This window comes from Aquarana catesbeiana, linkage group LG05, assembly GCF_042186555.1.
Source record: "Aquarana catesbeiana isolate 2022-GZ linkage group LG05, ASM4218655v1, whole genome shotgun sequence".
NCBI classification, from domain to species: Eukaryota; Metazoa; Chordata; class Amphibia; order Anura; family Ranidae; genus Aquarana; species Aquarana catesbeiana.
In genome coordinates, this window is record NC_133328.1 from 464,787,357 (window position 1) to 464,859,445 (window position 72,089).

The 72,089-nt window shown below is 41.6% G+C and overlaps 1 long non-coding RNA gene across 1 annotated transcript; it reads left to right on the top strand.

Moving 5' to 3' along the window:
- The first annotated feature begins 35,895 nt into the window (after positions 1 to 35,895).
- Positions 35,896 to 50,684, top strand: LOC141145927 (uncharacterized). The gene is made up of 3 exons (XR_012244704.1): positions 35,896 to 36,526; positions 38,499 to 38,659; positions 50,575 to 50,684. It is a non-coding gene; the product is annotated as an uncharacterized lncRNA (long non-coding RNA).
- Positions 50,685 to 72,089: the final 21,405 nt, after the last annotated feature.

The following is a 72,089-nucleotide window of genomic DNA, read 5'->3' on the forward strand; positions in this document are numbered from 1 at the left end:
TCCTCCTCACTGACTGTGGTTGACAGCAGCGGGAGCCAATGTCTCTGGGCCAATGAGAAGGCTGGTGAATAGCACTAGATCGAGATTGGGCTCAGGTAAGTATTTGGGTGGGGGGTAGCTTACTGAAGGTTTTTTTTACCTTTACGCATAGAATGCATAAAGATAAAAAAAACCTTCCACCGTTAGAACCACTTTAACTAATATGGAGTTTACTGTTTTAAATTAAAAAAAAATATTATGTGCCAGTGTGAAAGTTCTTGCATAATAAATTCCCATTTAAGTAAATATGGGAACAATTTAGCCTAGGGTTACAGCTGTAGATTTGTTTTAACTTTGAGAGTGTAATTCAAAAACTAACAAAGATTATTTTGTTCCTTTTCAGTGGGAATGCAGAGAATGTGTACAGCAATTTCCTTAATGAAGACTGTTATGAAGAGTTTAAGTTGCTGTGAAAAGCAGCATATTTTGTTCATTTCCATTCGGTAACTTGAACAATTTGTCCTGCTGAAATCAGGGGGAGATTGAAGTACTACATAATTTCAGTTGGCCTACAATAAATGTGAAGTTTGTAAAGCTAAGATTTAAAATGTTTGAGTATCATTTAAGGTCTTTGCAATTGTACTAATACTCGTAACTGATAAAGAAATGTTTTGTCCAAATGAAAAAGCACATCATACTCAGGCTTTTTGTATCTTTCCTTAGTTTATGATGGAAAAAATATATAAAGCAGTGAATGGGCGCCCTGTGAGATGAGTGAACAATCATGATATAAGCTGCCCCTTTAAAAGTAAACGAATCACCAAATGCTGCAAAAAAATATTAAAGGATGAGGTGTTAGTAATGTCCAGTGAATCAAATTATTACAAATACAAAATAAATAGCAAGCTAAAAGTCCATAATGATGAATCCCAACAGTCCCAACCGGGACTGCAACATTGCAGCGGACAGATTAGACACTTTTGACACTTTTTTGGGACTACTGCCATTTATACAGCGATTAGAGGTAAAATTAGCCACTGATTACTGTATAAATGTCATTGGCAGGGAAGGGGGTTAACACTAGGGGGCGATCAAGGGGTTAAATGTGTGTCCAATGGAGTGTTTCTAACTGTGGGGGGATGGGACTGCCTGGGGGAGGTGACCGAGCGTTGTTTATACTTAGTATGAACAACAGATGTTTACATTGACAGACCTCCGTTCTGTCTCTGTGTGGAGCAATCGCGGGTGCCTGGTGGTCATCGCGACCACCTGGCATGCGCATCGGCTCCGCTGTAACGCCGCGGGCACGCGTGCACCCCCTAGTGGTCTTAAAGTGGCAACGTACAGCTGCAACGGCTCGCCCAGGGGAGCCAACCTGCCACAGTATAACTGCGGAAGCTTGTCCAGAACTGGTTAGGTACAGAAAAGAACTGTTGATCTGCCAGAAATTAACTTAAACTCCTGCCAAGTTGTCTTCTGCTAAATTACTCAAACCCTTCCACATATCCTCATCACTATAACAGAAAAACTATTTTTTCTACAGTCCAAGATGAGAACTACAAAAGCTTTTTAGACTCTTTGAGATAACACAGGAAGTGTGCACAGGACAGAGGTCATCTTAGAATTTCTGACATGATCAGAAGGTATTTGCACTCTTCTAAAAGATATAACAAAACTGTTTCAATGTACAGTATATTCAACAGACCAAAAGGTAGCAAATAAAAGGAGTTAATTTTTAGGGTTTACACATACTTAAAGTTTTTGTTAACCCCCCCCCCCCCCAAGAAAAAATACAGATCCCGGTCCCTTAAAACAGATTGCATGGCACAAGCATTGTGCTGTTTAATCTGCCCCCCTCTAAACTGTAAAGAAAACCTCCCTGAATCTGCCACTTCCTGTATGCCCACTCTGCTAACAAAAATCAGGGCTGCTCAGCCCTGACCACTGTTGTCAGAGTGCGTCCCTGCATCATACGCTGCTGTCCCCTCTGCTCTCCTCTCTCCACCTCACCCCCTCCTTCCTGCCTGTTATCTCCCTGTGTCTATCTCCGCCCTGACACCCCCCCCTCCCGCCGCTAGTCTTAAAAAAAGAATGTAAAATTGTCACTGCCGACCCCTCTATTAGAGGCTGGCATACCACACGATGTAAGTAGTTTTAAAAAACGAGCATTCTAAATACTGGATTTGAACTGTTTTCAGGCAGGTCACGGCCCCTTTACAGCTATGAGACAGAGCATCTGCAGAGGAGACGAGAGGCCATGTTCTCTCCCCTGCTGACGTCAGAGGGAGATCAAGACTCCTCCTGCAGAAGACATCCATCGGAGCTGTAAAGCAGCTGCAAGTCATGTGGCCTGAAGACAGGCCAAATTCGGTATTTAGAATGCTCGTTTTTTAAAACTACTTACATTGTGTGCTGTACCACCCTTTAATAGAGGGGTTGGCATAGTCTTATATAAATCAGTTAACAAACCCTTTTTAATGGGAGTCTTTAAAAATGAGTTTGTGGTTTAACACTGAAAACAAAGCAATACATTTTCAAATCAGTTCTTGAGCAAATGTCATAAACCAAGTAAGAATATCAAGTGTCCCCTGTCATTGATTGGATAACATGGAGCAAGAAAGTTCATGGTATAGCTTGAGGTTATATAATGTAAAGCATGATGTACAGAGTATGGCTTTGTGATGCTCCCCAACATTGGTTGCAATGTGACAAAAGTTATCTTACATTGGCTCTTGATTACGGAATTCTACACCCAAAGGTGGATAAAAATGCCCACCCCCCAAAAAAAACATTCCTACAAAAGGGAATTCTACTACTGTTACCGATGCTAGTAATTTGCCTAATTTCAGCAACAACCATAAAGCTTCCACACATAAACAGAACACTACCTGCAACAACATAAACCATACTCATAGGAACATACCTACCCATCATAACCTAGACGCTACATCCCCTCCACCCATCCCCTACCTCTTCACTCATCCTCCACCCCAGGGAAACGAGACAATTCCCCTACAGCTGGCAACATAAACCCATGTCAGATACACCACTACCTGCGGTTTCTTTTTTAGTGACCAGCCAAAAGAAAACACGCCGAAGGTAAACCTAAACCCAAGCCCATACACCAGAAAACCCTGCTTATGGTGAAGATCTTCAATTTATCTTCACACACACTCACCCCGCAGGAAACCACCCTACTCACACGAGGACTCACATTTGCACCTACCATACAACCTAATGCTTTCCAGTTATTCAAAGACCTTAACAAATGTATCCACAATTTAACCATAAAATGATTCTATAACATTGAAACTGACAAAAATGGACCCACAACTCCTAATATTGATGCTACCAACTCCTCTACAGCCAACAGTCACATCCTAGATGAAAAAAAGCTCTAGAAATACTAGAACTATACCAGGAAGGAACTGGACCCCTCCTTAACCCGAAAGACCTAGAATTGGATGCACTCCCATACACTCAACATCTTATTAGCTCTCCTGCAGTATAAAACACTATCCTCCACCCCTCGTCCAATTTCTATCCCACACAGTTCAAAGGGCCATGCCTGGAAACTTTCTACTGCATGGTCTCTTCAGAGTTACTACTTACATGCCAGAAAGAACACAACCCTCACAAAAATTATAACTTCACATACTCAGAAAGATCAGTCCTGAGCTCATTAAAAACAAATGAGAAAATCATCATAAAACCAGCAGATAAGGGCAGTAGCATTGTACTATTCTGTAAGAGGGGGAAGACTACATCAAAGAGGCCATTAGATTACTTGGTGACTCACAAACTTATGTCAAATTGCATAGTGATCCCTCAACTAGCTTCACTAATGAAGCTACATGTTTGGTGAACCAAGCACTTAAAGACAATGTCATCACCAAACATGAAGCATCCTTCTTATTCAAAAAATACCACCATATACCATACTTTTACCATCTACCCAAAGTACACAAATGCACTACCCATCCCCCAGGGAGGCCCATAGTGGCCTCGATGAACAGCATCACAAGCATTTTTTCCCAATATGTAGATCACTTCCTGCAACCCTTTGTTTCCAACTTACAATCCCACATCAAGGATGGAATACATCTACTTGAACTACTAGACCCATACCAATGGGAGCCAAACTATACCTGGCTCTTTAGATGTCCAATCCCTACATACATCCATTCCCCACAATGTCGGCATGCAGGCCCTACAAAACTTCCTGATTGAGAATTCATCCGTCCACCCCAACCAAGTAAAATTCATGCTTGATGCCACATTCTTTTGTCTGACGCATAACTACTTTCTATTTAAAAATGACTATTACCTCCAAACCCACGGCACCGCTACGGGGACAAATTTTGCGTCCTCTTATGCCAACTTGACCATGGGCCTTTGGGAGGCACAACATATATGGGCCAATAACCCTTTCATGTCCAAGATCATCTTTTATGGTTGCTACATCGATAACATCATTATCATCTGGGATGGAGACACTAATCACATTGAACAATTTGTCTCTCACTGCAATAACAACAACATGGGCTTATCTTTCAGCTCCGTACATGCAGCACACACTTAGCATTTCTAGACCTTGACTTATATCATGAAAATGGCCATATTCATGCTAAAACCTACTACAAACCAACCACTGGAAACTCCTTCCTACACTACAATAGCTGTCATCACCCTCGCTGGCTAAACAATATCCCCAAGTCTCAATTCTGCCACCTCAGACATAACTGCACCAAGCAGGCAGACAATCAGACACAAAGCATAACCCTCAAACAAAAATGTATTGAAAAAGGCTATCCACCACTACTCATTGAACAAGCATACACCACATGTGTCAATCCAGACACCCACACCCACAAAACCACTTCATCAAATGTTCACCACCCAATTTCACAACAAGCAAAAAATCATGGAACATATAGTTCACAAACATTGGCCCATACTACTGCAGGACCCTCATCTAAAAGACAGCATACCTATCAAACCTAAATTTTCATACAGAAAAGCACCCAATATTAAAGGAAAAATTGCCCTAGCAAACTCAAAACCAACACATCACCATCGCTCCAATTCTTCTCCATGATCGGGATGTATCAATGCCGCAAACCCCTCTGCCTCACATGCAGCTTTGTACAACACAGACAAAAAACATTCACAATAAAGGGAAAACATAAAATCCAAGAATTTTATACATGCTCCACAGACCACATAGTCTGTCTGTCCTGTCCCTGCGGCCTCCACTATGTAGATAGAACCATACGCCCCCTACGCCAGCGTTTTGGAGAGCATCGCCAGTTTATTGAAGCTGGTAAAGACCATTACCGCGTCCCACATCACTTTACAGAACACCATCCCAAATCCACCCAAGGCCTAAAAATGTGGATCATCAAATCCAAACCAGCCAGTTTCCCCGCAGCAGAAAGATTCCAACGTCTTTGCCAAAGGGAAACTTATTGGATATGTGCCCTAGACCTACTTTCGCCTGGAGGCGTCAACACCATACTATAAACATCACTACCTCAGACCACCTACCAACCACAACATAAGCCACTATGACATGCTACAGTACTCATTTCCCTATGTACCTTTTAATTATTCCAGATACGTCATTCTAGAACCACCTATCTAATTAAAAATTGTCCCATCAAAAGCGTCATATAAATGATTATTCACTACTACTTATCTATCATGCTGCACCCTGTATTTCTGCTACATATCCCATAATAATCACAAAATAGTCATCTGCTACCATCCACCGGTCCCGTATGTTTGATCATGACACCTGACACACCCTATACATCTCTTTACAAATTTATTATATTATGCTATAATTTGTCATCTGTCCCATCCATCGGTCACCAGTACTGTATCACCACTTGTATATTCGCTATATCCCACCATTAATCCAGTTTTCCCATCAATTATGCCTTTTTTCCATTTCTATAATATCGGTAATATTGAACATATCTGCATGGGTGTTGCTACTCTGGCTGTTCTCACGGCGCGTCTGCAACAACACACACACTTAGTCCCATTCCTTAATCCATTACCCAGCCCATACTCCTCCCCTTACTCGTCCCCCACACTCCTCATAAGCCCATCTGAGGAATATGGGTGTAGGTTTGACGAAGGAGCTCACATCCTCCGAAATGCGTTACCGCCCACCACATCTCACTGACACCATCGGCCTTGTGCAGTCCAGTGTGGAACCTGGAACACAGGCCGTCTCACTGCCTCCTCCCGCACGCATGGAAGTAATCTGACAGCTGCTGGACAGAGTTACTTGGCTCTCTATTCGCTTTTAACTATCTACGATCCTGTAAGTGCTTTTAACCCATTGTGCACTTGATTAAATCTTTCAACCACCTCCGGACCGCCACACGCCGATATACATCCTTAGTTTCAAGAGGAATATCGTTGTTATGGCAGCAGCTAGGTGTCAGCTTCTTTGGCCGGTGGTCCGCTTTCCGATAAGAGTGGTCTCTGCAGTGGATTTGCAGCGAGATCACTTTTATCTGCAGCGGGAGAGGGGCCCCCCACTGCACTCTAGTGCCCTCTGCCGCTTACCAAAGCCGCCGGCAGCGGCGGAGGCAATCGGACCTTCACCCTTGCTGGGCATGGAGACGAGTGAGGGGAAGATGGCCCCCACCCATCTCCATAACATTGCAGGGCAGAAGTGACATCAAAACGTCTTTTTTTTTTTATTGCATTTTAGTGTAAATATGAGATCTGAGGTCTTTTTGACCCCAGATCTCATATTTAAGAGGTCCTGTCATGCTTTTTTTCTATTACAAGGGATGTTTACATTCCTTGTAATAGGAATAAAAGTGACATTTAAAAAAAAAAAAAAAAGACAGTTTAAAAATAAAAAATAAAAGGTAAAATAAATAAGAAAAAAAAATGTTTTAAACGCACCCCGTCCTGCCGAGCCTGTGTGCAGAAGCGAACGCATATGTGAGTAGCGCCCGCATATGAAAACGGTGTTCAAACCACACATGTGAGGTGTGGCCACGATCGGTAGCACAGACCTCCTCTGTCACTTAGAACATGCAACATGCAGGGTAAAAGTTTGTCGCCATTCCATGAGTGGGCCCAATTTTGAAACGTGACATGTTGGGTATCAATTTACTCAGCGTAACATTATCTTTCACAATATAAAAAAATTGGGCTAACTTTACTGTTGTCTTATTTTTTCATTCAAAAAAGTGTATTTTTTCCAAAAAAAAGTGCGCTTGTAAGACTGCTGCGCAAATACGGTGTGGCAGAAAGTATTGCAATGACCGCCATTTTATTCTATAGGGTGCTATAAAAAAATGTATAATGTTTGGGGGTTCAAAGTCATTTTCTAGCAAAAAAAACTGCTTTTAACTTGTAAACAACACATCTCAAAAAGAGGCCCGGTCCTTAAGTGGTTAATATTGCACTTAGAGGCGCCTTTCTTTCTTTTATATGTCTCCAGAGTTGCTTCTCCTCACCTAAAGTGCTGCCTGACGTGCCATCCAACCATCACCTCCACTGACAAGCCATCCACCGCCACCAGAGCGCCCTTTCCTCCTTTTCTGTTTGTATCAGCAGGGAGTGTCGATAGCTTAAAAAAAACTATTAAATGGGCACCTTACGTAACATACTGGGAAATGGGATTTATTATTGACATACACTCACACACACACACCACGGGTTGAACAAAATAGTCTGGTGTCTTTATTCAACCTTACCAACTATGTAACTATCCTATGAAAACACAGAAAGTGAAAATGAGGACAGGGCAAACTCTTCCTGGCATTTAGGTTTATATAACCATGGGTTGGCTATGGCTAAATAAAGATTAATCTTTTTACAATTTTTTGAGTGCAGCAAACATTTAAGTATTACATAATAATATGTAGAGATGGAGTTTTTCACAGGTTTATATCCATCTTTTGCCTCTATGAGAGGGTAAAGTGGACCCTCTGTGTCCCTGAAGACAGACAGCAAGCAGAACCAGGCATTGTGCAAAGCGTGAAGTAAAATCAGAGTTAGGCATTCTAAAGATAAAGGTCAGAGATTGGAAAGCATGATCCAAAAACAGACAGAACATAAGAGCACGCAGAAGGTAAAAAAATTACCTTTTTTACCTTTTTGGATACGGCCAGCAAATTTGAGTCTATCTGGGAACCCTGGGCTAATCATGTGGGATCCCCACAGACCACTAATTCACTACCAGCTTAATTTATCCTATGCTGTCGGTTCGCTGCTCCTTTCTTTCTCTTCCCCTATCTCTTCTTTTCTCCAGCTTCTCTCCCCTCCTTTTCTCCCTTCCCCTCCCACTCTACCCCCCTATGTCACAAAAGTTTATAGAAGAAAACGACAGGTTGCCTTATATTAATTCTTTATTTATTACGAGTTTATTACTGGTAACATGAACCATGGCTATAGTCTCGCCCTCCTAGGTAATATTTGGCAGAGGTCAGGAGCTGGAGACTCCTAATCCGGTATAGTTAGTTCCCATTTGGGGTGCCAGAAGGCGGGGGATCCTTCACCCGACTGGGAATTTTCCTCTTTCCTGAATCACACCATGGTCTTCTTATCTCAGGAGATCTAGTATGGACCTTGTTTATATGTACCAGTTGTTATTCATTCTGTACAGTTACAGTGATCTTCTAAATCTGCTTTATTCATGATGTCGTTTTCAAATGTATTTCTCTTGTATCCCAACATAAAAATTTTTTTAGTTAAAAAAAGCTGAATTCAGCTTACTGTCATGCTTTAGGCAAACAGCAAAACCCATAGGAGGTGATGCTCTATAGAAAAATCGATGCATGTACCTGCTAGACTTCATCCTCAATATAGGAAACTGAGATGGAAGTTTGTAGGTCATAAGGCTAAGCAAATAAATTGCTAAACTGGTTTTCAATAAGACCATTATGCTATTAAGATGTCGGCTTATGGCAGCTTTTGTTAATATCCTTACAAGCTTCCTAAAGAAGGACTCCTGCCAATCCATTTAGAACATACATATCTGTAATCCATAAAAATATCACATCATTTGGGTAGCACATGGCGCATATAATGAGAACATATAATTATGACTTAGTAGTTACCTAGTTGTTTTTATTATTCTAAAATTGTGTATAAATGATATTAAGGTGGAGTCATGTTGACGTAGTGTTCATGTTATTTCCTTTGTTTGGGTAATGTTGAAATATGCATTTATAGCTCTGAAAAAGTTATAGTCACTTTATATGCAGCCTGGTTATGTAACTTGTGTGGTGTTCATTAAAACTTAAACTGAACCTGACCAATTTTTTAACAAATTGATTCATGTGCCCCTGTGTTGTGCCCTATCTCTTAGGTTCAGACTTTACACGGGATGTTGACTACTGCTCAAATCAAGGTTAAGACGCATCACCTGCTGTAGATCTGTCAAAGCTTGTACAGCCCATTGAAGATTTGGCAGTTGACTGTTGAATGTAAACATCAGGATTCTTTTTTTTTAACTGGGCAAAAGGTAAAAACCTTCAAATAGATTTTTGTACACAAACACATGTACAATCAGGCATTACAAAGCTTATGCACCTCATGGGAAACTATACTGATTTTGGATCAATTTTATTTTACATTTTTAAAAACTTTTAAACTGGTGTTATATTATAATTGATTCATTTTACAAATAAAACATTAAAACCCAATCAAATTGTTTGAATTGGCCAAATACATTACATATGCTTTAAAACAAGAGTTTTTCAATGTCCTTCAGCTTGTTTCCTTTCTAAAACTCTGTGTGGAAGCAATGGTGCTCTCTTTGTGGAAGGAATGGTTTGGCACACCCGTTACTGAGTTAGACATATACTGTAGCTCTGCAATCAGGAAATCTTATGCTTCCAGAAGGAATTTGACTGAGGGGATATCGGACCTATGCAAAGAGATTGCTACTTACCCAAGAATCTTCCTCATCCTGACAGGGCACAGTCTTTTCTACACAGGCTATGGCTACTTCAAAAACAAGATGAACCATAGGATATTGAAAACCTATTGTTTTTTTTAGGCTAGGCTGATTTAAGGTTGGGGCTGAGGTTTCAGCTGGGATTTTATACATGACAAAGATTCCCATGGCACTGTAGGTAGTCTAAAGAGTAACACAGCAGAAGTAGCTTAAAAATGCTGTCTCTCTTAAAAAAAAAGCTTTTCGATAAGGGATGAGCGACTGTTTGTAAATTCAAGTTAGGGCTCTTGAGCTCTGTTATCAGTTTTTATTTTTTACAACAGATGGTCCACCTGCCGGTGCTTCATATGAAACATTTCATATTTAGCCTTCGAGCACTGTTAGTATTTTGAAAGAATTTAGGACAGTTCCGGTCTTTAAAACACTTCCTGTAGCTATTGACCACAGTCTCATTTCTTTGTACAACAATGCTTCAGCTCTGTCATATAAACTTATTTTCTGTTTCTAGGCTGTTAGACCTGAGGTGAATTTGAAGTTTTCACTGTTCAGCGTGAAATATGGACCTCAGTCACCTTATTTAATTTTTTTAATTCTATTTTTATTTTTTTTTTAAACTGACAGTTTTATTATTTTTCGACAATAAAAACAAAAAGATACAGCACAATATGCATAACAGAAACCTTTAGGTGCCCACTGATATTGCAATCACTCAAAAAATTGAAATAAGACACGTAGATCCTGTAGATAAAGGTAACATGCAAAGATATCAGGTCTAATGTTCACAACCAAAGCATCAGTAATACTACAACATCACAACTGCCTATTGGCGTGCAGCCAAGTAGCAAAAGACACAAAAATGGACAAATAGTAAAAAGCATGAAGGTATAATGGAACGAGAAAAAGAAAGAGAAGAGAGAAGATAGTGAAGAATAACCACCTATATCAGGACCCCTCTGAAGTCCGAAGTCACCGTCTGCACAGGCCATCTCCAGTTTAGGGAGAATTCAGGTTAAAGGGGCTTCTAACAGATCCCACAATTCCCAGATCCGGTTATGAGTGTCGAGAGAATCATTCAATGAAGCGGTCAGGTTTTCCATTTGTTTCACATCCTGGATCCTGGAGTGCATGTCAAATAGACAGGGAGGTTCTCGTTTCTTGCAACTAAGGGCAACCAAGCATTGTGCAGAAGTTAACACGTGTGCATGGAGTTTTCTAGCCAGTTTAGAGAAGAGGGGGTGAAAGGCCCAAAAGGAAGGTTTTAGGATTGAAAGGCACCCAGGAGCCAAAGATGGAGTAGGGAGTGAACCATCCACCAGTAGGGGATGATTAGAGGACATGTCCAGAAAATATGGTATAACGTACCTATGTCTTTATTACAACGCCTGCACCAGTGATCGGCAGAGGAATATATGTCATGAAGCAGGTCCGGGGTTTGGTACCAATGATAGAGTATCTTGTATTGATTCTCTTTGAATAAGGTACAGATAGAGCTCTTGGAGACCTGTGACCAAATGAGTTGCCACGTTTTCAAGGGTAACTCCTCTCCCAAGGCCTGCTCCCATTTACGCGTATAGGCATGCCGAGGGCTGAAAGTGGATAGGTCTATATATTGGAGTTGGTAAGTACGTGAGCTCATACCCTTAGGGGATGGACCCTCCAAGCAAATTTTCTCGAACTCCGTCAGGGGGGAGAACTGGAGTCTTGTTACTAAGGACTGCGCAAAATGTTGTATTTGTAAGTAACTATAAAAGAACTGTCAGGCAGGTTATAAGCTTCCTGCAGATCTTAAAAGGTCTGCAATGTTTTGGTTCTAAAATCCACCACTTGACCAGAGTGAAATAGGGTCTTTTCCAACCAAAAATGAAACATGTGTGAGGTCAAACTGTCTGGGACATTAGGCATGAACAAAATGAGGTTGCCAATGAGGCGGGAGAGGTAAGGGGGTACACTGATTTGGCACAATGCCAGAGAGTTGCAAAAGCAACATAGGTCCCAACAGTCGTAAAGTATTAAGCGGGACATCAGTGCGCCATAGCATTGCATTCGGATGGACAGAGGCTAACCAGAGCTTCTTAATTTGTGTCCAACGATTGTATGCATGAAGGGTATACCAGGAAACGAGAGGGCATGGTTGGGTCACTAAATAATATTTAGCTATGTTCAGGAATGCAAGACCGCCTTGGCCATTGGGAGGCATAGATGGTAGACCTAGCAATACGGTGTATCCTTGAAGAGACTTAAAGTGTGAGGATGGGATAGGGATAGGCAGCGTTTCAAAAAGATAGAGGAGTTTGGGTAAAATCGTCATCATTATGGTTGCCATGTGACTAAAAAGAAGCAACTTTTGGGACCTCCACTTGGCAAAGGAAGCTTTAATAGAAGTGTATAATGGGGGGGAGTTAGATTTATTAAAAAATTCATAAGTGGATGGAAGCCATCGATCAAAATCAAATTCCAAAATTTGAAAAACTTTGGCATCCTTGGATAAAACAACAGTTCCTGTCAAACTTCAATGACTCTGTCCTGTTGCCATGGTAACAGATTAAATGACTTACAGAGACACCCATTCTAAGGCTTCAAAGAGAACTAAAAAGAATAATAAACTGACGAGCGGGACAACCTTGTGGACCATACCTCTACCTTTCAACCCTTTTTCTTCTTTCTCTTTCCTTTTCTCCACCTTACGATTAAAGCTCATTATCAGAATTTATTTGACCTATATACACTCTACTTGTAAACAATATGTATAGTAGGTATAAATCATTTAAATACCTACAAAAGTAACTAAGGAAATGATATATATCTTTAATTTAGGTTTACGTGAACCCAATGTTTAATATTTGAAAATTCATGATATTTACCTATATAAACCCTACTGTAAAACAATGAGCTTACTTTATAGATCCTTGTAAACTTACTTTATGTATCTTTATAACATTGTATACTCAATAAACTTCTTTTGACAAGGAAAAAATTCATAAGTGGGTGTAAGATTGACACCCTAATATTTTAAAGTGGAGTTCCTCCATGAATAAACGATTGGGAAAGATTGGATAGTGTCTGGTGGGGAATGTTGAGGGGAAGGGCTTCTGTCTTCGAGGTATTGATTTTGTAACCCGAAAGAGAACTATAACGATCTATTCCATATGAAGATTTGGAAGGGAAACGGGTAGTTGCGTGAGTGTGAGCAAGACATCGTCTGCAAAAAGGGAAATCTTGAAGTCTCTAGTATGGACTGGGATACAGTCGATATTTGGATTTTGTCTTTTATTCTATTTTAATTAAGTTGAAAAGAAAAACAGCAACAATCCAGATCAGCTGTGCAATTTTGTGAAGACCTTGTTTTTTTGCCAACATGTTGACAATACCCTACTTTAATTATAACATAAGGCATCCAGCTTTATTATGCATCTGCACTTTAGCTCAGGAACTTGCTCAGTGTGTTGCGGGGTCACCCTGTGGGTTGGGGGTAGAGAGACTTGGAGTTCTGCGTGGTTCTGGAAAGATTCTGACAGAGACCCAACCAGGACTCTACATCTACCTTTTCCTTTCCTTGCTCTCCTTCTTTCCCCTTTGCTTTTTAAGCTGGGTATACACTAGTAGAATGTAGTTTCAGATTTTTTTGTTGTAATAATGTTGTAAAAACATTTGTTAATTTTTCAAATCATTAGTGGGAATAAATTGACATTCATTTTCGACCACAGTGATCAGAAAATTTAACCACTTCAATACCAGGCACTTGGACACCTTCCCGCCCAGGCCAATTTTCAGCTTTCAGCACTGTTGCAATTTGAATGACAATTGCGCGGTCGAACAACACTGTACCCAAACAAATTTTTTATCATTTTGTTCCCACAAATAAAGCTTTATTTTGGTGGTATTTGATCACCTCTGCGATTTTTATTAAAATAAATATTTTAATTTAAAAAAATGAAAATTTTGAACAAAAACAAGTTTTTCTTTGTTTCTGTTAAAATTTTTTGTAAATAAGTACGTTTTCTTCTTCAATGATGGGCACTAATATGGCCGCATTGATGGGCACTGATATGGCGGCACTGATGGGCACAGATGAGGTGGCACCAATGAGGTGGCACTGACGGGCACTGATGATGGGCACTGATAGGCGGCACTGATGGGCACTGATAGGTGGCACTGATGGGCACTGATAGGTGGCACTGGTATGTGGCACTGATGGGCACTCATAGGTGGCACTGATGGGCACTCATAGGCGGCACTGATGGGCACTAGTAGGTGGCATTGATTGGTACTTATGGGTGGCACTGATAGGTGGCACTGATGGGCACTGATAGGTGGGCACTGATGGGCACAGATGGGCACTGACAGGTGGCACTGATGACACTGATTGGTGGCACTGATAAAACTGATTGGTGGCATTGCTGGGCAGAACTGAAACACAATGGTGCCAATCAGAGCCCATTTGTGGGCACTGATTGGCACAGATTGGGCACATTGGGCACATGTGGATGGCCATGGGGTACATACCTGGCCATCCACATGTTGCCCCTTCCCTGGTGGTCCTAGTGGCGATCCCTGGTGGTCCAGTGTGGTGATCTGAGGGGGGCTGCACTGATAAACAATCAGCGCAGACCCCCCCCCCGTCAGGAGAGCCGCTGATCTATCAGACACGAGTGAGGAAAAGCCGATCAACGGCTCTTCTTTTGACATCGTGATCAGCCGTGATTGGATTATCCGAAGCTGAACGTTTCTCTAAGTTGTGCGAACGCGAAACGTTCTGGATATACACTCTAGACACTTTGACACCTAATGTATTAAATGAAGAGTTAGAGGTGAATACAATTATATAGTATCTGGGAACCAATTACTGCCCTGTATGTTATTCTTATATTTTTATGGCTCTTCCTTTCTACTATCCTGGTCTTCCTTCTATACTATCCTGGTCTTCCTTCTTTACTTCTTTATTCTCTTTTTCCTTTCCCCTTTTTCCCTTCCTTCCCTCCCCTCCTTTTCTCCTTCCCCCCCCCCCTCTTTTTTCCTCCTCTTCTCCTTAACCCCCCTACCCCTCTCTCCCCTTTTTCTATGTGTTTGTTTTTTCCCGTTTTTTTCTCCCGTTTTTTTCTCCAGTCTTTTCTCCCTTTCTTTATTTTCTTATTCTGAACACTAGACAAATACTTTGACCCCTCGCATGTCATAATTTTTTGCACCATCAATAAACCCCTCTTTTAGCACATGATATCCAGTGTGCCACTGAGCATATACACGGTAGCTGCTGACACATTGGATGCTTTTTAAAAAATACTTTTTAAAAAATACATTTTTACATATTTATTTTTAGATTCTTATATTCTATTTTAGCGAGACATAATAACAAATTAATGTGGAGCACATATTCGTGCCATTTTAATCCTTTTACTATTATATCTTATTTTAAACTCTCAACCATCTGAGGACTTAATTTATTTATCGTCACACATATTATATCTAGTTCATGTTTTTGTGGGATACATAATTAGCTTGTCGATTGTTTTTAGATTTTTTAAATATTCCTAATATGTTTCATATGTTTGTGTCAGTATATTTGTTTTCTGTTATATACACCCACGTTCCAGTCTTATCCAGCTGGATTGCTTTTGGTCATCAACGTAGAGCTATTAAAGCCTTGATCTTTCCCGTCCTTCTCACACTTGAAAAAGGAGCGCGCATGCCCATTGTGAGCTTTGCGCATGCTCTGAAACGCGTCGTGTGTCCCCGTCCACTACAGTCTTCCTGGTGACGTCACATGCCCATAGCGTCTTGCCTGAACACGGAAGCCTTCATTCAGCTCGGCTGCCCAGCTGTCTGTCTCTCCGAGTGGAGGTCCGCGGCTATCCCTCTGGAGTTTCATTGCAGATTTTCGGCTTATGGACGCATGATCGATCTAGGATGACCTTATCGTTTGGAACTCAACTTCATTTACTTTACTGTAAGTGTGTATATGTGCTTATTATTATACATTAAATGCTTGCACTCAGAGGCGCTTTCTCCTTCTCTTGTTTCATATGATCACGTGGTAAAGAGTCTCCGCCGGAGGCTCTTTACCAAGATCGGTGGAGCGGTGTGTCAGGCTGACACACCGCTCCTATAACAATAAATAAATATAGAGGCTTGTCTTAAGACATGTATATAATACCGTGACCTAAACCTTGTGGTTGCCTACCAACCCCTATAGTCAGCAAACCAAAGAATATGTCCCAGACAGATGGGGACCAAAAGAACAGCGGGGCTTATTGGAAAGGCAATGAAAAGGATGTATATATCAAAAGAAATAATTTATTGTGGGTACACAGTAGAAAAACATGTAGAAATATACAGTAGCTTCACCATAAAGTGACCTTGCCCTAGTAAAATATGACCAAAGCCTAGATTGATCAAAAAACGAAAGACACACAGACATGGGGAACAAGTAACAAGACATACAAAAAAAACACACCGCTCCACCAATCGCCGTGGGCGCGCGGCGGCATGTTATCCTGCTGGAAGTCATATGACGCTCAGTCAGGATAACGGAACCACCGCCCGGCCGTCATCTGCTATGGGCCGGGCGGGAAGTGGTTAAAGAAGCAGGATGGAATTTTTTTCTCAAGTGTATGAATTTTCAACAGTGTATGTGGTTTTTGTTTGGTAAACTCCATTAACTCCAAAATTAAATGTTAAAAGCAAATAAAATGTTGAGCTGATTTTGAACATCATTCAGATGTTCTGAGAATTTTTGTACAAATTTGCCTAAGAAATTTCATTTGAAATTCTACTGGTATACAGTGCCTTGAAAAAGTATTCATACCACTGGAAATTTCCCACAATTTGTCAGTAACAACCAAAAACATAAATGTATTTTATTGGAAATTTATGTGATAAAAACACAAAGTGGCACATAATTGTGAAATGGAAGGGAAATGATGAATGTTTTTCAAAGTTTTTTACAAATAAATATGTGAAAAGTGTGGCGTGCATACAATTGTATTCAGCCCCCCTGTGTCAATACTTTGTAGAACCACCTTTCGCTAAAATTACAGCTGCAAGTATTTTTGGAGATGTCTCTACCAGGTTTGCACATCTAGAGAGTGACATTTTTGCCCATTCTTTGCAAAATAGCTCAAGCTCTGCCAGATTGGATGGAGAGCGTCTGTGAACAGCAATTTTCAAATCTTGCCACAGATTCTCAATTGGATTTAGGTCTGGACTTTGACTGGGCCTTTCTAACACATGAATATGCTTTAATCAAAATCGTTTCATTGTAGCTCTGGCTGTATGTTTAGGGTCGTTGTCCTGCTGTAAGGTGAACCTCCACTCCAGTCTCAAGCCTTTTGCAGACTCTAACAGGTTTTCTTCTAAGATTGTTCTGTATTAGGTTCCATCCATCTTGCCATCAACTCTGACCAGCTTCCCTGTCCTTGTTAAAGAAGAGAATCCCCACAACATGATTCTGCCACCACTATGTTTCACAGTGGGGATGGTGTGTTCAGGGTTATGTGCAGTGTTCGTTTTCTGCCACACATAGCGTTTTGCTTTTAAGCCAAAAAAGTTCAATTTTGGTTTCAACTGACCAGAGCCCCTCTCTTCCACATGTTTGCTGTGTCCCCCACATGGCTTATCGCAAACTGCAAACAGGGTTTCTTATGGTTTTCTTTCAACAATGGCTTTCTTCTTGCCAATCTTCTATAAAGGTCAGATTTGTGGAGTGCACGACTAATAGTTGTCCTGTGGACAGATTCTCCCACCTGAGCTGTGGATCTCTGCAGCTCCTCCAGAGTTACCATGGGCCTCTTAGCTGCTTCTCTGATTAATGCTCTCCTTGCCGGCCTGTCAGTTTAGGTGTACGGCCATGTCTTGGTAGGTTTGCAGTTGTGCCATACTCTTTCCATTTTCGGATGATGGATTGAACAGTGCTCTGTAAAATATTCAAAACCTGGGATATTTTTTTATAACCTAACCCTGCTTTAACTGTCTCCACAACTTTATCTCTGACCTGTCTGGTGTGTTTCTTTGCCTTCGTGATGCTGTTTGTTCACTAAGGTTCTCTAACAAACCTCTGGGGGCTTCACAGAACAGCTGTATTTATACTGAGAATAAGTTACACACAGGTGGACTCTATTTACTAATTAAGTGACATCTGAAGGCAATTGGTTCCACTAGATTTTAGTTAGGGGTATCAAAGTAAAGGGGGTTAACATACATTTGTAAAAAAATTTGAAAACCGTTCATCATTTATCCTTTCACTTCACAATTATGTGCCACTTTGTGTTGGTCTATCACATAAAATCCCAATAAAATAAATTTACGTTTTTGGTTGTAACATGACAAATTTTCAAAGGGTATAAATATTTTTTCAAGGCACTGTATACCTAGCCTTTTCTGCTTAAGAATTTTTGTTTGAAATTTTGAAATTTTTTCTTACCTAGCTCCTCATGCTGCTTTCACCTACTCTGAGCATATCCCCTAGATTTTCCCCCCACCCTTACCCTACTGTCAGAATACTCCAATTAAAACAATGCCTATTAATAATACTTGTATACTGACTGCTCAATCTCATGCACCACCTATTTTCATATCCCACAGGTGGCATATTCCGTATCCCATATCCTCCGAGGTGACCACTTCACCACATCCAGCCCTGGCTAACACTACAATCCTGAGGGTTGCTTCTCAAGCATTGAATGCTCTTTATTCTACCAATGTATGTTACACAATTAGTTGTGCAAGCAGCAACAAGTATTTACTATATTCCAACTGCTTGATATCCCTGTATATGTAAATTGAAAATGATTGTGTACCATGTATTTCATTTTTTTCAATAAAAATATTTCTTGGAAATAAATAATAATCATTTTCACTGGATGGATGCTAGAGAAGTTTTTTTCTCACAGTGGCATATGCCGCTTTCACCTTTTTATAACTGTGTATTTTTTTGCCAATCTGTCCATCTTTTACCATTTTCTACTTTATTTTGACAGCATGACGCTTAAATCAAAGTTTTTGTTTTTTTTTAAACTGAAGAGAAGATTAGCATTAGCATCTATTTTTCTGATCTTGAAATGTAAACCCCTTTATAGTGGTATATTATTACTTATATGTTTGCAAAATCTCAGTAGTAAGCATACATTCAGTAGGCGGCAGCATTAAAGTGATTGTAAAGCTTTAATTTTTTTTTTACATTACAATAGTTAACATGTCATACTTACCTGAGCTGTGCAATGGTTTTGCACAGAGCAGCCCAGGTCCTCCTCTTCTGCCATCCCCCACTGGTGATTTTGGCTCCTACCCCCCGCCAAGTGCCCACCATAGAAAGACACTTCCTGTGATGGCACTCGTGCATGCTCGATCCTGAGTCGGGGTATTTGTGTCTATTCACACACAGTCCAGGTGGGCCCCGCCATCCACTCTCTGCTCACACGTTTTGACTGACAGAATCAGGAGCCAATGGCTCACACTGCGTTCAGCCAAACCTGTGAGACAGGAGAGGGGAGAAGAGCTGCTGCAGATGTGCACAGCACTGGTTCGAGATCAGACTCAGGTGAGTATTTAGGAGGGGCAGGGGGAGCTACTATTAAAAGGTTTTTTACCTTAATGCAGAGCATGCATTGCGGTAAAAAAAAGTTTAACTTTACAACCACTTTAATACAATATACTCTACTGTATTAGGCAAGCTACCAACTTCTTGATTTTATCATTAAAGGATAATTTGGTTTTCACTAAAAAAGGGTTTTGTTTTAATTTTTTTTTAGAGATTCATGGAAGTGTAAGGCAAAGTAAAGTAAATTGTACTGATAAAAAACCTTGCCAGGTTGTTAATGCATTCAACATTGAATGCAGTGCAGGCTAGAAAGTATCTTGTAAATTTACTATTGCCCTAATAATATTTTTAGAGCCATGTGTAAGTAATACAAATCATTAAACAAAGTGAAAGATTATTTCAGAGATTCATCATAGTTTATGTTTTCATTCTAGTCTTTCTTAAGAAATGTGGATGGGCTTCTGAAATAAATTTCCATCTTGTTCTGTAAAATGCTGTATGCATTTCTGCATTTCACAGTTGAACTACTCATCTTTGGTTACAGGTAATATTCTAGTTCATTTACAAATACATTTGATAAAAGTAACCATTTTGCTACAAGGAAAATTCATTTTCTAAATGTTGTCCTATATAATCTCGGTTAAAATCTACCTTTTAATATTTAGCAGTTTGGCCATTTATTTTTATCTATTCAGTCATGAGCCTTGCCCTTGAAAAACTTGGTATGTTGTCAAAAAAAGATGCACATACACTCTTATCTTTTAATTACACATGCCATGTTAACAGTTCATGCATTTTTTGGTTACAGGGAAATGTGCACAAGATATTTCTGCATTAACTATATAAGTTGATCTTACTTGTGATACTTGGTTGATGTATGCTTAGCAATCTGCAGTTCAAAAATCTTCAAAACAATCCCCGAAAGCAGCCGTAGCTCTCAGCTGGAATGCTAATCAGAGTTAAAATACTAGCCATAAATACCAGGCATATAGCCTGCAGTTCTGTTGTGTGATATACAGTATCACCTGCAACCCTCTAGGTATTCTTGTTCCTTGCTTATCCCTGTGAAAGATTGGGGCTATAAACATGGGCATCTCGAAAGAGCCCAGGATGTGTTTGCACTAACTCCATATGCAGAGGCGTGTGTTTAAAGCTGAACTGTCAAGAAAGAAATATAGGGTTCATAATTGCTTGACCTTTTTCTGAAAAAAATAAAATTTCTGACAGTTATACTTTTTTAACAGGTAATCTGCCAGTTATACTTATCTTCTGGCTTCAGTAATTTGAGTTGCTGACCTGGAACAAGTATATAAATCAGGAAAGTCAGAAAAAAAAGTTAGATTTTTTTTTTTTTTTTTATGTGTTTGTTTGTTCTGGATCAGTTACATATGACGCTGAAACAAAATAGGTAGCACTAATGCCAATCAAATAATATTTTAAGTAAGAGAGAATTGTCAAACTTCATAATTTTGTCACAAAAGTTTAATTCAAAGCCAATGCAAATATATTTAAGTGACCCTGTCAGATAAACCAAACAATTAAGAAGAAAGGTCCTTAACGTAAAAGAGCTCTTATATTTACTGTGGTTCCAGCCACTGAATCCTATGTCAATGCTTGGCAGGGATATATGGATCATAGAATAGAACCACAGTGATTGAGAGGTAATTATAAAAGCTCTCTTATTACAAGGACCTTTTATCTGATTTTCTTACCCTGCTGGGGGCTCTTTAAAGCATGTATTACATGGGTTTGGGTTTGTATAAAGCACATTTTTTTAAACTAATGTATGACTATTATTATATTCTATGCATTTACATACTGTACTGAAGATGCACAAATGACTGCTGGCAATTGGACTTTAAATGAACAATAGAAAAATATAATTTTGTATTATTTACCTAAGCCCGACCTTGATCCAGTGATGTGCAGGAGAGCCGGGGCTCTCCTAGGTCTCTCCCTACTCATTGGTTAAGATGCAGCAGCGGGAAGAGATGGTTCCTGCTGCTGTCGATCACAACCAGTGAGGCAGGGGCGGGGCTGAGCTGCACTCTCTGTGTCTTATTGTCTCAGAGAGTCGGCTTGGGAGTGAGCACACACAACTGAAGGGGGAGGGGCCCAGAGTGCCGACGGGAGACCCGTGAAGAGAAGGATCGGGGCTGCTCTGTGCAAAGCCTTTGCACAGAGCAGGTAAGTATGACATGTTTGTTAATTTATTTATTTATTATTTAACTTTTTTGCTTAACAAATGCTTCAAATTACAGTGAATGCAATTTAGGCACTACATTTCCTAACCATTCAAAGTAAATGATTAAAATAAAGGCAAATGTAATGTTTTCTATATCTTTTAAGTACACCTGTGCCCAGACGATGGACATTCAATTATTTACATACTCTTAACACTCAGTAATAGAGCATTTAAGGGCTCATTCACACTGTGTGCAATGACTGGTGTTTTTCCACACTGAATAAATGCCAGTGACTAAAAAGACAAATAGAAAATTATTTTCTATGTGCCCCGTTCACAACACAGCTTTGGTGTCATATGTGGTGCAGTGCAGTGTGGAGAAATACAACTATGCTGTATTTTTCTGCTGTGCAGTCATATGTTGTGCCATCCAGCATGATTGAATTTCTCCACACCAGGGCTGTGGTATGAACAGGCAACAAAGAAAACAATTTTCCATTTGTGCGGAGACCTAAATGTGTCATTAAGATACACAGAGCGTAGCTGTTTGGCTGCCAAATTGAATGTGGAGATCTGTTGATTACACTTTGCCCTGTACACACAATAGGATTTTCTAATGGAAAATGTGTGATAGGACCTTGTTGTCAGAAATTCCAACCGTGTGTAGGCTCCATCACACATTTTCCATAGGAATTTCCAACACACAAAGTTTGAGAGCAGGCTATAAAATTTTCAGACAACAAAATCCAATCGGTTAAATTTCGATCGTGTGTACACAAATCCGGCACACAAAGTGCCACGCATGCTCAGAATAAATTGAGAGACGAAAGCTATTGGCTACTGCCCCGTTTATAGTCCTGACGTACGTGTTTTACGTCACCGCGTTCAGAACGACCGGATTTTCCGACAACTTTGTGTGACCGTGTGTATGCAAGACAAGTTTGAGCCAACATCCATCGGAAAAAATCCTTTTTGTTGTCGGAATGTCCGATCAATATCCGACCTTGTGTACAGGGCATTACAGTCTCTCAGTCCTGCTCTTTGTTCATTTATGATTTGAGACAGCTGTTATAGTCTACATTCATAAACTACTGTTGTGAGTAAACTGTAAAATGTATCAATCCTAACTTAACCCTAATTAATAGCGCAATCATCCCCTCTATTGCATAGCTATTTATTTGGACTGTTTTTCTTTACTGTTCTCATGTAATCTTTAAAATTGGAATTTGTTATTTTTTTTTGGAGCACCTCATTTAAAAATGCTTTGTACCAGAAACATACTTCTAGTGCCTTTAAAGAAAACAAACACATTGCAGAACACATGACAGGGACAAAAGGGGTGAATTGCACAATAAATTTAGCCCTTTTAATGATTTATAAACTAGTTCCCAGAGGGAGATCAGATTTTGGTTACCATAATGTTAATGGGAAAACTGTGTTTCACTTTAAAGTGGAACTAAAGTCTCAAATACATAAGCTATGAGCAGGCAGGCTCTTTTCTACAGAAGAGCCATGCAATGTCTCTTCTGCAATAAAATAAACCTACCTGTTTGTTCACAGTTTTCTGTAGAATGTACACTGAGCTGCACATGTGCAGTTCAGTTGACATTCTGACACACGTGCCAGGATGAGTGAACTACTGCACATGCATGGGAGTGACGTCAACCTATGCTGACCAATCAAGATGGCCAGAGACTGGCAACTGGAAGAAGCTGAGGAAAAGATGCCAGAGTTTGGAAAAGATCTTGTAAATATTGCTGACATTAGTTCCGCTTTAAATAAATGTCACTAGTTTAATTACGGTATGTCACAGCTCCCCTCCCCCATGCCATTCCATTTTTCAGGGACCAAAAACTGGTAAACCTAGGGGCTGGTGTATAGAGACTGCAAATACTGTATGACATTTTTGTCAAAGTTTTTTTTTTCAAATCTGGTCCTGGACTGCATCTTTAAAAAAGTATGCCTTCAGTTTTACATTAGATGGTAAATTACCTATGCCTATATTTTTTAATATTTTGCTTTTCTAGACTAGATCCCTTTTTAAAGCAGATCTTTAGTAAAAGTAAACATTCTCCTTTACAGTGGGGCTGCACATGCATTGCAAGGCTTAATTGCTCTTTTATGTCCAGGGGGACTGAGTAAAAGAATATTACTTACCACCATGCTTGACTGTAGGCAAGACACACTTGTCTTTGTACTCCTCATCTGGTTGCTGCCACACTCGCTTGACACAAACTGAACCAAATAAGTTTATCTTGGTCTCTTCAGACCACAGGACATGGTTCCAGTAATCCATGTCCTTAGTCTGCTTGTCTTCAGCTGTTTGCGGGCTTTTTTGTGCATAATCTTTAGAAGAGGCTTCCTTCTGGGACGACAGCCATGCAGACCAATTTGATGCATTATGGTCAGATCACTGACAGGCTAAGAGAAAGGAGGGTGGGACTTTAAATGAATAGCGTGAATGCTCAAAAACAAAAATCGATGAACAACTGGGAAAATTTTATTCAATTCATAAAAATAACATGCACAAAATAAATATATCAATCATAAATGGAAAGAAATATTGGCAATAATAGCAACAATTGTACATGATTATATGAATACAAAAATTCTCCATGGTACACCAATTAGATATTGTTATACAACCATATATTAAAGAGTAAAACTTCCAAAGCCTTCAAAGGTTCCAAATAAAAATGAAAAATACATGACGCTGGTAAAAAACGCGACAATGGTAGCTCTACGCGTTTCGTGGCTGTTGTGCCACTCGTCAGGAGCAAGCGCGTATCTTATCTAGGATAGAAAATATAAAAAATTGGTCTGATAAGTATATACATGAAACAAAGGTGGGGTGATAAAAAGCCCCACACAAAGTACATGCTTACGCATTCTGGTTTGTAGGGTGGTGGCAAGGAGCCGTATACCGCCCGACCATCGGAGACGCCGCCCCCCGGGAGCTGAGGTGGATGGATCGACGGGGGCAGCCCACAGGGCGCCATCCAGGGCAGGCATGGTCCCCCGAGGCAAAACCTGAAGTGAAAGGTGAAGATTAGAAGAGAAACTGCAAACTGCCAAGAAATAAAGAGCGGTGGGAAAGTAAGAATGCCGGGGTGATACAGCCCCAAAAGAAGAAAGTTGAGCCCGTGAGGGGGTTGAAGGAATCTAGATTGAAACACCTGGGAAGTGCTAAGGGTGGAAGAGGGAAAAAAGACCAAGTAACCAGAGGTGGAGATGTGGAGAAAAAAGATGGACAAAGCATAGGAAAACATGATAGAAATACCTGGTGTGCAGAGTGAAACAGTGTGAGGGGAAGAAGGCAGTGACCCCCAAACGAACGTGACATCCAGTGAAGTGAAAGCCTCGAGAGCCAGCACCGCCGAGGCTACGCCCATATAGGCGCTACCACGGGGACCGCCCACCAACGTCACACCGCAAAACCGAAAGAGAGGCGGGCGGCAACGTGGATCGGTACTGAACGCCCGACCCGCCGACGTCACCGCCACATCTCCGTGATGTGCGGGATGAACACCATCCAATCACACGTGTGAGCGTTCTTGAGGACGCGCACGTCCGATGGGGAGTGCGTGACGCTGACGTGCAGTGGCGGCAGATCCACCCCCCCAGAAGGGGGAGGGGGGAGGAGCCGACAGGCACGTCACAGCTCCCGGAAGGGGGAAATCCAAAACAGCCGGCGGTGCATTGGGCCAAAGGAGCCACCACCAACCAAACAAACCATAGACATAACAAGTGTCTTAATTAAATTGCAAATAAATGAAATCCAAAATAAAGATATCTAATCAAATAATAAGGTAGAGCAATTAACTGAGAAGATGCTTAAATGGAAAAATATGTATGTACAACATCACAAATTTGCAAAACAAATGTGATGAGGTTAATATCAGAGCATTGGTTTCACGCATATTCCATCCCTATACATTAATATTAGAAAGTAGTTGGGACTATATATCCCGTGGGACTTTAAATGAAACCATGACCTGATGTGGTCATGCGTTTCCATCCCTGTACTAGTCTAAGAGAAAGGAGGGTGGGACTTTAAATGAATAGCGTGAATGCTCAAAAACAAAAATCGATGAACAACTGGGAAAATTTTATTCAATTCATAAAAATAACATGCACAAAATAAATATATCAATCATAAATGGAAAGAAATATTGGCAATAATAGCAACAATTGTACATGATTATATGAATACAAAAATTCTCCATGGTACACCAATTAGATATTGTTATACAACCATATATTAAAGAGTAAAACTTCCAAAGCCTTCAAAGGTTCCAAATAAAAATGAAAAATACATGACGCTGGTAAAAAACGCGACAATGGTAGCTCTACGCGTTTCGTGGCTGTTGTGCCACTCGTCAGGAGCAAGCGCGTATCTTATCTAGGATAGAAAATATAAAAAATTGGTCTGATAAGTATATACATGAAACAAAGGTGGGGTGATAAAAAGCCCCACACAAAGTACATGCTTACGCATTCTGGTTTGTAGGGTGGTGGCAAGGAGCCGTATACCGCCCGACCATCGGAGACGCCGCCCCCCGGGAGCTGAGGTGGATGGATCGACGGGGGCAGCCCACAGGGCGCCATCCAGGGCAGGCATGGTCCCCCGAGGCAAAACCTGAAGTGAAAGGTGAAGATTAGAAGAGAAACTGCAAACTGCCAAGAAATAAAGAGCGGTGGGAAAGTAAGAATGGATATATAGTCCCAACTACTTTCTAAGATCACTGACAGGCTGACCCCCCACCCCTTCAACGTCTTCAGCAATGCTGGCAGCACTCATACATTCCCCAAAGACAACCTCTGGATATGACGCTGAGCATGTGCACTCAAACCTCTTTGGTCGACCATGGCGAGGTCTGTTCTGAGTGGAACCTGTGTCCTGTTAAACCACTGTATGGTCTTGACCACCGTGCTGCAGCTCAGTTTCAGGGTCTTGGCAATCTTCTTATAGCCTAGGCCATCTTTATGTAGAGCAACAATTCTTTTTTCAGATCCTTAGAGAGTTCTTTGCCATGAGGTGCCATGATGAACTTCCAGTGACCAGTATGAGAGAGTGAGAGCGATAACGCCCAATTTAACACACCTGCTCCCCATTCACACCCGAGACCTTGTAACACTAACGAGTCACATGACATGGGAGGGATAACGGCTAATTGGGCCCAATTTGGACATTTTCACTTAGGAGTGTACTCACTTTGTTGCCAGCGGTTTAGACATTAATGGCTGCGTGTTGAGTTATTTTGAGGGGACAACAAATTTATGCTGTTATACAAGCTATACACTCACTACTTTACATTGTAGCAAAGTGTAATTTCTTCAATGTTGCCACATGAAAAGATATAATAAAATATTTACAAAAATGTGAGGGGTGTACTCACTTTTCTCACTTTTTATCTAATGTAATTGCTAATACCTGTAAAGTAAAAAAAAGAGCGTTGGATGCGGATACTGTCAGAAGAAAATGAAAGCTAGTGTCAATTATGTTTGACCCTGCCTAAGCCATATTAATGCACAAAAAATACACACCTAATGTTAAATAAAGATTTATTACATGCTGTAAAACAGTTTTTTGATCCTTATAATTTGAATTGCTTTTGTGAAACTGTTTTTTTAAGTCATGTGACTGGCACAGCACCAATCAGGGCTGGCCAGACACAGACTCACACTGTAGAGAGCATACATCAGCAGAGTAATAGAAGCCCCTCCCAAAGATCTTTCCCTGCAGATGCCAAAAAACAGGGAAAGATCATGTGACCACACAGCAGCGCTGCAGGAATAAGGCACTTGGAGTATTTAAAAACAAAATACAGGGGCATGATATGTATGATTTATGTTAAATAATTATGGCAATTGACACTTCTCGGTTTAGTATCACTTTAAATGAATGAACACCATCCTCCTATAGGTCTTCCCTGGAATCATGTTGTGATGGATGGAGAAAGAAGAAGGTCTGGTCATGAGGGACTTGGAAGTCAGTGTACTTCTGAACAATAGATTTGACTGAGCACCAAAAGGGTTGAAAATTTAAAACTTTTACTTTTCCTGGAGTTAGGCTTTAGGTTTACCATGCATGGAAAGGTCAGACGTTTTGATCTAAATCAGACTTGGCAAAAGCGTCAGACCAATCCTGGCATCTCTAATCAACAAAAACATTAATAAATCTGTATATCAGTAGGCATGTAAATGTATACTGTATTGACATAGTATCATTTATTTACATCAAGATTTAATAACATATTACAATTTTTCTGTATGTTTTACAGTACTGTAATTTTTAGAAGAGATTGTGATATTTATTTCTGATGTGATAGTAAATTATAAAGAAAGAAAAAAAAGTCACATATCTTCAAAGGACATCAATGATCCCAGCATACACCTAAATTGTATTACATCAGCATTGTAATAGCAATACAAACAATAGCTTTTTTTTCAATAAATTCAATAAAAGCTTACTTGAAAATTCTCCTTTTATGCTGTGAGTTCTGTCTGTCTGCTGGTCATCTCTTTCCACAACGAGGATTCCCTGCATGATTTGCAGCTTCTCCTCTGCTGTTTACTTCAGATTTCCAAGGACTACATAGCCCATAGAACCATTGGCGTGCACAGGGGGTGTGCCAGGTGTGCTGGCTGCTGTGAGGGATGTTTAAAGGAGAAGTATAGCCAAAGCACGTTTGGCTGTACTTCTCCTATCGATCACAGGAGTGTAATTTGTTTTTTACTCCTGTGATCCATTTTCAGCAGAGAGCGGACTGAAATCCGCTCTCTGCTGACATCACGGATATCAGTCCAGACACCGCATCATCCCGACCACGGAGTCTGGATCTGCCGAGTGCCTGGACTGACACCCGGCTCAGCCTCTCAGCGAGCCGTTGAGAGCCCGAGACAACCCGCTTCGCCCCCTCCACAGCTCAGTGACTGTGGAGGGGCTGGACAGTCGCTGTCTACAGCTCTCTGCTCACAGAGCTCTGAAAATTGAGTGATTGGCGATGCTCGGTTCTCAGAGCAGAGGTGCCAGGGAACAGATGCAGCATCAAACCCATGCTGCATCCACCTAGGTAAGTATAAATCTGCAAAAAAAAATCCTTTACTTCTCTTTTAAGGATGGAGAGTGGGGGAAGGGGCTAGAAAAATATGTCATTTATAGGCCTCTTCCTTTTCTAAATTAATGCAGTGAACACACTTGCTCACTGTGTTTGTTCATAACCGAAACATACAAACTGAAGCATAGTTAATACAGTTTACTATCTGAACAGGAAGCCAATCAGCACAGAGTACTTTCCATTCATTCACTGCCCTGTGCAGCTGAGGCTGCAGAGAAAGGCATGTGTGTTTTGAGCTTTGGGGTGCACACCCTAATGCAATAGGCTGCACACACCTATACATGGTACCTTTTCAAAGGAAATAGTAAATAACTGTAACAAAATTCAAGGCAGTAAATGTGTGGGAAGCTTCACAAAGTAAGTTTACAAACTTCAAGATTGTTCAGATTAATCGGTGTAGGCAAGAAATAACTAAAAAAGTGATTCTTAAAGCAGAAGGTTTTTTATCTTGATGCATTTTGTGTATTAAGATAAAAAAAAACTTTAGTGTGCAGCAGCTTCCCTCAGCCCCCCCCCCCCAACACTTACCTGATCCCCATCTCAATCCATGAGTGCCTCTGCCATCCGGGACTCTCTCTCGTGTTTGGCTTAGACACAGCAGGGGCACCATTGGCTCCCGCTGCTGTCAATGAAAGTCAGTTAGCAATCAGGAGAGAGAGGAGACGCGGTTGAACCATGTCTGAATGGAAACACAGAGCTGCATCTCGGCTCCATTGCCCCCATAGCAAGCTGCTTGCGGTGGGGGCACTCGGCAGGAAGGAGGAACCAAGAGAGCCAGTGAGGGACTGGAGAAGAGGAGGATCTGGGCTGCTCTGCGCAAAACCACTGCACAGAGCAGGTAAGTATAAAATGTTTGTTATTTTTAAAGAAAAAAAAAAAAGAGACTTTTGTATCAATTTAAATACAATGTGGAAAAAAAATATATGATTTGATATAATTTAAATAATCTCAACTTTAAAAGAGACGTATGGAATCACAAAAAACAAACATACATACACACCTATATGGCTGTAGCATTGATTTGATGCTGCAGCTTTCCCCTGCCAGCACTACACCGAGAACTGAGCGAGCAAAGACCACTGGTCACTCATTTCTTGGTCTTTAGTGGGCGGAGAGCACGTAGTTGTCAGTCACGGCTTTGCCCCTCCAGAACTTGCTGGAGAGCTGGGCTGCGCAGGGGGTGGGAGTGTACTAAGTGTGCAGAGAGGCTGAGTCATCTACCAGTCAGGCATCTGGATGGATCCCTGCAGAGCCTGGATCGGCACTGTGACCGGCTATAACCTGCTGTTGTCTGAATATATATATATATTAACCACTTCAGCCCCGGAAGGTTTTACCCCCTTCCTGACCAGAGCACTTTTTACAATTCGGCACTGCGTCGCTTTAACTGCTAATTGCGCGGTCATGCAATGCTGTACCCAAACAAAATTTGCGTCCTTTTCTTCCCACAAATAGAGCTTTCTTTTGATAGTATTTGATCACCTCTGCCATTTTTATTTTTTGCGCTATACACGGAAAAAGACCGAAAATTTTGAAAAAAAATGATATTTTCTACTTTTTGTTCTAAAAAAAATCCAATAAACTCAATTTTAGTCATACATTTAAGCCAAAATGTATTCGGCCACATGTCTTTGGTAAAAAAAATGTCAATAAGTGTATATTTATTGGTTTGCGCAAAAGTTATAGCGTCTACAAACTAGGGTACATTTTCTGGAATTTACACAGCCTTTAATTTATGACTGCCTATGTCGTTTCTTGAGGTGCTAAAATGGCAGGGCAGTACAAAACCCCCACAAATGACCCCATTTTGGGAAGTAGACACCCCAAGGAATTTGCTGAGAGGCATGTTGAGCCCATTGAATATTCATTTTTTTTGTCCCAAGTGATTGAACAATGACAAAAAAAAAAAAAAAAAATTACAAAAAGTTGTCACTAAATGATATATTGCTCACACAGGCCATGGGCATATGTGGAATTGCACCCCAAAATACATTTAGCTGCTTCTCCTGAGTATGGGGATACCACATGTGTGGGACTTTTTGGGAGCCTAGCCGCGTACGGGGCCCCGAAAACCAAGCACTGCCTTCAGGATTTCTAAGGGGGTACATTTTTGATTTTACTCCTCACTGCCTATCACAGTTTCGGAGGCCATGGAATGCCCAGGTGGCACAAACCCCCCCCAAATGACCCCATTTTGGAAAGTAGACACCCCAAGCTATTTGCTGAGAGGCATGGTGAGTATTTTGCAGCTCTCATTTGTTTTTGAAAATAAAGAAAGACGAGAAAAAAATTTTTTTTTTTTTCTTTTTTCAATTTTCAAAACTTTGTGACAAAAAGTGAGGTCTGCAAAATACTCACTATACCTCTCATCAAATAGCTTGGGGTGTCTACTTTCCAAAATGGGGTCATTTGGGGGGTTTTTTTGCCACCTGGGCATTCCATGGCCTCCGAAACTGTGATAGGCAGTGAAGAGTGAAATCAAAAATTTACGGCCTTAGAAAGCCTGAAGGCGGTGCTTGGTTTTCGGGGTCCCGTACGCGGCTAGGCTCCCAAAAAGTCTCACACATGTGGTATCCCCATACTCAGGAGAAGCAGCAGAATGTATTTTGGGGTGTAATTTCACATATTCCCATGGCATGTTTGAGCAATATATCATTTAGTGACAACTTTGCGCAAAAAAAATAAAAAAAATAAAAAATTGTCTCTTTCCCGCAACTTGTGTCACAATATAAATTATTCCATGGACTCAACATGACTCTCAGCAAATAGCTTGGGGTGTCTACTTTCCAAAATGGGGTCATTTGGGGGGGTTTTGAACTGTCCTGGCATTTTATGCACAACATCTAGAAGCTTATGTCACACATCACCCACACTTCTAACCACTTGAAGACAAAGCCCTTTCTGACACTTATTGTTTACATAAAAAAATAATTTTTTTTTGCAAGAAAATTACTTTGAACCCCCAAACATTATATATTTTTTTTAAAGCAAATGCCCTACAGATTAAAATGGTGGGTGTTTCATTTTTTTTTTCACACAGTATTTGCGCAGCGATTTTTCAAACGCATTTTTTGGGGAAAAAACACACTTTTTTACATTTTAATGCACTAAAACACACTATATTGCCCAAATGTTTGATGAAATAAAAAAGATGATCTTAGGCCGAGTACATGGATACCAAACATGACATGCTTTAAAATTGCGCACAAACGTGCAGTGGCGACAAACTAAATACATTTTTAAAAGCCTTTAAAAGCCTTTACAGGTTACCACTTTAGATTTACAGAGGAGGTCTACTGCTAAACTTACTGCCCTCGATCTGACCTTCGCGGCGATACCTCACATGCATGGTGCAATTGCTGTTTACATTTGACGCCAGACCGACGCTTGCGTTCGCCTTAGCGCGAGAGCAGGGGGGACAGGGGTGCTTTTTTTTTTTTTTTTTTTTTTTTTTTTCTTTATTATTATTATTTTTTTATCTTATTTTTAAACTGTTCCTTTCATTTTTTTTTTTTTAATCATTTTTATTGTTATCTCAGGGAATGTAAATATCCCCTATCATAGCAATAGGTAGTGACAGGTACTCTTTTTTGCAAAAATTGGGGTCTATTAGACCCTAGATTTCTCCTCTGCCCTCAAAGCATCTGACCACACCAAGATCGGTGTGATAAAATGCTTTCCCAATTTCCCAATGGCGCTGTTTACATCCGGCGAAATCTAAGTCATAAAATGCTCGTAGCTTCCGGTTTCTTAGGCCATAGAGATGTTTGGAGCCACTCTGGTCTCTGATCAGCTCTATGGTCAGCTGGCTGAATCACCGGCTGCATTTTCAGGTTCCCTGTTGAGACAGGAGAGCCAGAGAAAAACACGGAAGACGTTGGGGGGGAGGGGCATTCCCTCCCACTGCTTGTAAAAGCAGTCTAGAGGCTAATTAGCCGCTAGGATTGCTTTTACATGAAAGCCGACCGCTGGCTGAAAAGAATGATACCAAGATGATACCTAAACCTGCAGGCATCATTCTGGTATAACCACTCAAAGTCGTGAATGGCGTACCTGAAGACAAAAAAATGGTTAACAATAAAGCACAGTAAACGGTAAGGTATAAAAAATTGCATACCTGAAAAGCAAACATGATAAAACATAACAACAATAAAACATTGCAGAATAGAATACAGTAAAAAAGAGCAGAACAATAGAGAGAGAATAGAGAGAGAGAGAACAATAAAACGACAACTATTTTTTTTTATTTTATATTTTTGTATGTGTTTTTTTTTTTTTTTTTTTTTTACACTTTTTTTTGTAACTAACTTTTATAACTGTAACCGGTTCCAGGTTCGGGTCTCTCAAAATGCGATGGCATCTTGGGAGACCCTGTGAAAGTGTGCCTAGTCTGTGCAATGCTGTACCCTACGCTAATACTCAACTAGTGAATGGTAGCGTTCAAAACATTCACCAATGCAAAGACCAGGATTGTCAGGACAGGAGGGACAATAACAGAGGGTGTCACGCCTATATCCGCGCTTGCTGCAGACACGACATCTTTTTTGGGGGTTCGTTGGGTAGGGGTACTCTGGAGGACATAAAGAAAATGCCTCTCATGCAGCCGACTGCATTTGGTTGGGGATGTGAATGGGGGAAGTACGGGCGCTGCAGAAGTGGTGGGTTCCCAATTAGGATTGGCGAATGCAGCAGGAAGGGCACTATGGGCACGACGGGCCTGTGTTTGTCTTCTTGGTGGCAGCGGGACACTACTTGTGCTTGCCACCTCACCAGCTTGAACTGCACTTATGGGACTCGCCACGTCACCAAGTGTTACTGCAGTGCTGGTTTGACTACGAACGGGGTGTACTAGGCCGCTGGTGCTTGCCAGTTCACCAAAACGCTACCAAAAAAACTGTTAGCGATCGCAAGGATCAGGCCTGACTCTGCGAACGCTGCAGTTATGCGTTTAGTAGTTTGTAAGTGTCAGTGATCGATCGATACTGCACTTGGGTGGGCTGGGCCGGGCGGAGGGGCAAAACGCAGGTGCTAGCAGGTATCTGGGCTGATCCCGCTAACACTGCGTTTGTGGGAACCCTAAACTGCTGGGGACGCTAGTATAGATCTGATCGGATCAGATATTGATCCGATCAGATACTATACCACTAAGGGAGGCGTATGCTGCGTGCGTGGGTGTTAGCGGTACTGGCGCTAACCTGACACTGCTTGGGGCTGGTGCTTGCCAGTTCACCAAAACGCTACCAAAAAAACTGTTAGCGATCGCAGGGATCAGGCCTGACTCTGCGAACGCTGCAGTTATGCATTTAGTGTTTTGTAAGTGACAGTGATCGATCGATACTGCACTTGGGTGGGCCGGGCAGAGGGGCAAAACGCAGGTGCTAGCGGGTATCTGGGCTGATCCCGCTAACACTGCGTTTTTGGGAACCCTAAACTGCTGGGGACGCTAGTATAGATCTGATCGGATCAGATATTGATCCGTACAGATACTATACCACTAAGGGAGGCGTATGCTGCGTGCGTGGGTGTTAGCGGTACTGGCGCTAATCTGACGCTGCCTGGGGCGACGCATATCACCGCCGGGCGATCAGGGGGCTAAACTTTTATTCGGTAATAAACGGCGGGTGCCCTGACACTATAAAAAATAAACGAACTAACCAGCGTCACCCGTAACAGTTATACGGTGATCAGTGGTGAAAGGGTTAACTAGGGGGCAATCAAGGGGTTAAAACATTTATTAGGTAGTATATGGGGGTCCCTGTCGCTATAAAACGCTGACGGCAAACCTAAATATTTACCTCACTAACTAGCGTCACCAGCGACACTAATACAGCGATCAGAAAAATGATCGCTTAGTGACACTGGTGACAGGGGGTGATCAAGGGGTTAAAACTTTATTAGGGGGGGTTAGGGGGGTATCCTAGACCTAAAGGGGGCCTAACACTCACTGCCCTAACACTGTAACTGTCACAAACTGACACTATGCAGTAATCAGAAAAAAAAAAAATACTGCTAATGTCAGTTTGTGACAGGGGGGGGGTGATTGGGGGGGGATCGGGGGGCGATCGGGGGGGGATCGGGGGTGTAAGGTATGCCTGGCATGTTCTACTGTGTGTGTTTGTGTTGTGTGCACTTACATGTCTTCTCTCCTCGGCGCTGGACGGAAACTGCCAGACCGAGGAGAGATGACATCACATCCTCTGCCTGTGTGAAACTACACACAGGCAGAGGAGGATTCCCATTGGCTGGGAGCGATCGCGAGGGGGGGGCCACGATCGGATGGTCTCCCCCTCGCCTCCCGACGCTCCCAGTCAGATGCCGACCGCCGCTGGCACTGGGGGGGGGTCCGATCGGACCCCCCGCCCGCGGGAGGCAGATCACGTATATATACGTGATTCTGCCTGCCCGTGCCACTCTGCCGACGTATATCTACGTTAGGCGGTCGGCAAGTGGTTAATACACCGCCTGAAGTGTATTAGAAATAGTACACCATGGAATGCACTGTAGATATAGGTTACACTGGATGCAGAGTATATATATATTATATTGGTATATATAGTATATATTGGCCTTTGGCCAATTATGGCTCTCTTAGCAGAGGGTGCTGTGATTGGCCAAAGCATGCAGGTCAGGTGCATGCTTTGGCCAATCATTATACAGCAATGCACTGCGATCTTGCAGTGCATTATGGGGCGTCCCACGGCGCTCGAATTGGTCGCGAACGCCCCATAATGTTCGCTCTTTGGCGAACACCCGATGTTCGAGTTAAATTTATGTTTGACCCGAACATCAAGCTCATCCCTAATTCCAGTGCGGCACACCACCAGACCCCTTATGGACACTACACAGAGTTCAGTGTCCAGAGACTGTTTTTTAAAATGTTGAAGTGGGGGATGGGGGGAGCAACTAGCTGGTTTTACCTAGGGTGCACAATAGCCTAGCACTGGCCTTGCCTGTGATCCCCAGGAGAAGTAGGACCAGAAGAGCTTTGACCATACTTCTCCTTTAACAGAAATCCATATGTGCACATTAATTATACAATTATGCTATACAACAGTGAGGCTAAAGGTTAGTGCGCCCCAGATTGTAATTACAAAGCACTACTAAACAAATCCTACATTCATTTAAAAACAAATGTTTAGTCAACCTTGGACGTTAGACACTTAAATGTCACGCATTGCTCATGCAGCGCTACTGCTGGGGGATAATTAGAAACAATTAGCCGGCCTTCCTACGGTGGTATCTCAGCAATCAGCATAAGCTCGTTTTTCACATTAATCCTTCTCATCACCTTGTGTCATTCAGAGAGCTGAGCACAGAAGATCTGAACAGAGGAGACCTGAGATCCTGGGATGGGATGGTGCTGATGATTGCTCCCTCCGCTAAGCGATCCGCAGAATACAGAGATCAGTGTAGCCGGACGGAGAACTGACAGAGGCGGCGCTGGACGGGAACTGTCCGAGGTGCTGAAAGTCACATCGCGGGATCAGCGATTATCATCCATTCCTTTCCGTCCCTTCCACGGACACTCCACACAATGCTCTATTCTCCAGGTAACCTCTGCTTCCTGCATTCCGCCCTTTCTATACATTGCTCCGGTCCTGTAATGCCCCGGTAGAGATAGGAGAAGAGGAAGATCAAAGAAGGGGGAGTTCACCTTTGCTAGACTTAAAGGCTATCTGCATGTGATCAGCAAAAACACATCAGAGACCTTCCATTATCAAGAGGGGAAGACTGAGGGTGCCGCTTGTCTGCTGCCTGCTCAACAATGTACACGAGTAAGTATACAATATACAGGAGTAAGTATACAGCAATATACAGGAGTAAGTATACAGCAATGTACAGGAGTAAGCCTACTACAATGTACAGGAGTAAGCCTACTACAATGTACAGGAGTAAGTCTACAGCAATGTACAGGAGTAAGCCTACTACAATGTACAGGAGTAAGTCTACAACAATGTACAGCAGTTAGTCAACAACAATGTACAGGAGTAAGTATACAGCAATGTACATGAGTAAGTATACAGCAATATACAGGAGTAAGTATACAGCAATGTACAGGAGTAAGTCTACAGCACTGTACAGGAGTAAGTCTACAACAATGTACAGGAGTAAGTCTACAACAATGTACAGGAGTAAGTCTACTACAATGTACAGGAGTAAGTATACAACAATGTACAGGAGTAAGTCTACAACAATGTACAGGAGTAAGTCTACAACAATATACAGGAGTAAGTCTACTACAATGTACAGGAGTAAGTCTACAACAATGTACAGGAGTAAGTCCACTACAATGTACAGGAGTAAGTATACAACAATATACAGGAGTAAGTCTACAACAATGTACAGGAGTAAGTATACAACAATATACAGGAGTAAGTCTACTACAATGTACAAGAGTTAGTCTACAACAATGTACAGGAGTTAGTCTACTACAATGTACAGGAATAAGTCTTCAATAATGTACAGGAGTTAGTCTACTACAATGTACAGGAATAAGTCTTCAATAATGTACAGGAGTTAGTCTACAACAATGTACAAGAGTTAGTCTACAACAATGTACAGGAGTAAGTCTACAACAATGTACAGGAGTTAGTCTATCTTTGGCTGCAGGGACAGTGCTGATAAAAAGTTTGAATGCAATGTAGTTCTAGAATGCTTAGTGACAGGGTTCTTAACTGGCATGAAATGTGTTGCTGATTCCTTGAAGTTATTCAACTGAAAAACAAACATTTATCAGATTGCAGCTCACAAATTCTTAAGCATTGTCTTTCTTTTTTTTCTTTTTTTGTTTTCTTTTCACCTGGTGATTCAGACCGAGTAGTAGTTAGAGGGGTGAGGAAAAACATTTACCACTGACAGGGGTGCAATGGTCAGCTTTTATTCATTTATGTAAAACCCTTATCACAAAATCAAAAAACGGTTTCTGTAACTGCTTATAAATTATTGATAATTGCGAGAGTTCAACCTCAATTTGTTAAAGCGGCGCGCCACCCAAAAGGGGAAGTTCCACTATAAGGACTCGTTCCCCGCTCCTCTTGCACAATTGGCACTTTTGAGGAGCGGGGGGGGGGGGGAGCAGGTACCCAATTTTGACAGTTGCCTGCTTTCCACTTCTGTTCCGAGCACCATGGAACGGAAGTGGAAAGTTTTTGTAGCTGCTGACTTTTTGCAAAGGTGGCTGGAACCTGGAACTCCTCTTTAAATACAGCTAACTCTGCTAACAATGCCCTCCCCTAGTCCAGCCTTTCTCAATCTTTTTAGCATGAGGGAACCCTTGAAATAACTTTTTGTCTTCAGGGAACCCCTGCTATTAATTATTATATTTATAGAGCATAGTATATTTTTGTGATGGTCAGTAGAAAGAATGCTCCTTACATTTGTGGTCATTGGGAAGAACCCCCCTTAAAGACTGCTAAAAACATCATTGTTGTTATTGGTTACTCATCTGAGAGGCAGAAATCTCTTATTGCTCAAGGAACCCATAGCAAACTCTGGAGGAACCCTAGTTGAGAAACCCTACCCTAGACAGGGAATTCTGCTCTCAAAGGTGTCTGCTTTACTACCTCATCCAGAATGCAGACACCCTAAGGCAGGAGGTGTGTTACTGGCAGGATCACCAGGTGAAACACAGACGAAAAATAGACATACAAAAAACAAATGCAGCCACCACATCTAATAGTGAAGCTTCAATATATTACATTTTTCTTCTGGGGTTTAATATCACTTTAATACTGCATCTCCCTCCAGACTGACAATGCTGCTCGTAAAGGTATCTGCTTTAATACTTTATCCTGAAGGCGGACAACCTAAGACAGGAGGTGTGTAAATGGCAGGATCACCAGGTGATAAAAAGGAAAAAAAAAGGCATAAAAAAGGAAAATTAATGCAGCCACCACATCTAAGGATTGGTAAGCTGCAATATATTACATTTTTGTTTTGGGGTTTAATTCTGCTTTAATACTGTACATCTCCCCCCAGACTGACAATGCTGCCCACACAGGTGCCTGATTTACTACTTCATTCAGAATGCAGACACCCTAAAACAGGAGGTGGTTTGCTGGCAGGATTGCCAGGTGATATAAAGGGGAAAAAAAGGCATAAAAAATAATAATGCAGCCACCACATCTAATGATGAAGCTTCAATATACTACATTTTTGTTTTTGGGTTTAATACCACTTTAATACTGCACACCTCCCCCAAACTGACAATGCTGTTTGTAAAGGTGCCTGTTTTATGACTTCATCCAGAATACAGACACCCTATGATGGGAGGTGTGTTACTGGCAGGATCACCAGATGATATAAAGGGGAAATAAGGCATACGAAAAAAAAAAACGACTGCAGCCACCACAGATTGGAAAGCTGAAATTTATTACATTTTTGTTTTTGGATTTAATACCACTTTAATACTGCACATTTATAAACATTCACATACATTTACAGGGCCTAATAGGACAGGACTATTGCAGCAAACATGTAATGGCCTAATGCACCTTGGCATTGAATAGTTATGTACACTGGGGGAATGTACTAAAACTGGAGCAAACAGAATCTGGAGCAGATGTGCATAGTAACCAGTCATCTTCTACTGTCAATTTGTTCAGTTAAGCTTTGAAAATAAAAGCTAGAAGCTGATTGGTTGTCATGCATGGCTGCTCCAGATTCTGTCTTAATAAATTACCCTCGCCATAAAAAAAAAAGTAGGTAATAAAATTAAATTGTATTGTATTGTGTATTTGATTATATAACTTTTAATTTCTTTATAATCATGACCTACTTTGGTATGGATAAGATGTGGTCATTGATAATGCTATACAGAAATTAGAAGCAAGGTGCCGTCAAGTCTATGAATCTATGAATCTGCTTAATTATTTAGGGGATGTCTATGTATACGTTTTTTTTTTAATTGTTTTGCGGTTTTTCTTTTCAATTTCATCTCCCCAACTAAAGGGCTCCTTCCATTTTCTACAATGACTACATAATCCTTCTTATCTGGAAGCCCAGATGTTTCACACAATAAGTGTACCGTTTGTGTTTACATTTGAAAGAGTATCTTTTGCTGCATCGGGAACTGCATTTGAAATATAATACTTGCACATATGGGATGCATACATTACTGGCTTTTGAAATCAGTTGGATAATTCTATGCTGTCTTCTTAGTATAGATATAACGGAAGAACAGATGCTCAATTGCAAGTTATAGGATTTCCTACGCTGCAACTTCTGCCTTCTTAGCCTAAAAGTTGTCATGAGCAGAGTTACTTTCAGCATGATGACCCCAATACATAATTTTAGGATTTTTGTTTAAAGGGAATGGCTTTCTTAGATAAACGTGAAAAAAAGATTTTCTTAGATAAACATGTAAAAAGGTCTTCATGCGTATAATCTTATCATTGTAAGTTTGTTTTTCAAATATAGTTTTTTTTTATATAATTTGTAAGTATATACACTATATTGCCAAAAGTATTGGGACACCTGCCTTTACATGCACATGAACTTTAATAGCATCCCAGTCTTAGTCCATAGGGTTCAATATTGAGTTGGCCCACCCTTTGCAGCTATAACAGCTTCAATTCTTCTGGGAATGCTGTCCACAAGGTTTAGGAGTGTGTCTATGGGAATGTTTGACCACTCTTCCAGAAGCGCATTTGTGAGGTCAGGCACTGATGTTGGAAGAGAAGGCCTGGCTCGCAGTCTCCACTCGAATTCATCACAAAGGTGTTGAGGTCAGAACTCTGTGCAGGCCTGACTGGTTCCTCCATCCCAAACTCGCTCATCTATGTCTTTATGGACCTTGCTTTTTGCACTGGTGTGCAGTCATGAAGAGGCCACCCCCAAACTGCTCCCACAAAGTTGGGGACATGAAATTGTCCAAAATGTCTTGGTACGCTGACGCCTTAAAAATTCCCTTCACTGGAATTAAGAGGCCAAGCCCAACCCCTGCAGATCAACCCTCCACCAAATGATTTGGAACAGTGCACAAAGCAAGGTCCATAAAGACATGGATGAGCGAGTTTGAGGTGGAGGAACTTGACTGGCCTGCACCTCAACCTGATAGAACACCTTTGGGATGAATTAGAGTGGAGACTGCGAGACAGGCCTTCTCATTCACATCAGTGCCTGACCTCACAAATGTGCTTCTGGAAGACTGGTCAAACATTCCCACAGACACACTCCTAAACCTTGTGGACAGCCTTCCCAAAAGAGTTCAAGCTGTTATAGCTGCAAAGGGTGGACCAACTCAATATTGAACGCTACGGACTAAGACTGGGATGCCATTAAAGTTCATGTGCATGTAAAGACAGGCGTCCTAATACTTTTGACAATATAGTGTATGTTCTTGAGGGCTGCCATATTTGTTAATATACAGTAAGTTGTCTGACTTATTGAAAATAAAGTACTTATTATTTGGTTGATAGCCCATATTAAACAGTTGTTAAGAAGGGAGGTAAAATGATTGTACTGAAACACTGAACACTCTATCTAGTGGCTAATCTACGTTACAAAAAAAATAGAAAAAAAATGTTTGTAAAACTATAAAAGTTGTGTAAAATGATTTTAAGGTAAACGTTGCAATAATAGGTTAATATATGTACTGTGAAAATACACTGCACCTTTCCTTTAAAAGGATTAGTACACCCAAACCTTGTGTTCCTGTCAGAGAAAGGCACTGGTGTTTTTGATTAGTCACTGGCTTATCTTTTAGAGACACTAGTGGAAAATTAACTCTGCTGTGGCCTCTGGCTCAGGCACTGTGCCATCATCTCACTCCTCCTGCTGCAGAAAGTGAAGTTTAAAATATATGTAAACCTATGTTAACCAGTGCGACCATATAAAAAGCAAATAGCAATATTAGAAAAATCTGCAGATCTCATAAGAGAGGCTTACTTGCAGGAGAAACTAGAGTATGTGCAGTGATGGTGGGAATGCAGAACCTGGAGACTCAGCTGCAATACTGTAAGACCCCTTTCACGCTGGAAGCATTTTTCAGGCACTCTAGCACTAAAAATAGCGCCCGTAAAGTGCCTGAAAGATGCCTCATCTGCAATCCCAGTGAGAAAACCCCAGTGTGTAAGCATGCTGCACTGGTAGGACGGCAAAAAAAGTCCTGCAAGCAGCTTCTTTGGGGCACTTTGGGAGCGGTATATACACCGCTCCTAAAGCACCCCTGCCCATTGAAATCAAGGGGCAGAGCTGCCGAAGCACCTGCAAAACGCCTCAGCAGTGGCGCTTTGGGGGCGCTTTTAACCCATTATTCGGCCGCTAGCAGGGGTTAAAAGCACCCTGCTAGTGGCCGAAAAGCGCCTCTAAAACAACGGTAAAGCGCCGTTTTAGAAAAGGTTAAGCATACAGTTAAAGAAGATACTTTTAAAGCCAATGGCACAAAAAAAATTTCGGGTTACTGACACTTTAACATTTTGCAAAGTAGACAAACAATTCAATAAGAATGGAAGACTTTCACATGGTGGTTGTTTTAGGTAAGAAGAACTGGGAATACATATGCTGATGCTGTGTCTTGCACCTGATAGAAGAAAAATTGGTGTGCTATCCCTTTAAATACTACACTCAAGTGCAATGAATGCATTTCAAACCATGTGCATAATAAATATTATTTTATATGTGAAACCATAGGTAAAGTACATCAACATTAACAGGCCTTTTCTGGCACATTTTGTTAACAAGTAAAAATCAGTATTTTATGCTAGAAAATTACTTAGAACCCCCAAACATTTTATATATATATATATATATATATATATATATATATATATATTTTTTTTTTTTTTAGCAGAGACACTAGAGAATTAAATGGCGATAGTTGCTATTTTTTATGTCACAGTATTTGCGCAGCCATTTTTCAAGTGCATTTTTTTAGGAAAAAATACACTTTAATGAATTTGAATGCAAAAAAACTAAATATATAACCCAATTTTTTAGTAACATATAAAAGATGATGTTACACCGAGTAAATAAATACCTAACATGTCAGGCTTTAAAATTGCACACACTCATGGAATAGCGAAAAACTATGATACAAAAAAATCTCCATGGGCGACACTTTAAACATTTTTACAGGTTACCAGTTTAGAGTTACAGAGGAGGTCTAGGGCTAGAATTATTGCTCTAGCTATAACGTTCATGGCGATACCTCACATGTGTGGTGTAAACACCGTTTACATATGCATGCGTGACCTGCATTTGCGTTCACTTCTGCGCGCAAGCACGGAGGGATAGGAGGCGCTTTAAAAAATGTTTTATTATTTGTTTTATTATTTTTGTTTTATTTTTACGCAGTCCCTTTAATTTTTTTAGCATCGAGCGCAAACCGCATAGCTGCATTGGGAACAGCAAGGATGATGACGTCATCATGCTTGCCAAGCATGATGACGATGTGGAGATGAGGTTGTCTCTACTGTATAACATTATGAATACCTTGGTGTCAATAATAAATTTAACTTTATGGCGGCATTACACAATGTGGTTCCTTTTTGCCTTTTCTTCATGGTGGTGACATTGGATTGACCTTATGAGAAAGTATGGGCTACCCCTATATGTATTGGAGCCGCAAAGTGGTGGAGATCAGTGATGTGTATAAGCTGGGATGACCTGCTATAATATAGAGGTCTATTGTTTCTGTTAATAAGCCTGGTACTAAGGCTATTTTCCCACTGAAAGAGCTATTGGCTTTCAACCCCTGCTAGCGGCCGAAGAAAGGGGTAAAAGCATTCGTGTTGCTGCGCTACCAAAGTGCTTTGCAGGTGCTTTGGTGGCGCTGCCCATTCATTTCAATGGGCAGGGCATTTTGGGATTGGTGTATACACCGCTCCCGCACCGCCCTAAAGATGCTGCTTGCAGGACTTTTCAGAACGTCCCGCAAGTGCACCGCCCCAGTGTGAAAGCACTCAGGCTTTCACACTGGGGAGACATGAGAGGCGCTTTACAGGAGCTATTTTTAGCGCTAAAACGCCCTGAAAAGCGCCTCTCTGTGAAAGGGGTCTTAGAGGTGTGGGAGCACTTGGCAGAATACAGGATTTGCGATGGCTTTTCACAACACTATTTTGGCAGTGTGATATGAACTCTTTTGGCATTGACTCTGTCATTTTATATTATTTGATATTAATACACTATTAATTCATTTATTTAATGTTGATGTACTTTACCTATGGTTTGGACAATAAAATAGTATTTATTATGCACATGGTTTGAAATACATTCATTGCACTGGAATGTATTTAAAGAGACAGCACACCAGTTTTTTATTTATGTTTAGGTATCTGATAATCGGCTATTAGAGTGCTGCTGTTTCTGAGATATATAATTTTAGTACACATGGAGTGCAAGATTTTTGTTTACTTCTACAGTCCTGACAGAAGAAGCCATCAGTAGATTCAGTCTTCAGCCCTCATGTGCGTGTAAAGGCAGGCGTCCCAATGCTTTTGGTAATATAGTGTATATTTAATAATTTTTAATGAATGGATGCCTTTTCAAAAGAATACCATGGACAAAAGGAAATGTTTAACCACTTGGCGAACGCCACACACTGATTTGCGTTGGCAGAATGGCACGGGCAGGCAAAAGGGCCTACCCGTACGTCCCTTTAAATTTTCCATCAGTGGCGCGTGCGTGCCCGCTGTGTGCCGCGGGTCCTGCAAACTCTATGTTCACCGGCGGCCTGCGATTGCGGCAAGGAGAGGCAGAACGGGGAGATGCCTATGTAAACAAAGCATTTCCCTGTTCTGCCTCGCAGCATGACAGGGATCTACTCCTGCCTGTCATCGGGAGCAATGATCTCTGTCATGTTGTAGTGAGCCCACCCCCCCATAGTTAGAACACATCAAGGGAACACACTTAACTCCTTGATCGCCCCCTAGTGTTTAACCCCTTCCCTGCCAAGTGTCATTTATACAGTAATCAGTGGCTATTTGTAGCTCTGATTGCTGTATAAATGTCAATGGTCCCAAAATAGTGTCAAAAAGTGTCCGATCTGTCCGCCATATTGTTGCAGTCCCGATAAAAATCGCAGATCGCTGCCATTACTAGTAAAAAAAAATAATAAAAATGCCATAAATCTATCTTCTATTTTGTAGACGATATAACTTTTGCGCAAACCAATCAATATACACTTATTGCAATTTTTTTTTCAAAAAATATGTAGAAGAATACATATCAGCCTAAACTGTGGAAGAAATGTGTTTATTTATATATTTTTTGGGGATATTTCTTATAGCAAAAAGTAAAAAAAATATTGTTTTTTTTTTTTCAAAATTGTCAATCTTTTTTTGTTCATAGCGCAAAAAATAAAAACCACAGAGCCGATCAAATACCACCAAAACAAAGCTCTATTTGTGGGAGAAAAAAGAAAGTCAATTTTGTTTGGTTACAGCGTCGCACGACCGCGCAATTGTCAGCGACGCAGTGCCCAATCGCAAAAAATGCTCTGGTCAGGAAGGGGGTAAATCCTTCCGAGGCTGAAGTGGTTAAACATTTTCTTTTACATGACACAAAGTGCAATATTTTCTTTTCTGTAGGCATGACCTATTTTCTCATGGTGTTTAAATTATAATGTGGAGTCCAAATGTATGGCTGTAGTTAAATGAAACAGCTGGGACAACTGCATTTGTTCTCTGTGTTGAAAAATGGTTTGGAGATGTAGCTGTGACATGATGATTATCCTGTAAGATTCTGTATACATATATAGAAAAATGATAAATGGCTTAAATATGTATGGGAACCTGGGTCTCTTTGGATTTGGTTTAAATGTTAGCACTTTGGTTTTGAATGACAGTTTCGTATATCATCTTAAAATGGTTGCTGTGGTTGTAGAACAAACCAACATAAGGTTAAGATTATTTAATAAATGGCATAGCATTGGAACCAAATGACAGTAGAATAATCAGACTGGAAAGAAGAAAGTCATAGTAGATAGGACAAGTATTGGTATGCAATATACCACCAGTAGATGTGGATTCACAATGAGGATCAGAGCCTAATCTGTGCCTGGTATTAACCAGAGGGCGTTCATTTACTGTGTGATAATTCCAGTTTATGGTCCTTGGATTTAATCCACTGGCAACAACAGACAGCCAGACAGGCAAAGAAACAGTGCTAGCAGAAGGCAAAACTAAACAGAAACAGACAACAAACAGTTATTACCAGAATAGTAAGTAATATACAGGCTAAAGTATAATCCATTTCCCCTTTACTTTCTCAAAAAACTTGTGTGTATATTTTCTGTTATTTGGCAATCCAGATTTCCCCCAGAATATCAGATTATAATAGTCTTAACCAGGGCTTTTTTTCAGCGGGAACGCGGGGGAACGCAGTTCCGGCACCTCCACAACTGAATGTATTTTTTGGCAAGGATTGCTGAGGTGTGCTAGAGGGTCTATTGATGCTGGCTGCTGGGGATCTGTTTTCATTGTTGGGTGTCTATTTTTGTGGGGGGAGGTGTTATTGGGTAGTTCTATTGTTGCTGGCAGGGGGTCTACTTTTGCTGTGAAAGATCTACTATTGAGGGAGAGGTCTACTATTGCTGGCTGCTGGAGGATCTGTTTTTGCTGGTGGGGTCTATTGTTGTTGGGGTGGTATTTTTGTTGTGGGAGGGCCCATTGTTGCTGGGGGGAAAGGTCTGTTCTTGTGTGGGGGATCTATTGTTGCTGGAGGGTCTACTGTTGCTGGGGTGGGGGTCTATCAAATTCCATACAAATTACTTAGTAGCACAAAATGATAATTGGTTTTGTATTCTCTAAAAGGGACAATTTTGGGAACTGGGTAGGGGTTGGAGCCAAGAGACAGTGCTCAGAGGTGGGTAGGGGGTTGAGATGAAGGGTGACTCAGGAGGAGGGAGTTCCTGCACCTATTTTCTGAGAAAAAAAGCCCTGGTCTTAACTAGCATTCTGTGTTCCATTAATGTACTAACTGTATACACTGCAGGAGTAAATTGCCCTTGTCTGTGGTAGAAAAGACAAATACATTAAAATGGTTCTTATGCCCAAACTGTTTTGCAGAACTATCCCATGCAGTTTCTACCCTTCTACCTTAAACCACTGCACCACTTTTTCACACGGATAGGTAGAAGAGTGAGAATCACTTTTGGGAAATTACAAAGGAGGAAGGTAACAGGAGGTCTCGCAGTCTCACACCCACGTCTTTACTACTTAGGATCATTTCAACACTAATCCCCTGTACACACGATCGGACATTGATCGGACATTCCAACAACAAAATCCATGGGTTTTTTTTCCAACGGATGTTGGCTCAAACTTGTCTTGCATACACACGATCACACAAATCTTGTCGAAAATTCCGAACGTCAAGAACGTGGTGACGTGCAACACTTACGATGAGCCGAGAAAAATGAAGTTCAATAGCCAGTGCGGCTCTTCTGCTTGATTCTGAGCATGCGTGGCACTTTGTGCGTCGAAATTGTGTACACACAATCGGAATTTACGCGAACGGATTTTGTTGTCGGAAAATTTGAGAACCAGATCTCAAATTTTGTGAGATGGAAATTCCGATTGAAACTGTCCGATAAAGCCTACACACGGTTGATCGCACATTTTACGTTGGAAAGTCCGACCGTGTGTACGCGGCATTACACCTAGGTGGCACCACAGGATTCATATTTAATGAGCTTCTATGCACTACTGATTTTCTGAACTATCTCAGTATAACAAACTTCCCAGCAACCCTAAGGCATTATCCCACCACCTATTTAAGCATTATCCCACTACCTGTTAAGCATTCAGTCAAAGAAAAAATTCACTACTTTTACTTTTCTCTGAGACAATGTAGATCTCTCAAAGCATTCCTCAATTGAATGGATGCTCTGTCTGGCAACATATGGCATTCTTAAACTACCTCAGTTACATGAAGTCATTCTATTTGCTGCCATCTGAATTTAAACTCCCTACTTCATATTGTTCCAGATACACTATATTGTCAAAAGTATTGGGACACCCGCCTTTACATGCACATGAACTTTAATGACATCCCAGTCTAATGCCTCATACACACGATCAGACTTTCCGACAACAAAACCGTGGATTTTTGTTCGAAGGATGTTGGCTCCAACTTGTCTTGCATACACACGGTCAAACAAATGTTGGCCAACAATTATGACCATGGTGACGTACAAGACATACGACGAGCTGAGAAAAAGGAAGTTCAATAGCCAGTGTGGCTCCTTCTGCTTGATTCCGAACATGCGTGGACTTTTGTGCGTCGGACTTGTGTACACACGATCGGAAATTCCGACAACAACGTTTTGTTGGCGGAAAATTTGAGAACCTGCTATCAAACATTTGTTAGCGGAAAGTCCAACTGCAAATGTTCGATGGAGCACACACACGGTCGGACTTTCAGTCAACAAGCTCACATCCAATATTTGTTGTCGGAAAATCCGATCGTGTGTACGGGGCATTAGTCTGTAGGGTTTAATATTGAGTTGGCCCATCCTTTTCAGCTATAATAGCTTCAACCCAAGTGCAAATTACTTCTTCCCACCTTGCAGAGGAGATATGCTCAGTTAAGAGAACTGAGGGTATCATAACTTAAGTCTATGGCTGTTTATTTGGAGATCATCTCTTTTTGGATGATCAACCATTCACGCAGTTATGTAATATAGATATTGTCAAGATTAAGGCAGGCCATTAGTCCATTATCCTAGAAGATATTACTAAAGTCTCCTCAAATCAGCCACAAAGACTCAACTTTTCTGAACTCTAACAAAAGACTAAAACAGTAGAAAAGTATATGGGACTTTAAAGGCACCTAAACTGTAAGGAAAGAGTTCAAAAACACCACTGCATAAAATAACATCATTTTAATATAGTATTAAAACAGATAATTCACTTAAAAATGCACTAAAGTTAAAGTGCACATATATAGCCACTTGAAGTGAGGAAAGCTATACAAAAATAACACCTTGTAAATAGCGCACCAACCCCCCCTCAAATCAATTGTATGGAAAACTATTTTTAGGGGTCTGTTTAAATTTTTTGGGGGGTGGGGTCCTATACGAAATATTATTTTCATGACTTCAAGTTGCTATTCATACACACTTTAACTTTAGTGTATTTTTTAAGTGGATTACCTTTTTTATACTAAGCCTATACAGTGGCTAAGTGGCTAGCACTTCCGCTTAGCAGCGCTATGGTTCGTCGGTTTGAATCTCAACCACGGCACTACCTGCACAGAGTTCACATGTTCTCCCTGTGCCTGTGTGGGTTTCCTTCGGGAACTCTGGTTTCCTCCCACACTCCAAAGACATGCTGGTAGGTTAATTGGATCCTGTCTACATTGGCCCTACTATGTGTTATGTATGAATGTTAGTTAGGGACCTTAGATTTTAAGCTCTTTGAGGGCAGGGACTGAGGAGAATATGTTGTGTAAATTGATGGTGCTATATACAGTAAGTACTTGTAATAAATAATAACATAATGTGATTTTATGCAGTGGTGTTTTTGAACATTTTCCTGGCAGTTTAAACACATTTAAAGTCCCATATCTTATTCTGCTTTTTTGATCTTCTTATATATTATGGTGCTTAATATACCCATCCATACCCTTTCTAATAGCATATTGAGCTCTCAAAAAACTTTTTAAACTGGTCTTTAGTCATATAATGAGGTTCCTAGGTTCCCTTCCCCCCAAGACTGGGATGAAAAAAAAAACAATGATCCATCTATGGCCAGCTTAAGTGATGAGCTGGCTCTTTGCTGAGTGTAGCACTTTTGCACGTTTCTAGGACAAGTAATTTTATGCATGCTAGCATTATAAACTAATTAAATTGATTTGAAAATGAAACATTCTATTAAGGCTGTATTTTTGTTTGGTGATCCAGCATGCAAGGTTTTGGCAGATGTAACCTTTAGAGGGTAAATTTGTTCCTACACATTTGTATGGTACTGTGAAACGTGCCGCCATCTTGCCTGTGTTTTCAGCTCTTCCTCAGCAGCGACTTCCCATTTAGAAGATAATTTTTATTCAACTTCAGTGTTGTTGACCCACATGGCTCCTCATTTTGTACCTGTGCTGCACAGCCCTTTCTTTCCTATGAGGAGAGCTGTATTCTGGGTGACCTCTAGAAGCCTCCATGAGTACAGCTACCTATAGAAATAAATGGGACCACAGTGTAGAATGAAGAGCGTTTATGTTGGCGGTAAAAAAACCCAATCAGGGCTAAAGATAAGTATAATCCTACGGACCTGCACTCAGGTCTGCAGCTCCATAAGCTCCATCAAGGCTGCAGCTCCATCAGATTCCATTTGCAAAACATATCACTTACCTGCACTTTCATACACAATACAGTAGCTGACACAAGTTTTACTGGGTGTTCTTTTAGTTATGAAGCAGTAATTTATAGTTACAAAGTCATTTCCATGTTTAACTGAATTTACATGACACAGTTATATAGAAATGGTCGCTTGATTAATGGGATTATTTGTAAAGTAATTTGATATTACGTTTATATACAATTAATCTAATAACCTAGAATATATTTCACACATTTTGGGACCACCTCTGCATTCTGGGTTCACGCAGATATTGTATATGTGGGTCAAGCCTACTTTTAACATAGTCATGGTCATAAAGCTGGTAATGTTGAAGCTTGATGAATCCAGCCCATAGCTGGAAAATGATCTGGCTTATTGAATAAAAAAATGAAAAGCACAACAGTAAAGGGCAGTAAGTGAACCCCTATAGAGCCAGCTACCTAATTTAATTTTTCTGAAAATGGATAATTGAAAGTGGAAAAATGCAAAGAAATGATATCCATTTATATTTTGCACCTGTTACATTGTCAGAATTTATGCCCTAGGAGAGAATCTTGGGAAAGATCCAGAAGAAGTAAAGCTGCAAAATGCCAGTAAACAGATTGTAGAAACTGTTATTCTCCAAGCAGTGCAACAAATCTCTAAAGAAGAAATGAAGGAGGAGAACAGACAAAACAGAAACACCAGGGAAAAATTAGCAGCAAGTAGAAGCAATGAAGGCCATGGCAAGAAATGAAGGAGTGGGGCCATGTCTTAAGTGTTGCACTATGGCTGTAATAAAGCTTACCTCCTTAGTCACAGAAGCACTTGCAGAGCAATTTTACCTTCCAACAAACCAAAGCATTTTCTGAATGTAGGATTGCCTGTGATAGTTAAAAGCAGCTCTTGCTGTGAAACATTTTTTTTGTCTTTTACAAAAGGAGAACAATTCCCTGGTGGGATGATGTCTCTTAAACCAAGTGAAAGAAATGGATAGAGGGAATGAATACATTTCAGTTCCAAGTGATTATATGTTCTGGTGTGATATGGACAAATTTGCAGTTTTGCACATTTAAGTTCTAAACATTTAAGTGTATAATTTTCCTGTCATATGTCTACATGATATGGCAGATTTTTATATTCCCTTGTTTAAATCTCATTCTCACTGGGCTTATGGTCTTTTTCAATAAAATGTTTGTACTGCATGCAATAACTTATTACAAGCAATAGGAATCCATCTGGTAGTGATATGGCTTTAGAATATGTAAATTCCTATTGCCGGCTATTGGCTATAGCATTTAAAAACGAGAAGCCTTTGTTGTATAATCCCACTACCTTTCTAAAATGTTGACACTTTCAGTCTGCCATTGACTGAATAGTATTCAGTTTTTGTAGTAAGGCAATATAAAGAGCAACTGTAATGTACAAAGTGCACTAGTGATCTCTTGGCTACTCTGCCCTACTTTACCAAATTATTTATTTCATTTTCAGGTCATTTTTAATTTGTTTGCATTTTATTTCACAAGACCTAGGCTAAAAATGCAGGAATTATATCTCTGTATCTGTAGTTCGTGTGCTACAAAAAAACTTCTGTAATATAAAAAAAATAAATAAATTAGAAATGGTTCTGTATTCACAAAGTGCAGTGTTTTTATTGTGTAACTGCAATACAAATAAAAACAGCATATTATTTTACCATAAGTATTTTGACTGAAACCACCTTGCAAATTTGCTTCTATTTGTAACATAACATATTTTTTGACTTTTAATAACTTGCTCTTCATTTTGATGCAGCTGAGTAAAGTGATGTCTAATTGCTTTATATGAGATTCCCATTTGCCAACCACCCTCATTATAGCTGACCTTTCATTAACAGTGACCCACCAGCAAAGCCTCTATTAATGTAACATATGCCTCCTTAGCTAATTGATTGTCAGAACCCCTATGGCCACAAGTCTCTGCTGTGAGTGTATTTGATGATTCTGCTTAATTCATTCTTAATGAATAATTCTACCTAGCCTAACAATTCAACTATGAGTGATATTTCCTATCAAAGCTTGGTGGCTTTAAGCAGTCTATGGCTTTTGTTGTTTCCACTCTATTGTAAACATTAAAGGAAGCCAATGAAGAAAAGACATGGGAGCTACTATTACCAGCTTGATTTTTTTTAAAGATAAAGGCTCTGGGGATGTAATTCTCCTCCTCTTTTCATTACATACGTAGGGAGGCAAGGTAACAAGTTTGCATTAAGTATGGGTGGGTATTCTGACCTGTATACTTTTTCAGAGTCAATGACTTACAAGGTAGTAAAGTATGAATACGTATATCAGCCTTGGTGCTTATACCGTTAAAAGTTGTTTTGGGGTGCCATTAAGAATTTATTGCACCACAGCTCAAAGATGTCAATGGACCTTTAGGAGTTAAATAAAACAATATTTGCACCGTCAGTGGTGTTCTTTTCCCATAGCAGTCAAAGAAGTGCAAAAAAAGACACCCACAGATATTTGCTTTGAAGTTAAAAATTCTGGTGTTAGTTTGATGGTGTGCACATTGCTGTAAGCCCCATTCTTTCAAATTGTACAATGGATATTTGCAATTAAAATACCCCTTAAGACATATTTCAAATAATAACCTGGTCTATTTTATAGAAGACAATTTTACCTCTTCATGCATTTTACTTTTTAATGTTCCCCAACCAGATAACAGCTAAATATATTCTTCTTTGGTTAATTGGAATGTGATTATTCTATTTTCTTGGCCTGTGCACGAAAGCAACTTTAATCAGGTAATACGATAAATGTAATTTCTACAGATACCGAGTACATGTGTTTCTGTCCATTTCATGATCATTCCAGAACAGCATTGTAGAAGATGACAGTAGTCATCATATCTGTAGATCAAATAAACCTAATATATAAAATATATTTTTTAGGAACTTCTATCAGTCACTGAAAAATCTTCTTCTTTGCAGTTTTAATGAGCAGAGTGGTCTGGTTCAGGTATATGTCAAGGACGGATTTTCTTATACAGACAAGTTCCAAGGGTAAAAGCAGTGGGGGAATAAGATCCTCTTTCACCTGAAGTAAAGATGTCAAAGTGCATCAAAGTTCCCACCTGGAAAGTGGATAAGTTTATAACTCTTCAACATTGCAAATTTTATTCTTGTCTTTTCTTAAAAAAGCACTAGAATTATATTTTATGTAAAATATATATTTTTTGGTCCTGTGCTACAAAAGTAAGGTAAGCAAACCTCAAGTGACATTAAACTCTGGTTTAAAAATAAATAAATCTATTCAAATATGTATTCTTAACTAAAAGAAAGGATCTTCTATTGCTCTCAGTCTCCTCCAAACCTCCAAACTTCTTTTTTTTTTTGCTGCTGTGATTCAGCTTCCTGTTAGAGGATGTCTACGTTCGTTCTTGATGGTTCTTTTGTATATAGGAACATAGCCACCCTCTCTTGCTCACTCCTGAGATGGACTAGGGACTACAAACTATGGACTAAGGGATTAGTAGTGTCCATAGAGCAGTGTACATGCCTGCAACTAACGCACACTGCTCAAAAGAAGAGTTCAAGGGCTCACAGAGGATGTTGTGATAAAGCAGAAAAACACATTAAGAAACAATTTAATGAAAAATGGAATACAGGTCCATTAAGTAGTGAATATGTATGGAGTATTTATGTAAAAGAGGATAACTTTTAGTGCCACTTTCAGTATTTACAGCAGTTTTACTCTCGCTTTTACAGCTGGTCTGCTCTGCTCTGTTTATGAAAAGCATTGACAGTGCTCCTCTAATGTAATGGTGCAGTTTGTTTGGATGCTTTATATCTTTGCTTACTGACCTTCCTGTGATCACCCAGGACCACAAATGCACTTTAGCATGGGGCCTGTTGGTTTTGTAGCATACGTTTCTTGTCAGAGGACACTCAGCACAGCATCCAGCCAGGCCTAAACAGCACACCTGAGGCTGTAAAGTCCATAACTTGTAGTGGCCCCAGCAGTAGATCCCATTGCAGCCCACTCACCAGTGCATTCCCAGGAGATGTTGCTATCGATGGTCAGAATAATAGTGTGTTCACAAAATAGATGCCCTAGCTTTACTAGGTAGAATATCACAGTAATTACAAGAAATTCATTCAGCCTTCCAAACGGAGGCAGCACATCCTTAAAGTGTATGTTACCCCAACATTTCATATTTCTGATATGTGTATATTGCACCATGTACTAGTGTTAAATAGAGTTGGGCCGAACACCCACCGATTCAGTTTGCACCAGAACACTCGAACATTACAAAAGTTCGGACCCGAACCACGAACCCTATTAAAGTCTATGTGACCCAAGCTTGAAAAAAAAAAAATATGCAAGGCTTATATGCAAGTTATTGGCCATAAAAAGGGTATGGGGGCCTGGGTACTGCCCTAGGAGACTTGTACCAATGCAAAATTATTTTTTTTAAAAAGATCGTTTTTAAAGGAGCAGTGATTTTAACCACTTAAAGACCGCAAACCGCATATATACTGTGGCAGGGCAGCTCTATTGCGCAAACCAATCAATATACGCTTATTGGGATTTTTTTTACCAAAAATATGTAGAAGAATACATATTGGCCTAAATTGATGAGGAAATTAGTTTTTTAAAATCTTTTTTTTGGATATGTATTAGAGCAGAAAGTTAAAAATATTGTGATTTTTTTTTCAAAATTGTCGGTCTTTTTTTGTTTATAGCACAAAAAATAAAAACCGCAGAGGTGATCAAATACCACCAAAAGAAAGCTCTATTTGTGGGGAAAAAGGGACATCAATATTATTTGGGTACAGTGCGCAATTGTCAGTTAAAATAACGCAGTGCCGTATCACAAAAAATGGCCTGGTCATTAAAGCGGAGTTCCAGCCACAAACATTTTTTTTTTAAGTAAGCAGCTACAAACACTGTAGCTGCTGACTTTTAATAAGGACACTTACCTGTCCAGGGAGCCCGCGATGTCAGCACCCGAGGCCAATCCGTCCATCGGATCGGGTGCAGGTGCTGCCATTGTAATTAAGGGAAACCGGCAGTGGAGCCCTGCGGCTTCACTGCCGGTTTCCTACTGCGCGCCACTTTGTGAATGGCCAGCTTATCTTCTGAGCCACACAGGTCCCAGAAGACAGTGGGGGGGGGGCTTACCGCACAAGAGGACATGACGTCCTACGCCGCGGCCTGCCTGGAACGGAAGTACACTTAGTACTTCAAAAAAGGTACTAAAGAAAAAAAGATTAAAAATATCCAGAAACAAGGGGTGGAGGGGTGGTCTTTAGTTTAAGACCACCTTTTTAAAAGTGGGTCCATCAATTGGGTGCAGGTGATAACTAAGGGAAACCGTCAGTGGAGACTTGCAGCCTTTCAAAAGTGGGTGGAACTCCACTTTAAGAGGGTAAATCCTTCTGGGTCTGAAGTGGTTAATGATGCTTAAAGTGAAACAATAAAAATGAAAAATTACTTTAAATATTGTGCCTGGGGGGGGTCCTCTTAGTCCGCCTGTAAAGTGGCACATCTGTACCGTGTATAGAACCTGCTGCAGCAAAACTGACATACAGTATCTCACAAAAGTGAGTACACCTCTCACATTTTTGTAAATATTTTATTATATCTTTTCATGTGACAATACTGAAGAAATTACACTTTGCTACAATGTAAAGTAGTGAGTGTACAGCCAGGGGCGGATCCAGAGTCTAGTCTCGGGAGGGGCACTGCCAGAAAATACGTTTTTTGGGGGGTATTTATTAGGGAAATGGCTGGTGTTAGTGCTTCAATCATCACAGCACCATGGTTGTTATGGTGTCAGGATGATTGAAGCGCATTTTTTCTATTATTACATTGTTATATAAAATGAAATAGTTCAACTCACCATAATGCAGAATCAGTGGGAGCCCCAAGCGTGTCACTTGCCACGTTGCCTGCCACCAGATGCGGATTTTTTCTTGCCACTTCACCTGCCACACGTTGCAGATTGTCAATTGCCACTTCACCTGCCACACGTTGCAGATTGTCACTTGCCATGTCACCTGCCCCCAGATGTGGATTGTCACTTTCCTGCTACAATTTTCACTTGCCACATCGCCTGCCACCAGATGCAGATTGTCACCTTGCCACGTCACCTGCCACACATTGCGGATTGTCACTTTCCATGTCACCTGCCCCCAGATGCAGATTGTCACTTGCCACGTCACCTGCCACCAGATGCGGTTTGTCACTTGCCACGTCACCTGCCACCAGATGCGGATTGTCACTTGCCACGTCACCTGCTACCAGATGCGGTTTGTCACTTGCCACGTCACCTGCCACCAGATGCAGATTGTCACCTGCCACCAGATGCGGATTGTCACTTGCCACGTCACCTTGCCACCAGATGCGGATTGTCACGTCGCCTGCCACACATTGCGGATTGTCACTTGCCACGTCGCCTGCCACCAGATGAAGATTGTCACTTGCTACGTCGCCTGCCACCAGATGCGGTTTGTCACTTGCCACGTCACCTGCCACCAGATGCGGATTGTCACTTGCCACGTCACCTGCCACCAGATGCGGATTGTCACTTGCCTCGTCACCTGCCACCAGATGCGGATTGTCACGTCACATGCCACACATTGCGGATTGTCACTTGCCATGTCGCCTGCCACCAGATGAAGATTGTCACTTGCCTGCTACAGCTACAATTGTCACTTTCTGTATCCCAGAGGGTGAGGCAGCAGATTACCAGTCAGGCAGCAGAGAGATGATGTAATCTCTCTGCTGCCCGTAGCTACCTGCTACCTGCTAGGGAGGGCGGAACTGCAGGGATGCAGGGCGGGCGGTGAGAGATGATGTCATCTCTCTGCTCCCCCGCCCGCCGGCTCCCTGATTGGCCAGCAGCCTGGCCGCTCTCTAAATGTCACCAGCGGCCAGCCCGGCCGTCCGCTCTCATCCGCCCACCCCACTGTCAGGCTTAGACTGTCACCAGCCCCCCCGGCCGTCCGCTCTCTCACCCGCCCACTGTCAGTGACTGACAGTGGGCGGGAGAGAGAGTGGACGGCTGGGGGGGCTGGTGATAGTCTGAGACTGACAGTCAGTCTCAGACTGTCACCCGCCCGGCCGTCCGCTCTCTCTCTCCCGCGGACCCAGCTGCCTGCCCTCTCCCCAGCATTCTCGGAGGGGGCAATTGACCCGTTGCCCCCCCCCTGGATCCGCCCCTGTGTACAGCTTGTATAACAGTGTAAATTTGCTGTCCCCTCAAAATAACTCAACACGCAGCCATTAATGAGTGAGTACACCCCTATGCGAAAATGTCCAAATTGGGCCCAATTAGCCATTTTCCCTCCCCGGTGTCATGTGACTTGTTAGTATTACAAGGTTCCAGGTGTGAATGTAGAGTAGGAGTGTTAAATTTGGTGTTATCACTCTTACTCTTTCATACTGGTCACTGGAAGTTCAACATGGCAACTCATGGCAAAGAACTCTATGAGGCCTGGGCTATAAGAAGATTGCCAAGACCCTGAAACTGAGCTGCAGCAAGGTGGCCAAGACCATACAGCGTTTAACAGGACAGGTTCCACTCAGAACAGGCCTCACCATGGTCGACCAAAGAAGTTGAGTGCACATGCTCAGCGTCAAATCCAGAGGTTGTCTTTTGGAATATACATATGAGGGCTGCCAGGATTGCTGCAGAGGTTGAAGGAGTGGGGGTCAGCCTGTCAGTGCTCAGACTATACGCTGCACCCTCGAATTGGTCTGCATGGCTGTCATCCCAGAAGGAAGCCTCTTCTAAAGATGATTTACAAGAAAGACAGTTTGCTGAAGATAAGCAGACAGGACATGGATTAATGGAACCATGACCTGTGGTCTGATTAGACCAAGGTAAACGTATTTGGTTCAGGTTAGTATGGAGAGTGACAATGTCAGAAGGAGGGCGCCACCATTATTTGTATAACTATGCTAGTTCATGTGAACCACTCATTAAACACAAGCACCTGTTACCGTCTTTTAGAGGAACTTTTCCTCCCACCTTTCGTTTGGTAGGTGGTTATAGACGATCTGTATACAGGGTTTTGGCTTTGTTCTATATGGAAGACCAATATAAGTGACAGTATTTAAAACTTTCTTCCTTTCTGAATTAACCCTATTTTGATATCACCCTTCCTCCCCATACAAATCAGCATTTATTAATACAGACATTCATTGTTGGCCCTTCTTTTCTTCAGACAAACTTCCTATCTGGCAGCCCTTGCTTCCCTTTAGACTCAATTGGTCCTATGTAAGTATGGCCTTTCTCTGGTTTATTTAATCCAGTTTTATCACTGCATTACGTCACCTTTTTACACCACCAAATTTCCCTTGGCTGCACTTATTCACATTTCACCTTTTTATTTATTTTTTCACCTTCACATCCCTCACCCCCTCTCATTGTGCCCCTTTTTCCCCTCTCCCCTCACCTCCTTTTTTTTTTCCCCACCCTCCCACACCCCCCTTGCCAGTTTCTTCTATTTCCCCTTGTTTCCATCCCTCTTTACTCTCAATCCCCCCCTCTTTTCTTTCCATCTTTCCCCCCCAATCTTTTTTCTCCCCCCTCTCTTTTCAGTTTTTTCCACTCTCCCTCCCTACTTCCCTTTCTTCATGCTTTCCCTCTCTTTCATTCTTTTCCCATCCCCCTTTTCTTCCCGTCCCTCCCCTTTTTCCTCCTTTCCCTTCCCCACCGCCCCAATGTGTGAAGAAGCCAAATTATAGTACACACAGGCCAAGAATAACAATTTTTTTAGATAAATTCTGGAGTCTCTTTCGAAGACTTAGAAGTAACCGGTGTGTAAAAATTGGGCTTTGGGTGTTGGTGGTGCTTTCACACCGTGACCGCATTTAGGTACTCTTGAAAAAAAAATCTGTTTATTTTTCTTAACAAAACATACAAAAACAATGTCCAACAAAAACCACAAAAGAGAAGTTTCAAAATGAATTTACAAAACATATTTGGAATTTGCTTTATTCTCTCATCTCGCCATCTTCTTCCTCCTCTTCTACTCCTCATTCTGCATATACAACACATTATTACACCTTATTAAAACTTGTTTAAGATGTCGAGACAATGCCCCATCAAAATACTGTTCTGTACTGTTCTGTATTGGCATGCTGCATGTTCATGTAGCCATCCACAGAGACCAGGTATCCCTTGCATTCCATGACCCACTTCAGTTTCACCATTACTGGCTTACCAGTAAGGCCATTAACCACTTCCATACCGGGCCATAGTAAAATGACAGCCGCAGGAACCCTTCCTCCCTCTGGGTGGATGTCATATGACATCATTGGCTTCCCGGCATTGCGCTCGCCGCATCACTGGGGACCCGATGCGCGTAAACACACAGATCCACGTCCTGTCAGGGGAGAGGTGAACTGATCTATGTTCCTTGTCTATAGAAACACCGATCGGTCTCCTCCCCTCATCAGTCCCCTCCCCCCACAGTTAGAATCACTCCCTAGGACACACATTTAACCCCTTCAGCGCCCCCTAGTGTTAATCCCTTCCCTGCCAGTGACATTTATACAGTAAATCAGTGCATTTTTATAGCACTGATTGCTTTATAAATGTCAATGGTCCCAAAATAGTGTCAAAAGTGTCTAATCTGTCTGTCGCAATGTCACAGTCACGATAAAAATCGCAGATTGCTGCCATTAGTAGTAAAAAAAATAATAATAATAAAAATTACATAAATTTATGCCCTATTTTGTAGACGCTACAACTTTTTTGCAAACCAATCAGTATATGCTTATTGCGATTTTTTTTACCAAAAATATGTAGATAATCTAGATATCTAGATAATCTTCCACCATATGATGCAGACGCTGCCGATGGGATGTGGAAGCTGACAACCTTGGGTGCCAAGGACTAAAACATTTTAAAAAAATTCATCACTTCCCCCCTTCTCCATCGCTCCTCCTTTGACAAACAGAAGCCTCAAAACTACATTTTCCATAAGACTGTGTAGCACCCTCTACCTTGGGTAGGTGCTAGAGTTTGTTTTTTGGCCAGTGCATGTAAATTTAGGCAGGCCTAGCTGAAAGCTAGGCCTGTTTGTTTTAATCTGGGGGCTGGGGAGTTGTTTAGTGTAGGCTGGTGACTCACAGATAGCATAAGCTTTTGGTTACTTCCCTCTGGCCTCTAGAAGATTCTAGAGGCAGAGGAGGGGAAGAGAGGTGGAGCTCTCTGGGATGTGGTAAGGAGCCCTGAGCAATCCCCAACTAGGATTGGCTGGGGGCAGGTCTTCTTAATTACCTTGGGTCAGCCCAGCTGGGGAGGAGTTTTTCAGGTGGAAGAACTGAGAGATAGAGTGTTAGACTGTCAGGGCCTTGGAGGGAGCCCCCCAGTCGGGGGGGGACCTTGGGCCAGGGGCTCAGAGCTGTGAAGGAACCTCACACAACCCAAGGGGTGTCCTGAACAGGAGCAGGAGAGGACAACGGGGAACACTGCCAGTTAAGTCTTTAGGAGGGATCCACCACGTGTCGGTGAGTGACAGGCAGAGTCAGGAGAGCTGGGAGAGGCATGCCAGGAGTGGATGAGAGCCAGCGGGAGAGACTGTGATGTTACTGGCATTGAAGTTGGGCAGCTGCAGCCAGGAGGGCTGTCAGAGTCTGCACAGGACTGACTGGGATCAGTAGTACACCTCAAATACAGCTAGCACTAAAAGACCAAAGGGGCCCGCAGTCCCTGCCATCAAATGGCAAATCCCTAAATTTGGGCTTAATTCAGAGTTGGGCCTAACCATGTGCTAGCTGTGCCAGGAACCAAGTATTGCCCAGGATAGAAAGTAACAGTCTACAAATAAGCATTGTGCTGGAGAATTCTGGAGCTCTAGAGAATGTAAATAGAGGTTCAAATCAATCATCTCATCATTTAATACCATTGGTTCTGGGCATCCCATAATCCCTTTACCCCATCCAAGTTTAATCCCTCAAAAAAATAACAAAAACAAAGCTGATGGACTGGTTCATTGTCTGGAGAGTGTCTGAAAGTGAATGCCAGGCTGGGGCAGGGTGACAGGTGGAACTACACACAGCGGTGCCACGGGGGGTACCACTACAACTGTAACCTACCAGAGTCTGGAAAGGTGTTACATAAACTCCTCCTTAAGGTGTCCTTAAGATATTTCATCCTGTGCTCCCTCTGTGAGGGCAGGATGAGTTCTGAGACTTTCCCCTTGTAACAGGGGTCAAGGAGGGTTGCCAACAATAATGATCCTTCTCCTTGATGCCAGGAATTCTCAGGTCTTTTCGCAGGCTTTAAAGAATAAGGGAGCCCGTGCAGCGCAAGTTTGTGGAGGCATGAGAAGCACAGTCCTCGGGGTCACTGAGGATTACAGTATCTGGAACTGCCTCCTCCCAGCCATGTACTACGCCCAAGGTTTCTGGGGACTGAAAACCAACTCTTAAGGTTTGATGTCTTCCTCTGCTTCAATGCCTCCAAAACTGCCAGAATCCTCCTTCTCCTCCCCCCTCTCCTCCTGTGTGTTCTGTGGCGCTACAAGAATGGTGTCTGCATAAAGTGGGCCTTGAGAGGAAAGGAAATCCTCCTCTTCCTCCTGCAGGAACACAAGAGGGATAGTGTCCCTGATGCATGCATTGTCACAGCTCACCATCCTTGTCGCCTCCTTAAATGGTGACAGTACAGTGCATGCATCCTTTATCAGCAACCATTAGCGTGGGGAAAAAAAGCCGAGCTCGCCTGAGCCTGTCCTTGGCCATACTCACACAGGTACTCGTTGATGGCCTTCTGCTGCATGTGCAGCCGCTGCAGCATTGCCAGTTCCACCTGGTGGGCATGTCACAATTCAGGCAGTGTAATTCCCGCTGAATTTCAGCCAACCAAGCACTGGTTGTATATGACCGGCTGAAATGGCTGCAATTTGGACAAGCTGGAATTTAGACGCTAGCCAGGCATGTGGGTGGAAGGGAGTTTATTTTTTTTGGATACAGAAGCTAGGGTAGATAAATGTGCCTGCTATACTCTACAGCTGGTGGTGCGCTGCTGACCTGCAAGGACCTGTGACATCCTTTTCTATATCATCCGTGGTGGCTGGTGGTTTTTTCTTTTGGGGGGGGGGGGGCGGCGAACAACTCCCCTATGGTCGGTGGCAACCCCCCCCCCAGGAGGACGGTCGGGACATCAAAGCCCCGCACTTACCCCATCTAGAAAGCGGGTGGGCAGCCTGTCTGGCAGGCGGAAGATTTCTTCCTTCCTCCTGTAGATCACGGTGGCTTCCGCTGTGCATCCCCCTCCTCCTCCTAGATGGAGGATTGCCTGTCCTTTCAGCCAATCGGGAAACAGGTATCTGAAATGTGTATTTGGATGCACTTTATTCATTAAAAAGTTGTGTTTGTTGCACTTTAAATTGAGGACTGATAGAAATGTAAAAACTATAAAAAAAATATCAAATAATCAAAAATAGGGAACAACAGTGTCACAGTCAGAAAAACAGTGGCTAACAATTAAAAAAATAGGGGGCAGGCACCAGACAAAAGAAAAACAAACAAAAAAAAGCAGCTACCAAAAAAAAAAGAGGGGCTATACAGTACTGTATACAGCACTAAATGTTATGTAATGCTGTGTTAAACACTGCACTACACGGACACTACACTATACTCACACTATACTTACACTACACTAACACTATACTAAACCTCTACACTCTGAGTCACAAGAAACTGGTCCCTGCTCTATCTCAACTCCAACAACACACTGCAAAAGGTTCCTGTGGGAAGGAAACTTTTATAGTGTGGGGTGGAACTTTGAGTACTGAGCCATAATTGGGCAAAGTCATCATGGCTCTGACAGTGTTCTGATTGGACAAAGTCTTGCACCTGGCCAGCAGTCAGGTGCATTGCTTCATCCAATTAGGGCCCTAGAAAGCACTGTACAGTGCATTGTGAGGCGCTCAGCAGGCAAACATCTCGCCAAGCACCCGCAAATTCTAGTGTTTCAAGGTTTCCTATTCTCTTTGCATTGTTTCCTTTGTGTGAAATATGTGGTGATCCTGCCGGTCCCCTTGCTTTCCTTTTATAGACTGACCATGCTAGAAATAGAAGCATATCCTTCTCAGCGTGGTCAATTTTCTAGCTGTGCTGAGAGCACAGCCTGCCTGTCCTCCAACAGTCAGACTTGTGCTGCACCTGCACTGCTCTTCACTGAGTAGATCAGTGTTTTGCAGTTTCTCTGCCTCCTGCTGACACCCCCCCCCCCCTCGCCCTGTATATATACAGTATCCCACAAAAGGGCGTACACCCCTCACATTTTTGTAAAAATTTTATTCTATCTTTTCATGTGACAACACTGAAGAAATGACACTTTGCTACAATGTAAAGTAGTGAGTGTACAGCTTGTATAACAGTGTAAATTTGCTGTCCCCTCAAAATAACTCAACACACAACCATGAATGTCTAAACTGCTGGCAACAAAAGTGAGTACACCCCTAAGTGAAAGCATCCAAATTGGGCCCAAAGTGTCAATATTTTGTGTGGCCACAATTATTTTCCAGCACTGCCTTAACCCTCTTAGGCAAGGTGTTCACCAGAGCTTCACAGGTTGCCACTGGAGTCCTCTTCCACTCCTCCATGACGACATCACAGAGCTGGTGGATGTTAGAGACCTTGCGCTCCTCCACCTTCCGTTTGAGGATCCCCTACAGATGCTCAATAGGGTTTAGGTCTGGAGACATGCTTGGCCAGTCCATCACCTTTACTCTAAGCTTCTTTAGCAAGGCAGTGGTCGTCTTGGAGGTGTGTTTGGGGTCGTTATGTTGGAATGCTGCCCTCCGGCCCAGTCTGCGAAGGGAGGGGATCATGCTCTGCTTCAGTATGTCACAGTACATGTTGGCATTCGTGGTTCCCTCAATGAACTGTAGCTCCCCAGTGCCAGCAGCACTCATGCAACCCCAGACCATGACACTCCCACCACCATGCTTGACTGTAGGCAAGACACACTTGTCTTTGTACTCCTCACCTGGTTGCCCCCACACACTCTTGACACCATCTGAACCAGATAAGTTTATCTTGGTCTCATCAGACAACAGGACATGGTTCCAGTAATCCATGTCCTTAGTCTGCTTGGCTTCAGCAAACTGGCTTTCTTGTGCATGATCTTTAGAAGAGGCTTCCTTCTGGGATGACAGCCAATTTGATGCAGCGTGCAGTGTATGGTCTGAGCACTGACAGGCTGACCCCTCACCCCTTCAACCTCTGCAGCAATGCTGGCAGCACTCATACGTCTATTTCCCAAAGACAACCTCTGGATATGACTCTGAGCACGTGCACTCAACTTCTTTGGTTGACCATGGCGAGGCATGTTCTGAGTGGAACCTGTCCTGATAAACCGCTGTATGGTCTTGGCCACCGCGCTGCAGCTCAGTTTCAGGGTCTTGGAAATCTTCTTATTGCCTAGGCCATCTTTATGTAGAGCAACAATTCTTTTTTTCAGATCCTCAGAGAATTCTTTGCCATGAGGTGCCATGTTTAACTTTCAGTGACCAGTATGAGAGAGTGAGAGCGATAACACCATATTTAACACACCTGTTCCCCATTCACACCTGAGACCTTGTAACACTAATGAGTAACATGACACCGGGGAGGGACAATGGCTAATTGGGCCCAATTTGGACATTTTCACTTAGGGGTGTACTCACTTTTGTTGCCTCTGTGGCCTCTGTAATAGGAAGTTCCGTCTCCTGGGCTGGCATTGGACAACTGTTCTGTCTATCATAGGAGGCGGGACTTTGTATACAAGAGACCGCTGTGTAAACAAGCGATTATCCTGTATGTACTCTGTTGGAGCTCGTCCCACCCCTGTCCCCTGCAGATGGGCATGGATCAGCCTGCATTGATGGCAATGGAGAGGCTGTATTAATAGCAATGGTGAGGATGCATTCAGAGGCTGCATTCATGGCAATGGCGAGGCTGCAATCATAGGCTGCATTCATGGCAATGGTGAGGCTACATTCATGTCAGTGGTGCGGCTGCATTCATGGAAATGGTGAGGCTGCAGATGGGCACTGATTAGGCTGCATTGATGGGCACTGACCCCTATTTTGCTTCACAGTTCTTTATTTAAAATTTAAGTTTTTTCCTGAAACTTCCCTCTTAAAGTGAAGGTGCGTGTTATAGGACGATAAATACGGTATATCCAAATATCACACCTTAGACTCTTCACCACACACACAGCCACAAAGGCAAGATCATTTTTGTTGGGCAGTGTATTAGTTATTTTGCATGTAATTTTAATGGTTCAAAGAATGTCAGGCAAAATGGTCGGTCCTCACGCATGTAAACTTAATTAAATCTGGCCCCCTTTGAAAAAAGTTTGCACACCCTTGTGCTAGATGGTACACTGACAGCGGACTTGTGTTGAGTTCAGGAACGCCACTACCAACTGTAATATGCAAGACTGAGCTGCTAACTTGAAAGTCTGACTTGGTCTGGCCCTGGTTAAGAGGATCCCTACCTATAGCAGTGGCAAATCTACTAATGCCTCAGCTACACCTTTCTGATTAACATGATCCTAAAAAGGTTGTGGCATGCTCTATCACTACCCGGAATTGAGTAATGAAAAATTGTGTCGAAATACAAAGATGCATGCAACCTTTGAATATACTGTAGTTGACACCAACAAAGACCTGTAGGGGCTTCTTCGTGTACTGGGGTAATGCACAGCGAGCCCTGTATATGTGTGTTGGTGTGCATTACCATTACGTAATTGTTCTCCAATGCACATACAGTATATTGTAAAGTGCACTGTAGTGCAGCTGTGCTGTACAGTGCACTTATACAATTGCAGCGTGTTTTGCAGTGTGTTGCATTTTTAAAAAATAGACCTGAATTTTTTGTGCATTGAGGTTAAAGGCTAAGTTTACCTTTAACAAAAAAAAAACAAAAAAAAAAAACATATTTTGCAGGAAACAAATTTAGCATTTTTATTTTTTTAAATAGGAGCCTGCAAAGTATTGCACCTGTAAACAATAGATCACAAGATCATAGTCAGGCTCCTGCACACTCTCCCTCCAGCTTTTCTCTGATACCTCTGTATTGGCTTTCAGTTTGTAAACTAGAGGAAGAGTGAATGGACAACGAACACGCTGATCAATGCACTCATAGTCCATCTGCTGCAGTGGAAGATGGGACTTGTAGTTAATTTATTCAAAGATCACTGTAAATAAATGATGCAGGTGTGCAGGTGGAGCTCCCACACAACCAGGCCGATTTTAATTTTGACAGTGGCTGCATGGGAGAAGAACTCCTTGGCCGCTCTACTAAAGTTTAAATCATTTGATGTAGCTATAAAACCTCCTGATTACTTCTAAAAACTCAATAGTTCGTCTTTTCCCTCTCTGCCTGATCTCCACTGCTGTTGTAGCCCTCTCTTCTGGTTGTCTCATCAGACTTGTGTTCCTCAAGCAATAAGGTGGAAAGCAGGGACATAAATCTTTTTCCACCTATTGCCTTGTTATGTAGAAAGCAGATGAAGGTCTGGCAACATGGTGTTGCATAAAATCCTTATAATCTTTATTGCAAATCCATCAAGACAAAGGGGGAATCCAATACAGCAAAGGTCGACACATCTCAGCCCCTTACTGGGCCTTAGTCGTAACCAAAAACACAACTAAGGCCATGTAAGGGGCTGAAATGCGTCAACCTTTGCTGTATTGGAATCCCCTTTATATTGATGGGTTTGCAATAAAGATTATATAGATTTTTTGCAACAACATGTTGCCAGACCTTCATCTACTGTTTACTTAATTGGATGGTGTGTGCAGCGGTGGTCCAAGCACAGGTAGTTTGTCTTATCTAGCAGTACCTATTGATAACACAGATAGCAGCATCATATTTGTTCACTTTTAAATCAGTATCTCCTTGTTATGGTGAATAAACCAGTAAATAATAAATTTTGTGTTAAACTGTTCACACTTCTGAATTCATGCTCTTTGCTCCATATAGAGAACCTTGATAGCTCCATAAAGAAGATAAGTGTATACTGACTGAGGAAGTTTTTCAGCCCTCTTGTGAGAGTAATTTAAAAACAAAATAAAGTAAAATAAGTCAAATATATAATTTTAAAAACAAAAATGTATAAACCCCATACACAAAGCACCTACCATAATGTAGGCATGTGCAGTTAAGACACACAGATATAACCTATAATGCCACTTATAGTAGTACACATGAAAGTGGAACTGAACTCTCTCAATCAACATTAACTATATTTAATCTTTATGCTGCTAGCCTTAGTAAATAGATAGGAATGTATATTATATTTACTTGTTTTAAACTTTTTTGTTTCAATTTCTAAAGTTGCTTCCTGGTGTCTGTCCTAGACCAAATGATGTAATTCATTCCAGGAGTCTTTTTTTTCATCTGGAGGAGGGGCTTTCTCAGCTAAGCACATCCTCCTGCCTGCACGCCTGGCCCAAGGGCAGATGGATTCCAGGAAGTAAATGCTACATGAGTCATCAAGATGGTTATGGCTAGAAATGCTATTGTGGTGTTTTTCAAAGCAGTTTCTCAGCAAAATAAAGCATAGAGACATAAATGGATGGGTCAGGTTGTTTTGAGTATTAAAAATGAATTAAATAACGTTTTTGGTTTGTGGTGCTTGTGTTCTTTGGTTCCGCTTTAAATATCACAATGTGAGTTAGAAGTATCAGAATAATGTTAGGAGCATCCCTTTAGTGTAACAATAAATAGATGAAATAAAGGGTTTTAGTGTAAATAGCTTATTCACAGTTTATTATACGTTAAATTTGCACATAAAGCAGCTGTGCAAACGACTGGGCTGGTGTCTTACCACCAATTATTCTTGGGAATACACATGCCTATGAAGATTTTAAGACATCATTCCCATTAAACCCCTAACTTGTCCACTTCTACATCCCAAGTACAAGCTTCCTGCTTTTCACTCTATGGGTTTTTTTCTAAAGGCAAATCCACTTTGCACTGAAAGTACACTTGGAAGTAAAGTTGCTGTAGATCTGAGGGGGGCATGCAAGGAAATTAAAAAACAGCATTTTAGCTTGCACATGATTAGAAGTTAAAATCAGCAGCGCTTCCACTCATTTCAGATCTACCCCTTAGATTTAGAACGATTGCACTTCCAAGTGTACTTTCAGTGCACTTTCAAGTGCACTTGCAGTGCACTTGTAGTGCAAAGTGGATTTGCCTTTCGTAAATAACCCCCTATGTCTCTTGATCAGCAAGTAAATGGCATCAAGGGGTTCAAGGGTTTATGGGATGAAATCCCTCTTCTATGGCTTATTGACCTAATAAAGAATACCATACTTCCGTCTAAAGCAGGATGAAATAGGACTCTATACTAACATCTCTATTAGATGAATCACATCAAAGATGTAAGGAATATAGGGCATTATTTACGAAAGGCAAATCCACTTTGCACTACAAATGCACTTGAAAGTGCACTTGGAAGTGCAGTCCCTGGAAATCCGAGGGGGACATGCAAGGATAATAAAAAACAGCATTTAAGCTTGCACATGATTGGATGACAAAATTAGCAGAGCTTCCCCTCATTTCAGATCTACCCCTCAGATTTACAGCACTTTTAGTGCAAAGTGGTTTTGCCTTTTCGTAAATAATACCCATAATCTGATAAGGTTGTGCAGGACATCCAACTAGAGATGGCCCCAGGCGTGGGGCTTATTGGAATCTGGAAGCCCTCTGAGTGACCCCGTCCCTTCTGATGTCATAGGGGGTGGAGTCATCTTGTTACGTCAGTGGGTGGCTCTGCAGTCGCCGGGGGGCCTCCCATGGAGGCCTAGTTTTTTAGTCGGGCGGCATGATTGACAATGGATTTACATCGCAGGGCACTTTTTTTTCTTTTTTAATAAAGCAATTGTCAAAAACTGTTTCTTGTGGTTTTTACTTTTTGACACTTTTTTTAATTGATGTTTCATCTATATTGCTGGCAGCTGGCAATACCTTACAGCCGCAAGCAAGTTTAAATGACATTTTTTCGTTTAGAAATATTATTATTTCTGTTCTACACATCGCACAGATGCGCCACTTTACAGGCAGACTAAGGGGACCCCCCGGCACGATATTTAAAGGAATATTTCATTTTTATTGTTTCACTTTAAGCATTATTAAAATCATTGCTCCTGAAAAAACGATTGTTTAAAAAACTTTCTTTTGCATTGCTACATGTCCCCTAGAGCAGTACCCGGGTCCCCATTCACTTTTTATGGCAATAACTTGCATATAAGCCTTTAAAATTAGGACTTTTGATTTTTCATGCTTGTGTTCCATAGACTTTAATAGGTTTCGCATGTTCGCTAGAACTTTTTGCTTGTTCGAGGTGTTCTAGTGCAAACTGAACAGGGGGGGTGTTCGGCACATTCCTACTTCCAACCAGTGAGTGCAGGACTTGAAGAATGCACATGGTCCAAGGAACTCCTCAAAAAATGTCTAGTACTTCTACCATGGCATAACTTTGCTATATAATAATATTTTAGTAGTAGGAATGAGCATATTTGAGAGTTTTCTCTTTTCCCAAAATTTCACCAGTCAGGCAAAAAGCATTGTCAATAGGCTTCTCAATGGCTTCTCAAAGTTACATAAGCTCATTTCAATTATCATGGACCTGTTGAAAAAAAGTAAAATAAAAATAAGGTGACAGTGCACACATATTAATGAATTAAACAGAAAAAAATACATGAAAAAAAATGGTGACATTGTGCCAACGGTAAAATCAATTTTGACAAAATCACTTCCCTTTTCCCTATTTAGAGCATATTTTTTCAACTTTGTGTTTGGATACTCTATGATATTGTTCAATATGATTTTCTACGTGTTTACTTACTGTTATAAGTATTACCATATTTAATTATCTCCGCAGCCTTATTGATCTCACAATACCCTGAAATCGTTTATAGTTCTCAGCATGAAGGGTTTCATCTTGTGTTTAAAGAGAAAGATCAATAGCACCATCTAGTGGTTACATACAGACAAGTCAGCTGCTAGGATCCTGATGGCTCACATCTATTTTTTGAGGTTAGCCAGAAGAATTATATATTTTAGATGCTGAGAATACAGGAAGAAATAATAGCTTCATAAATATTACCAGTACATTAGCAATATTGCACTCGATTTTCAAATTTTTGCAATCTTGGCTAATATATGTTAACTAAAATAAGACTGGTGACATATTTCATCTTTGTATTGCTTTTGAACCTTTGTGTACATAAAGGCAGGCCCTTGTACTACATAGTTGATGGTAGACCTAAAGGAGATTGTACAATCGGATTGTAAAGTGTACAGTCACCCTGGGCACGTAAAAAGATTCACCTGTCATGAGTGAAAACATCTGTGAGTAGGTTCTTTGAAGCAGAGATTTTTTATAGCATCAAGCTGTGTAATTCCAGTTGCCCATGTACTTCTAGGATGTTTCCTGTATTCAAGGAGCAATACAAACTGCTGTAGAGGTCTACTACATTTTACTGTTAGCTGCTAATATCAGAGTTTTATGTATAATTATGTACATCACTTCCTGCCCATGCTGTCTGGGCCTTAAAACCATAATGGGGGAAGAAAATTAAGAGAGAAAATATCTGTTGAATGTTAAATATCCAATATATAATAATGTTTTAGAAACCATATGACAAAGCCTTGATTAGTACTAATAAAAAAATGGCTATCACTTAAATTACAAACTTTCTGCATTGACCTCTTTCTGAAAATGTTAGTTACCTGGCTATCTCTGGATTCCATACTTTGGGTCACTGACATGGAACAAGCAGGAGTCAAAAGGACACATGCCAGCTTTACCTAATCACAGTTAATAAAGTACCTCTTTATTGCCAAGAATGCTCCTAAGGTCCCTGGCCTTGTCTGATAAATATGAAAAGCAGCGAGGCATAAGCAGGAAGCCAAAGCCCTATATGCAATAAGCTAATATAACAATCAATTACAATTAACCTGTGCTTAAATGGGATACATGGGAGTAAACTCCCATGTATGATTGTTACCTTTAGGTAAGTCTATAATAAGGCTTAGCTATAGCTACTGTAAATATCTCCTAAACATGCACCCAGGGCCGGCCCTACAACGGGTCCTGATGGAACCATGGAACCCGGCGGCACTTTCAGAGGGGAGGCAAACAGGGGCAGCACCAGGTGGGTGCTTGGGTGTGCTGAAACTCCCCCAAAAAGTCTTCAAGCACTCTCATAGCACCCCCAAAATTTCCACCGAGGTATTGCAGTACAGTCACACGATTTAAAAAATAAATAAATCTGGTACCTGCTGTGATCTGATCTTATCTATAGCAGCATGCTGCAGCACACAGGCACTGACTAAGGGGCATGTCTGATCTGGACTAAGCAGCGAGCACTCTAAGGGGAATCCCCTGATTTCAGCTTTCGTATTGGGTTTGGCACTGGCACTGCAATCATTAGACTGCCCCCCAGATCAGAAGTGCTTGTGCCTGTTGCTTACAGTGCCCAGATGATGATCAGGTGTCCCCATTAGAGTGCACCATTGGACTCTATGGAGTCACTGGCCTGCTCTGGGAACTGTGTATGAGGTCACCGACCTGCTCTGGGCACTGTGTATGGGGTCGCCCGCCTGCTCTGGGCACTGTGTATGGGGTCGCCGGCCTGCTCTGGGCACTGTGTATGGGGTCGCCGATCTGCTCTGGGAAATGTGTATGGGGTCGCCGTCCTGCTCTAGGCGCTGTGTATGGGGTCGCTGTCCTGCTCTGTGTACTGTGTATGGGGTCGCTGGCCTTCTCTGGGCAATGAGTATGGGGCCACTGGCCTGCTCTGGGCACTCTCCTGCTCTCGGCACTCTAGAGGGCACTCTCTCTAAGTGGGAAATCTCTTGCTCCGGTTACTCTAAAGGGAGCACTCTCCTGCTCTGGGCACTTTAAAGGGAGCACTCTCCTGCTCTGGGCACTCTAGAGGGGCCACTCTCCTGCTCTGGGCACTCTAGAGGGGCCACTCTCCTGCTCTGGGCACTCTAGAGGGGCCACTCTCCTGCTCTGGGCACTCTAGAGGGGCCACTCTCCTGCTCTGGGCACGCTAGAGGGCACT